Genomic DNA, 72,089 nt, shown 5'->3' with positions numbered 1-72,089 from the left:
TGACATAAGTTAAAGGTGAAGCAAGGTTCTGTCTAAAGCACCATGAATAAGTGTTTAATGCGGAGGGGTTATCAAATTCCTCTGTCAGCGCAAAAAAAGAAGTTCTGGCCAAGGGAAGTTTTGCTATCTAAGTTATGTAAAGTAATGTGACGTTCTTCGGATTGAAACGGAATATTCAGTGAAACTTGATTTTGTCCATCGGGAATTGATTGAAAGAGTTATTACATTCTGATGAAGGATTATGAAGCCCAGCGTTTTTTTTCCCTTCTCTTAGCACCAGTCTAAGGAAAGGCGTAGGCCTGAATATTTTTCAAAAGCTGCATATTTTTGAAAACGCTGGGTCTTTTTCTTTCATTCTTTTTAATGTATGCACTGCAGCAGTTTTTATTGCAATGGCACTTGATTTAATATGCGATTGATGTATTTTAACACCCCATCTAGACCGCAAGCGAGCAATGCAACACGACTCAACAGTTTCTTTCATTATAATGGGAGTGTTCTAGTTCGTCACACTGCGTTGCTAGCAGTATAAACGGAGTTCCATTTTAAAGGCTTTGAATTTGGGTAAAACAGAGACTCAAAGTCACAGATCGGGCATGGTTTGAGGTGAGCAAAAATCTACAACATTCTCTATATTAATTATAAAGCAAGTAAGATAAACGCTTTTCATTTTTAATTAAACGTTAAAGCTAAAGAGGTCTATTTAATGCATAGCAGTGGGCGCTTGTGCTTTTCAGATGAAACCGTTCCAGGTGAAATTTGTCATTTTGAATCACTTACGCAGTAATAGCCCGCTGGACAGGTACAAAAATTGACATAGAGAGCGGATTTCAAAATTGATTTCAACTCTCTGCGAGAGATGAATAGTAGACTAGATGCATTAATACTGATTTGATGAGTTTGACTGAGATGCAGGTATTTAATTAACCCTCAAATTATCTCCTGGGCCAGTTCTGAGTTGTCAAATAAGTATATTATTACTTTTCTCAACTACTAGTTCTCAGCTATTAGTTCATGCATGTGAATTTCACCAAGGATCAATCTTTGCATTGTTAGGGGCATCCTCTACTGTTCTGGTTTGAAGAAAAACACCAAAAAATTGGTAGCACTTTTAGTATTGGGACCAATTCTCACTGTTAAATAGTTGCTTATTAACATGCCTATTTATAACATACTGGCTGTTTATTAATAATTATAAAGCACATATTCTGCATGACCATATTCTACATCCCTAATCCTACCCAATACCTAAACTGTGGTAACCATTAATAAGCAGTTTGTTGAGGGTGAGTATTGGACCTTAAAATAAACTGTGACCCAAATTTTAAATTATATAAAATATTTAAAAGGCCTCTGGTGAGTGAAATCAGTGTATTCCATACATTTGATTGTCTTTTATACCAGTTTTAGTTATTAAAGCAGCATAAATTGGATTGTGGACTTCATCAGCTCCAAAAGAAAGTGTATTATGCGTTATGATGAATAATTGGACAATAACGATAAGTATTAGCCAATATTTTTATCATATTTTAACACTTTAACCTAGATAACTTAGCCGGGTGACACTAATGATGTCTAAAATGCCCATGGGCTCAGCTCCTGTGAGAAAGCAAATAAGTAAGGTCAATGCAATAAAGCAGTTTTTACATTAAATATGATCTCAGACTTACTCTTAGGAAAGAGTCGAGCGCTCCGTTCTCCATGAACTCCGTAACAATGAGCACCGGGCAACTTCTGGTCAGAACGCCCTCCAAGTGGATGACATTGGGATGGTCAAACTGCCCCATAATGCTGGCCTCGCTAAGGAAGTCTCGTCTCTGGCGCTCGGTGTAGCCTGCCTTGAGCGTCTTAATGGCCACGGTCATTTCCTTTCGGCCAGGCTGCTTGAGTCGGCCTCGACACACCTCCCCGAACTCTCCTGAATGAATGGAACAGAGGAAGAGGAGAGAGGGAGTGGGGTGGGGGGCGTGAGGGAGAGGGAGGATTATTGGTTTGAGCTCAGGATCAAAAAATCATTCGAGGGAAGAAATGATGCACCGCTGAAAACCAAGGAAAGTGCGAACGAGAGAAAAGAATGGATTGCAGCAGTTTAGGGTTTGAATAGGCAGGGGACGGAGGGAGAGAGAGGGTGGGAAAGGAGTTTAGGGACGCGTTGTGAAGAAGGAGGAGACAGAAATTTAAGGGTTGTGGGAGTTTTGGGCCTGGAGTCTGGAAGTGTTTGAAATGAGGTGGAGGGAATTGATTCAGATCGTAAAACACGGGAGTGGCCAAACACAAGCACAGGGATGAATAAATAATAAAAATCAAAAAACATAAAAAAACATAGGTAAAGGCAGCAAGCAGCATGCATACGGTTAGTTACAGAATAAACTCTCTACTTTATCTCCCAAGAATATGGTGCATTATAAACAACCAAAATTTAGCTTTGCATCAGAGGAATAAATTACATTTTAAAACAAAAAATGAAAATCTAACATTTCACAATACCAGTATTTTTACTTTAGTTTGCGTTAAATAAATGTTGCCTTAATGAGTCTTCCTTCAAAAACATCGAAAACTCTTACCGACCTCAAATACACAATGGTGATGTATGTTGTTTTAATATTGTTAGACAAATATAGTTCATGGTAATATTCATAAATAGCAACGTTTGGTTTTAAAGGCACTTAAGTTTAAAATCTAGTTCCTGAAGCAAAACCAGTTTAAAACCACTGCTCCAAGGCATGCCTGAAAACACACTTAGAGAAGTCCACCAAACTTGAATATTTTATAGGGTTATGTAAAATCAGATATGAGGTGTTAGTATATTCTCCGTTAATCAGAAAAGCCTGTTTTTAATACTGAGAAATGCGTTTTACCTGCTCCAATGACTTCCTCTATCTTCACACATGAGATGTCGATCTCTCGGGCAAACTCATGAACGGCCTCGTTCGGGTCTTCATATGTAAAAGGGTCAATATAAACTTTTACACCGGGGGATACTAAAACCGAAAGACAGAGTGGTTTTCAGTCCATTCTTTTAGTCATTTGTATTATCAATTGAAATAGGCTAGGTACACTGTGAATTACTGTAAAAATGTTTTTAATTATAAATTATACATTTTACTACCAGAAACTTCTTTTTTTTTGCTGTATATGTATATTTGCACATCAAGTTATATGGTAATACATACTTTTTTAACATCTAAAACAATAAAAAAAATTCAGTTAAGAGTTAGGGTTATTTTTTTATTACAACATTTTTAAACGATGAACATTTTAACAGTGCGGAAGTGTAAACTGATCTTGATATTACAGGTTGCAATGCATTGGATCATGCGTACCACCCTTTAAGGCATTTTATTTATTTTTGATTAGCTATATTAGTGCATCGTTTTCACATGCTTTCTCCTGTCACAGTAAGAAATATGTTTTGGGCTAACAGTGCAGATATACTCACCGTACTGCTGCAGTTTTTCAGTGTACTCCAGCTCAGAGCCAGTACGCTGCCGTCTGTAACCAGATTATACACACACTAAGAGTCTGGCTTAAGACTGGATTTACACACTACAGGCACAAAAAAGTGTAACTGGGGCATTTTGTAAAAGAGAACATTTGACTGCTTTAGGTATTTCATATGCTTCAATCATCAATTATGTCCCTCAAATTGCACGAAAAGCTATTTTTATCAATCTAAACTTACGCAGGTAATGCACTTTCTAAATGCCTAGATATCTCGCCATTTTGCCTAATTGCACTTCAGCTCATGCTAGATTTAAAGGCCGGGTCACCACAACAAGCGTCTCGAAAGATCAACCCTGTCAAGACTTTCTTGTCGTCGCTTTAAACCAGAACGGCTCCATTACACGGTTCAGATTAGCCAAAATGTGGGATGTACTCCAAAAACAGTAAGTCAATTAACACCAAATCATAGGTTGAGTCTTAAGCGAGGAACAAATAATCAGGCCCAAGAACATACATGCTAATCTGCGCTGGGTTCATGCCTGTATCAAGTGTCTGAAGACAGCGAACAGTGTATTTAAATCTCGGCCTTCTCATTAAGATCTCTTTGTTTCGCTAACTCTGCATAAGTAGCGTGTTTGAAAGGAAACGGGAGCAAAGGGGCCTATTGGAATTCACCATCTGTGGGATTCCTTTTGTCTCTTGACCTGTGCTAACAATGACGCCTGCTGCTAATTAGCATCTCATCTCCAATTTAAATGTCAGAAGGAAAAGAATGACGCTTCAGCGCACACACACACACACACACACACACAAAGAACACATTAGGATACTAGCGCAGAGGGCATGAATGAGAGAGAAGAAAGAGCTTGAAGCGGAGAGGAGGAGACGCTTTGGCACAACAAGGCGGTCACAGTCAAGAAGAATGTGTCAAATAGACACAGTGGCAGTCTGCCGTCTCTGGAGTGATTGGCAATGTCCCAGTCTTCGCTCGGATCTGGGCGAAGTGGCCTCAAATGAGCATCTTGTGAGAGTCTCATAAATATCCCAAGTCAGACGCACTTTGAAGTCTGTTTTGCAGTCCCTATCTGATCTCATTTTGCTGTTGGGCTATTGAGTTTGTTTGACACCAAGTACTAAGGCATTCAAACGATAAACAATACAAATAGCTCTTTGCTAAATCAACATCAAATCTAATGGACCCTGTTTACTTTCTTGCTACAAATTCCCGGTCTAAAAGCACGGTCAGATTAGTGAAAATTCTGGGAAATTTTACAAGCCAAAAAGGCCATTGCCTATTGTCAACAGTGTAGCAATCTATGCTCATTTTCAAATCGAGCAGCGTTTGGTTGCCAAGTCTGGTGAAACCAACTTGAATATGCTGCGAAATCTGCATGGGGAAAAATTTCACTCTCATCATGTTAATTCCTACTGACCAGAAGTTGCATGGTGCTAATGTTTGGAGGGTTCTTAAAGCATAATTTTTCATGTTTTCTCCAGAAGCAAAATAAAAATATTGCACTGTTAATGAGGACTCTCCATAGGCATAATGGTTTTTAAACTGTACAAACTGTATAAAAACACTTAGTATGTTTTTAAGATTTTTTTAATTATGGGGACATTGGCAGTGTTCTCATAAACCACCTTCAAATTGTCATACCCATGTCATTAAACAAATTTGTGTTCCTATAAACAACAAACCTCAACACACACACACATCACATTTTTGCCTCACCATCCAACTTTGGCTACGTTTTTTCATTTAATACCCTGTTTCAGCCATATTATGCAAGTAAAATTAATTAACGTTGTCGTATTTTCTCTAATATTATTAAAATGGTATAGCCCATACAATAACAATGTCCAAAGCAATGTTTAAAAAAATCAAATGAAAATAATATAGCTGAAGGTTGGTGGGTAAATGATGACCTAACTATCCATAACCAAGTCATGTACGGGTGTTTATATATTATATTAATAATACTTACTTAAGGCAGACAATGGCGATGACCACCATGGCGAGGATGACCACAAATCCAGCCGAGGCAGAGCCCACAATGAGCGGCAACAGGTCCTGCACTGAACGCTCTGGGTCATCTGTCAGATGAATTTAAAGACATTTTGAATGCCAATAATGGTAAAATATGCAAAACCGCACTTCATGCGCAGTATTTCTTTTCAAATCTATCAGAAAGAATAAAACCTTTGACAAGGTAAGAGCTCATAAATTAATATGGATGGAATCGGATCACACAGCCTTGAGAGTATCTGATGCAAAAGGTTTCAATTCATAATGAAATCTCTGACTCGAATCTTTGACACATGCAACATTTCTGGGGTCGTTTTCTCGGGAGAAATATCTATGGAGCAGGAGATTAAACGAGAAGGATAAAAAATGGGAATATTAATGAGATCTCATTTGGGATTGTTTTTGTCTAAGGGTTGGTTTACAGATGCAAAAGAAGGAAGAGATGTTCTCACCATACAGACTTGTACTGAAGTCCACAGGGCTGCTATAGCGTCCGTAACCGGCTACTGTCCGAGCACGTACCTGCACGACGTATACCGTGCCAGCTTTTAAACCCTCCACTTTGGCAGAAGTGTGCTGTGCAGTGACGGTATGCGAGAACGACTCTCCCTGAGAAACAGAAACGCGTAGAGATTAAAGGACCGAAACTAGACCCTCGAGTCATTGAATGCTTAAAGTGAATGTTTAGTTAACAGTTTTCACTGCAATTAGCGGATCAAAAGTATTTGAAAAGACAATCCTGGGCTAAAACTGTCAACCAAACACGCGGCCGTAAGTAAATCCTATAGATGAATTAAGCTCCACTCTTTTTAGAATTAGCCATTGGGTTTTGACCAGTGGCCATCTGTTGTTCCATTGTACTCCACTTTAAGACGAGCCAGGGTTACTTTGAGCTCAAGCCAGTTAAACCCATGCTGGGTGCCTGGTGTAATGTCATCTGGCTGGGGTTCAAGAGTTCTTCAGTCAGGGGTGATTTAGATGCACAGCAGTTCCTCACCCTCTCCTGGTACTTGATCTCATAATCCAGGATCACGCCATTGGGCCGCTCTGGGGGCAGCCAGGAGAGGCTGAGAGTGCCAGCTGTGGCCCGCATTAAGTGGACGGTGGGGACCGCTGATGGAGCTGGAGGTGTTCGGAGATGGAGAGAGAAAAAGCAGAATAACTTTATTAGAATAACATCAGATTATTTAAGGCCGCGACTCTTTACTGGTGGGTCGGGACCCATAAAGGGTCTCTAGTCACTTATGGTAGCGAGGACAGCTGGGAAATAAAATTCTAAATGCAAATGCTAAAATAAAACAAAAATCTGAACATAAAACTGAACAAAAAACACAGCATACTAATCTTTACAGGATTTGGCTTAAGTGAATGAATACAACTATGCAATATAAGAATACCGTATTCCGATTACTGTGTGTAACAAACAAAAAAATTAAAAATAAAATATTTGCTGATCATTTTTGTCATATTTCTTGTGGGGCAATGAGAAAGATTTCTTTTTAATTTATTAAAAAATTCATAAATGCAGCCTCTGACAAACATGTTTTGATAATTCATTTTTTCCCCCAAATATCAAAATGTCTAACATGACCTTAAATAAATAAATAAATAAATATATATATATATATATATATATATATATATATATATATATATATATATATATATATTTAATAATTACACGTTTTGGCCACCAACTAATAGTCATGTGGTGAGAGTAGCATATATATATATATATATATATATATATATATATATATATATATATATATATATATATATATATATATAAATATGAATCAATGAATAAATAATATTTTATTATATTATATTATACTACACATTTTTATGGCAAGAAAGCTTGAATACGGTATGAATCTATAATTTATAATTCATGATTTTACAAAAATAAATAAAATAAAATAAAAATACATTAAATAAATATAAATAAATACATTTTTTCAAGTTCTTAATTATTTACTTTTTATCACAGTACATTTTACATCTTTACATTTAAAAAGGCTGTCAAACCAAAAGACCAACATGATTTCAAAGATCTTTAAACAGTCTTTACTGGTTTATTAGACAATTGAAAATGAATTTCTCACCTGCTTGATTGGTGGTGATATTGACAGTGGCATATTGCGGGGTGGATGGGCTCTTGGGGGACACTCCGTTGACAGCCTGAATCTCAAAGCTGTAATGGGTGTGAGCTTGCAGGTTCCTCACCGCCGCCTGCCTCTCGGCCAGACCCAGCCGCCTCGGAGACACCTCCACGTTATCATCGCAGCGCGCACAGGACCCGCCGTCGTGCAGGCACTTCTTACACACCACGTTATACACCACGTCACCTCTCCCGCCCAAGTCCCGCGGCTCGGACCACTCCAGCGACACCGAAGTCTCGTTCACGCTGGAGATCACATTTAAGGGAGCCGAGGGAACAGCTAGAAAGACAACAGTTATACTCTTGAAAACACGTATAATTTAAAAGGCCAAATATGATGTCCTAGAGCCAAACATTTTCTGCACATACCCTACGGGTTTAGTCGGGAATAAAAAACACCATTTTGTAGATCGCTACACAGTATTCCAAGACTAATTAAAAAACTAAAGCTTTAAAGTCATTGGCTAAATGATCTAATTATTCTTGTATATTTGTTTCAAAAATGTCTAATTTACAGTGCACTCCATAGTTAACTTGTCAGAGTCAAATCTCTAACCAACAAATCTTGCTCAGTGAATCATGATGTAAGCTAATTAAATCCAGAGGCTAGATTTTTTTTTTTCAAAGCACAGCTGCCTAAGGAGCTGGAAGCTTTGGTTACAATTATTGAAAAGGAATAAATATTTTTTTCCTTTTTTTGTGCTTACCTCCAGCACAATTCCGTTTTTTAAATTCGTAAGTCACAAACAACACCCAGGCTTCCTGAAAACGTTCAAAAGACCACCACTGAAAAAAAAAATCTCTCCAACTAGGGGATTTTGCAACACGTTGCATCAATGTGTGAACTCATGTGATATTTCCAATTAAATCCATGTGTCAAGATTCAACAGCGTTGAAGCTAACCGGTTGTAATCGCACGCTTTATGCGTTAGATGCTGAGAACCAACAGGCTTACATTAGCGATCATGACCTTTTTATCAACACGCTTTCCTGTGTCATTAGTTGGCACATCAAACGGGCCGAACGCACAGGACAGACCTTTTCAACGTATAATTAGCACAATGTGGGAGCTATGTTAATTTGACAAGTGCTGCTGATGATCATCACTTACTAGTGCAGGCCGCGTCAGGGGGGTCGCTGTCAGCACGGTAGTAGCCGCTTTGACAAGGGCAAATGCTGGACGCCCTAGAGCTGGCCCGGCTGTTGGAAGGGCACGGCATACAAGAACCCTCTCCCTGTTTGGATTTGAAGGTCCCTGGGGTGCACGCTAAAGGGTCAAAGAGAAAACGGTGTGTTACAACATTTAGCTTAAATAAATAACTCATATAAAATTAAATGCATTTTTTAAAGCCAACCTTAAATTTGCTTTTAGTCAAAAATGTTGCTGATCTTCTACTGGTCTGATCTGCTGATCTTAATGGGATATTATTACCTTGTTTTTTAACTGACTGAGCCTGGGCCATTTTTGGGAGGTTATATTTTTTAGATGTTATTTGTTCAACCCAAATGATGGGTCAGTTTTGGGGTAAATTGTGCAGTTTTTGTGCTTCACAGTGGCTGGGTCTAATGCATGGTTTTTTCTAATGCAATATGCACATATTTAAATATAATAATAAAAATGAATGGGTAAAATCAACCCAACTTACCGGGTCAGGTTAGCCTAACGTGTGTTTTATCCTCTTTTTATCCAGCCGCTGGGCTAAAAAAAATCCCATATTGGGTGGTTTTAAATCCAGTGCTTTTTAGAGTGAAAGTTCAGTCCATTGCCATAATAAAGTAATGCCCAAAAACTCTCAAGTTGTAACAGAAGAATTAAAGTGTTTTTATATTATAAACTTCACATTTCTGCTTCGGAATCCTGCAAAATCCGACCCCATTCACTTCCTCCTTCGTAAATGCCTTACAAAAAACATTATTGCCACGATAAGATTGCCTAAAACCCTAAAACGGCTGTAAAAAAGCTAATAATATGCTCATGTTTTAGCAGAAGAATTAAAGTTTTTATATTATAAGCTTCACATTTCTGCTTAAATCAACACTGAACAGATTGGAGCTGAATAATGACACTATTGTCTTTTTAGAGAATTTGTATTTGTCTCGTATTTGATGAAGTTTGAATCATTGTTTCTATTATTTTCCTGTTTATTATACCGTGAAGCTGCTTTGAAACAATCTGTGTTGCATAAACAGATTAAGGTGACTTGCCTCGCTTTTAAATCCTCCAAAAATTGGCTTCTATTGTGAGAGTCGCACCACAACTGTCTTTTTAATGAGAGAGATGACAAAATGATTTCTTATAGTAGATAACATTATAAGTTGTTAACATCGTCCGTTGTTAGTCGAGCTAAACTGGTATCGAACCTGGAATGTTCTTACTTTTTCAGTATTGTGTCGCCACTTCACATGCGTGAAGTGAAATCTGGGTCATGAACCAGCTGCGAATAAAATATTTTTCCATCGCAAAAACTGACACGCTCAAAAATTATAATCAAAACATTTATACCGAGAATGAATCGTCAAGCTCAGATAAAGTCAGTTTTCTAACCGCACCGTCGAGGCCAACTGTGCTGTAATGATGCACTAAAGTCAGTCCGTTTCATTTGGAAGAAAATGGCTGATGTAACAGTCTGGCTGCTTTCTGTTTTTCCTGTAAACAATCCACCACACCCGTATCTCCACACAAAACACTGCAGTTAATGGGGACCATGCCGAGAGATGTGTCCTGCATGTGACACCGCAGGTGAATTATAGCAAATAAGAAAAAAAAAAATCATCTTCAGTATTCCTCCCATGACACATATCGCTTCACGGCTAGTGTAATAAGACAGTGGAAAATCCGAGCTAGTGGCCCCTGCTCTCAGCCTTAACACGCGTGGCGTTACGCATTCAGACCGAGCACGAGAAAGATACGAGAAGAGCAAGAGAAGAGAGAGAGAGAGAACATGCCCAACTTGACAGATAAATGTTAACTGGGCTTCGCTGTTTCCTTTCTGTGTGTGTGTGTATGTGTGTCAGTGGGCCTGCGGATTAAAGCTAGAAGGTGATAAAGGAAATTAGACGCACTCTCCATTGGCCACGGCGCATCTCACGGCTGTATAGCGCGGCCCGGGAGAGTCGTTTATCAGTCCTTTAAGGCAAGCTCTTAACCTTGAACAACCAGATGGAAACAAATGAGCCGCCACATACTGGCAATCTCAAAGGAAGTTCCCCTCTGTCCACCAGTTCCTTCCCAGAGAAGAGTCCAGGAGGCCCGTCCAATTCACATTTTATTACTCGGAGCTCACCTCATCATTCGTTCGCACTCCCTCTCTCTCCTCCTCCGCTCTCTCTGTAGTCTATCTTTTAATTTTCCCCATTACTCTCACAGACTCGCGTCGGAGAATTGGTCTCGCCTTCTGCAGAACTATCCGTCTCTGGTATATCGCTCTGTTAGGACCCTATCAGATGTGTCAGTGGAAGCTGTGGGCTGCCGCTGTTGGCAGCTTTGTTCTCTGACACCACTGCAGTCCTCCACCCATTACTGAGACTCTCTCTCTTCTGTGCTGAGCCCAGATAAGGTCTGCGGGGAGACTGTGGATCAGTACGGGCGAATCCTCGCATTGTTCTCGCTGTTCCAGACTCCAGATTCTGGACTGGCAGGCGATACTAGTCTTGTTGAGCTCCTAAATTCTGCCCTTTTCATATTCACCTAAAATCCTATTAGCCGTTTTGGCCTTTAACCCCAGAATGCAAAAAGAAATCCAATTAGATAATAGTCTCATAAAAATACGTGCGTCAAAGCCATACAACTTTTTTTCTTTTATGGAATTCAAATACAGAATGTGTTGTACAGAACTATTCTTTTCATTTAAGTGAACAAAAGAAGCATAATAAAAGTTTCATAAAAGCATTCAATATGACAATTCACTAAAGGACTCCCATTTTCATTTATTAAATAGAAAACAGACAACTCATTTTCTATTTGTGTAATTATATATATATATATATGTATGAATGTGTGTATTGTAAGATGACTTTTGTGTGGACAAATCTGCAAAACCGTCTTTTGGGGATATTTGAAGGCATAGGCTACTTAACATTGAAAATAATATTTGTTTCATTTATATGATTTTTATATGAGGCTGGCAAGATTTGAACTAAGTCTCTTATTCTTACCAATAATGCATTCCTTTGATAAAAAATACAATTGTGAAATATTATTCACAATTTAAAATGTTTTCTATTTTACTATATTTTTAAATGTAACTGATTCCAGTGATGGCAAAGCTGAATTATTCCTGTGATTTACCGCATATGCAACTGAACATGTTTATGATGCGTAACTTTGTCAGCTATCTACAAATTTACAGAAACGTGAAAAATTGTTATCTATTTGGAGTTAATTGTTTAATGCAAACTCATTTTAACACAAAAATAGCAAACCAATAGATCGCATTATGAAAAAACTTACCAGAGAAATTCTTTGAATGTCAAGAAGAAGCTACTTAATGTGAAAAATGTATTCAGTGTGAAGTATGTGTGTGCAAAAAATTAGCTTTGCCAGTGACTGCATAAAAAAGGATATAAACCGCTCTGACCTGCAAGTAACCTTTGCATTGCTTCAGACAGATTTTATAATCCGTATTGTAGCATCTGCCAGCAAACACTCAAAAGCTTTAACCAGAATCCGCTTGCTCTGATTTAAAAAGCCAAACACTTACCCTGGCACTGAGTATCTTTCTTGGCCGGCTCAAAGCCCGGCATGCAGGTGCACGCTCCCACGGGAACCATCCATTCTCCATCTCCGTTGCAGTACAGCTTTAGAGGGACCGATTCCTCTATGGCGTTTGGCACACAGGCTCCGGCGGCGATGACCAGAGAGGTGGCCTCGGCACCGGTGGCCGTCTCGGGGAAGACAGCGAAGTTGGCAATTGTGGTGGAGCACTTTTTAAAGAAAACCCTGGCCGAGATGAGGGACATGCAGGCGCCCAGGTCCTGGAAGGCCAGGTAGAAACCAGCTTTGGAAAGGGGACCAAAGCTTCGTACTTTGGTGTTTACGATTCCGGACTCCAGCAATGAGAAGCTCTCGTCAGGGGCTATGGTGTCCACCTGGGACAAAAGACGACAGAGAGCATTTTTGTCTCTTTATATGGACCGTGAAGCTTTATCTCTGTGATTCTGTCATCATTTACTCACCAAGACATCCTAAAGGTCACATTAGTGAATTTTAATTGGTCCATTGTCTATCTTCAATAGCGTAGCAAGGTATAAACTACAGAAGCTACTTTCAAACTATGCTTATATACCTTCAAACAGCCCAACAAATCAATGTGGCCAGCTTAAACGTATTGCAAAATCTTTTACCCTCTTGCGAAATTTCTATTATGTTATTTACTATTAAAACTACACCCATAAAAACGTGATCACATCTTAAACGACTAACGTTCATTAAACAGACAAAAACGTAATATATTCTTTTTTATTATATAGAAGAAAAAAACTTATGACAGTCTCTTTAAATATTTGTTATATCCCCAATTAAATGCTCCATTCACTACAACATCATAAAATGTTTAATTATGCAAAGTTTTAAATTGAAACAAGTCATCATTCCGACTTACCTTTACGTAGGGGTTCTCCCTCCATGGCGGGCTGCTTGCTGTGGCCATGTCTCCATCTGATTCATAGTAGAACAGATTAAAGGTCTCCTTGCAGGACCCCGGAATATTGGGAATACTGCCACAGTCCCGCACTGAGAACTTGAGCTCCACGTAGACTCGAAGGACTCCTCGACGAGGGATGAAGTCTGTCCGGAGCCAGTTGTTCTGATTGGGCTCCAGTACATTACAGACCTGGTATGTCCTGATGGGGCTCAAGTGGTCATCATATCCACTTACTTCCTCCCACTAAAAAGGGCATAAAGCATCGTCACTGACTGCACAATGATTTCTTAGTTCAAAATGTCTTATTGAGTTGTTTGCTTCCAATGAAACTAGCCAACCATGGAACCCAGTGATGCTTGTGACCTTCCTCACTCTTTGTATAGAGAAGTTTTTATATTAAAAAGTGGTCTCCTGACCAGATAAAATCTTCACTATTAACTCAAGTTTTTCTCTCAATAAGCAATGGCCATGACAGGACAATTAATATTTTTCCATATAATTGTATATATCAGTGACATAGCACTTTTTGTGCGTGTCTGGATCTATTAATCAAAAATAAATTCACTTTAATGACTTGAATGCATCTTTTTTTTTAAATAGTGACCAAGTTGTAGTTTCTGAATTAAATTTAATTTGATACAATGAGATCTCCTGACATAATAAACAATCGGTTAACCATTCGTTCATTCAATCAATCAATATTTGCATTTTCTTGAAAAAAGATGACCTTTTTAAGTCGGTGGGCATAGTCTTGTATTATTATTCCTTAGGGAAAAAAATACTGTTTCACACTTTAAAAAATCATGTTGTGCAATCAACAGAATAAAATTTGCATAAAACAGAAAATTATATCAAAGAGAGGATCTTCAAAAATGTGTCAGTGTCAACGAGTCTCTTCAAATATCAGATAATTTGACCTTTTTAAAGAGAGGTTCTGGCTGTAAAATGTCAAGTGGTGGGAAAGTACATCAGGATTCATATTTGTAAATACAAAAAGTATTACCTTTTTGTCTTAAATTACTAAAATGAAAATAACATTTGAGATTTGTACTCTCACATGTATTCTTAGGAAAATATTACTTTTTTTACTTGGCATGTGCAAATGTTAAGAGTCATAACATGACATTCTACATTATGACCCGAATATAAATATATTTTCAAACTGACTTACTATGCACTGACAAATTATCACTGGAAAAGCGTCACATCACGTCTGCTTAGGAGCGTTACACAAAACCCAAAAACCCTAAAATGATCTAGATCTGTGGATCATTACCAAGACAATACCTTTAAGTTGTGCCTCAAAGCAGCACTAAATGGAAGTAGGAATAATGAACGACTCAAATGCTCAATTAAATTCATGTCGGTGGTTAGGGTAAATAGAAATGCTTTCTCAAAGGTGACATTTGGGTTGCCTGAACTTCTCACAACACAATTAAGAGGCATCGCGGCGAGGGGTAGCATGTGTTTATCTCCAGGTGTGAAGGAACACATTACTTATGATGATGCATGGCTTTTGAGATGCCAGACATCGAGCGCCAGCCTGCGGAAAGGGCTGAGCTGCTTAAGATTGTTGCTATGGCAACCCATCATTTCCATTGACTGACTTCGCATGCACATTCCAAAGACAAATCATACTACGGGAGCGAGTGGATTTGGGTGGGGGGGGGTGTCAGGCTTAAGGTCAGACTCGCTGTGGTAAATTTCTTCACCAGTCGCAAGTGTAAAATCAACCGCTGCTTGCAAACAGAGAGGTCGTTTGAGCGATCGTTCTTGCTAATGGCCACCTTTCATTGGCCTCGTCAGTGCATGGGTTGATTCATATCCCCCCTTTCGGACAATTACAAACAGGAAAACGCTATAACTCACCCCGCTTTCTGGATAGGTGGTCCACGCCAGCTCTGTAGTAGCCCACCTGCTGTCCATAAGAGTCTCTGCAAAACAAGCGATCAATGAGACACCGGCAACAGCAGCCTCCATTCCAAACACAACAGAGCATCAGCGAGCTAAAAACTGTAATTTAAAAGGGTACATATCAAAGCGCTTCACTCATTTGAATTCCCCGCATAGTCTGCGGAAGGCCTAATCACTGTTTTCACTCCGCACGCTAATAATGTGATCCACATTTATCTACCCACTCCAGCTCTGGCCCGTGGCTGATCTGAGAACAGATCCTGTTGCGTACCGCAGGGATGCTCGCAGCACAGTGACATTCTGCATCCCAGGCCCTCGCTGTTCTCTAAATACACTCCGATCAGTGGAGCAAAACTGCATGAGCCGGCTTCCGCAAATTAACCGCACATACGAATGTTTTATTCACTTTGTAAGTCAGCGTTCGATGAAGCCGAGCGCTCGCTTCAAATTAATGTGACGCGCACACATCTGCGAGCAAATCCGTGGAATATTTAGAGCAGAACATCAACTTAGCTGATTAAGGCCCCGGCAAATACACATATGGCAAACGTACACATGGCGTTTATGTGGATTGTACACCTCGCTTTTACTGCACTGTAAATCACAGGGAGAGTTAACCGTTTGATGAAATAGCTGCGAGGGCATCTCGTCGTGTGAAATATTCATACAATTGGGGGGAAGTTCTTTTGATGCTTTGATCAATTCCTTATGACCGCATTCAGTCTTTCCTTAAGGCTCTTTGCATCTGTGCATTTGGCTGCGTTGTGTAAAACAGCATCATGATACTTATTTTTACACAAAGCAGCTCATCGCAGTCTATTTCGTACAAATGAGTGTACAGGATGTTCTTTGAAACTTTGTTTTGTACAGTCAGCAGATGTACAAAATGCCTCATTATTCTTTAAAATCTTTTGTTACTCCGCCATTATCAGAATGTAAGACTATAAAGAAAAACAAACAACATCTAGAGGCAGTTGTAAAGAGTAAAATAAGAACGGGGCTTATTTGTTGTATTAAAATAAGTATGCCAGCATGCGATATTTGATTTCAGTTGGACTGTAAAAGCTTTAAATGAATGTTTTTACCAATGATGATGATGACTATAACGATAACTAACACTATACGGTTTTAATAATCACTCTAATTCACTAAAGGTGCACTCACATTTACAATATTTCACAGATTTTTCGCATCATCTCAAAATCCAGCCATTTCAACAGGAATCCACATGATTTGCATTTTCACATGATTATAATAGATTCGAGCTAAAGCTTTCATCAGTTTGACTGCACCTTAACAGTCCTATCCAGAACGCGTACACATTAACTTGACTGCAATTGAAGTTTACAGTGCTGATACTTTATGGATGCAACACAAGTACGGTCTGTTACTGATCTGTACTGATTATTTGTATATGCGCTGTGTCGTATGCACTTGAAAACGCATATTAAGCGGCCACTCAGAAAGTGTTGCTGTGTTAAACAGTGTGAGATGCAGTGTAGTGTAATGAACAAAAGCGAAGTATTTTTTTTTCGTGCCGTGCTAGACACTGCAAAAGATGCAATACACAAGCGGTAAAATGTGTCTGTCTAGTGCTATGAAAAACAATGGAAAAGAAGCGCAGTGGAAAATAAATAAATAAAACTGTAGCTTGATGACTGTGCATGTAAATTAAGAGTGTGTTATTATCTTGTAATAAAACTGTAATGACAAAATGTCACCCTGTTTTAGATCACAGCGATGATACTAACTAACAGGGTCAAAACACGTATGGTTTGTTTTATATTTAGACACCATAGTGCCTGGAAGGCTTCTGACAGATGGACTGACTTGACACAGGGGACCCTGGATGCAGCCTTACACTTTTTCTCTTGTCATGAGGTGCTTGGCCCACTTGACCTCCATTGGAACTGTAACTAATGTAGTCTGCTCAGAAACTAGGCCTATGAGTCAAACACCTACTCTCTCTCTCACACACACACACACACACACACACACTATCGATTGAGATCCTCACACTGAAACTGATGAAGAATCGAGGTATTCATGGTCAAGGTGAAGGAGTATCTGGCTCCACTGTAGTTAAGGATTATTGGGACATGACCGAGGTACATAATGAAGTCAGCTATGCATGAATCTGTACTAATAATACCAAACAAAATCCTGCCGTGAGACTGTAATTTTGTTACAAGGAACAATCTTGTTTTTGCCAAGCAGCAATTTGTTTTCGAATATGAAATTAATAAATCTCAAGCATTAAATTACAAAGAGAAAGAGGCTCATTTCTTGTCTGCATTTTTGTTGAACGTGCAATCAACAATTTTTTACAAACGTAAAAATACATTTATTTACATTTTCAGGGCTAGAAAATATAAAGTGGACAGTAATCCTGTTCCTTAGGGTCCTTAACGAAAAGGTAGTGTGAAGTCAACAAACCTCAAAGGTATCAATAGCTATTCCGAAACCACACCTAGGCTCAATATTGGCACGTTTCACCTCGCCACTGTTTTCAAAAAATCAAAAAACAAAAACAACCGACTTGGATCGCGTTTCGAAATGCATTGTTACTTTGAAGCGACTCCGTTTTCTCACCATTGAACAGCTGTGATCATGCAAGCCAATTATCATGTGTCGCAATTACTCTGAAGTGATGCTGCTATCATCACTATCCGGGTGACTTAAAAGCCTTTAGGGTGAAATGTGTCACACCAGAGCAACAGGGGGCTTTCGTCGGTCCTAAACCATGTGTCACAAGCAGCACAAAGCAGCACATCTGAAAATCTAACAACTACATGGGATTTTTAATACAGCGAGGATCAAAGCAGCACACTGTCATTCACAAGACTCCACACTTCCAATCGAATTAAAGAGATGCTTGGATGTGTTCGAGCACATTAGTTCAACGATCACTATTAGATTTGCCTTAGTCCAGGGTTTTGCAGTTTGTTATATTAACAAAGGCACGGATCATGTGGACAAGCAGCATCGTCTGTACCAATACATGGACATGCCATAACACAAACACCTCACTGGTTCTGTTCAAAGCTTCCACATCACACGGAATAAAACGTTTCCCAAGACCTTTGAATTACCCATAACGCAAGAATTATTCAGAATAATGGAAAACGAATGCGTAAATGGGCACCTTAAGCCCTGGTAATAGTTATATGAACCTTAAAATCAGACAGTCCTCCAGCAAAGGCTACACCTAACCGGACGTCTTCTCTCTTTTCGTTTACTCACTTTAAACGCCATAAAATATTATGCATTTGCGGGCGTTCGCGTGTTCGTCCACGTCCCTGCCCGACGAATAAAAAGCCAAAAACCGCACCAAGACCATTTAAGTTTTAGTCAAACGCGAAGTTTTCGAGCCAGAACAGTCTGCGCGGTCTGTAGACCCCGAGCTTCAGTTGGGTACGTTTTCTTGTTATTACACATATCGCGGAATTCACGAAAGGAATAGCCAGCCGATGACCATGTAACAGCAGCTTGGATGCCGAGTAGCCCTGTAACAAAGAGCTTTTACACTTACCCTCAACGGCGAGAATAACGGGTACCCAAAGGCTGTATAATAACAGCGAATAATCCATTGTCATGAAGCTCGAGGTTGCAACATGAATGGCTTTTTTTTTTGTCTATATGTCACCGGGACGGAAAGTCTCGTTAAATCTCAGCATTCGTGGACTAGATGAGCGAATTCACGCCTTGAGAAATTTCAGCCCGGGGAGAAAAAAGAAGAAGAAGAAGAAAACGCACGGCTCCTCTCGCTACGGTTGCCTTCGCGTCTTTCATTCACAACTGTTCGCTCTACGGAATCCACGGATCTATCATGCTCTTCTACATGTGTGGCACCATCCTCATCCTCAGTGTGAAAGAAGCTGTTGATTCTCTGCGACTGCACGGAGGAGTGTCAGTCGCGAGAAAGGATGGGGGGGCGAAAGCTCTATCGGTCCCAAGGCAAAACCCAGCGGGATACCGCTGATAACTTACAGACCAAGTGCTCCCCCGCGTTCTTTTATTTATGCATTTCATTATTTGTTTCGGAGATGCTCTAAATCGACGTGTAACTCTTTTATTGCATATACCACTATAAGGCGAAACACCATAAGCCGAGTTGTAGCGTGGTATTCTTTGATGCACAGCGCCGCTCACTGTTTGTTTACTGCAGGAATTGTACTGTAGTTAAGAAGGGAGTGACTTGGCAAATGGCCACCGCTGGGATATTTGTGTAACAGTCACCCAACACCAATAATAAAATCACCATCCAGCTTTCTGCTGATTAAATAATGGGCTGCATGTTGACAGGAAGGTTATGGGATACTGTAAACAATCTTCAAAGCTGTGCATTAGTGATATCATGCACGGTGCTGAATAATGCTTAATCTGGTACTTATTACACAACGGTTTTTTATTACACATCATCCAGTCTGATTACCACTCACTTAATTTTGTTGCAATTCATTCATTCGGCTTCACACGCACAATCTTGTACTTCTTTGAAAGCACAAACACAGATAGAGGAACATATTCCTTATACTAGGCTTTCAGCACACAGTTTCTTTCATTGCCTACATGTTTTCATTAAAGCTTAATAACCGATTGTGAAGTGTATTTTAATTACCCCAGCAAGTAACAAATCAATTTAATTATACAACAGCAGGACTGGTAAAAAAGTGTTTTGTGAAGGTAATAACTAAGCCAATTTTAGACAACAAGGATTGCAACAATTTATAAAACCATAAAACATTGTATAATTGATATTAGATTTTCATCCTATTCGTTTAGATGCACGTTTTGTTTAGATTTTGTCTTGTATGATTTTTTAATGAGTAAATGATTGCTTTGATTCATTTGAACATTCAATTACTCTAAAAGTCTAAACTGAGATATCACGCTTTAAAGAAAAGATTTTTTGTTCCCTTGTCGCTGCTAATAAAATAAGTTTCTTAAACCGCTTTCAGAATGCCCCCCCCCAACCCCCATTTCTTTCTTGCGAAATCCTTTGTTTGGACTTAACACCTCAACTTGCTGAGGAGCACTGTGATTACTTCAGTCTGAAGTAATCACAACCACAAAGAACATGATATAATCTCTGGGAAAATATATGATTCATACACTGAAATAAAACTCGGCAGAAGAACTACAGCATTTTAACCTGATCATTGCATCATGGAACCTGGGAATTTAGGGGAGATCATTCAGAGATTTGCAGTAAACAGAACGCAACTCTGACTCTTGAGGGAAACGGCTTCGATCTTGGGGTAAGACAATCTTTGATGATGCAAATATTACCTGGTTCAGAGAATGCTCAAATCTCAGGGATTTGGTAAAGTCTGATCATCCGATATAGTTGTGATTTCACCAGCAAACGCTGAAAGACACTGATCAAAGTATCGCGCAGCGTGCAACATAAATTCAGACCTTGTAATACACGCAAGACTTCAAATCCTTGGCCGTCCTCGCATCTGTTTCAAACGGTGGATGTCAACAGTAGCTTGTTTTTTAGTGTTTGGACAGTTAGCCACTGGCAGGGGTTGGCTGGGGAACAGAAGACAGGAAGAAGAGAGAAAGATGAAGGAGAACAGAGGGAGGGTGCCGGAGGGCCAGGCGCCGAGTCAATACAGTAAGCTGACAGAGGTGGATAAAGCACTCTCCCTGTGTGGCTCGCTTTCAAGACACTGCTGAAATATAGAGCCACTCGGGCCGCACGGGTGCAATAGACTGGCGTGGCGATGAAAACAGCTTTCGCTTTGTCACCGCTGAGCCTGCGAATCACAGGAATATCGAGCTTTCTCAGAACCAAGAGCAGAGCTGGTAAATGCAATCACAAAGGTCACTGCACTCTTCTCTTCGGCTCTGATCTTGGCAAACTATGACCAGATAATGGCTATTTATTCGGTCGTTTAAGCATTTGATAATTACAGAAGCAACAGACCGTAGCCGCGACCTACTTCCTCTCCATTCAAAACACCTCATCACGCACTTTGTTTTCCTTTCTTTGTGAAGATCATCAAGGCCTCACTGACCCCAATTATGATTTAAGGGCAAGGCAGTGACAAGAACCGAGCACGGACTTGCAACACATCACGGGTGCAGCAAACGACAACAAACGTTTAGAGAGGTTTTAGAATGTCCTGACCTCATTCCAATGGATACACAGTTTTCAGGGTAACACTAGATAGATTTCTTTTTTTGTTAATCAGTTCAATTTAATCATTTACACTCACATTAGATTATCAGTAGATCAATAAAAGCTGTTTTATATCCTCCCGGTCACCGCCACATTGAGATCACATGACCGGCATCCGAACTACTAGGCGCAAAAAACTAACTTTGCAACGGTTAACAATGTGCGTAGTATGAACGAAATCCAACATATGACAAAACTAACCATTTTGGCATAATATTTTTTCGAGCAATCCCTTTTGTAGATTGTTGTATGATCAGTTCATGTTCCATTGGTGTTTTGGTTTTGGGTTAGGTCCAGTGCGAAGCTTAATGATTCATTTTCCCAAATGTTTTTTTTTCAAAACCTAACATAGTTTGTTGAATTCATCAGTTGTTTTGATCCACTGCCATTCGAAATACTTTCACCTACAAATATGAAATCTATCAATTAAGATATACTACGCATTTCACGTACTGTTTCGCCTACTCTATAGTAAAGGCCGTGTTCCATTCATGGGACTAAAAAAGCAAAAAAATTCATTAGAATGTTCAAATTTGCATGACTCTATATGTTATATTAATCACCGGGAAGCCATCGAGTACGTTTAAAGTCATTTACATTCATTAAACAAATATTCAGTCACGCTTTTCTGCAGTTTGGAGCAGCCTCTGTCATCTGCGCTTAGACGACTGTCATGAGAGCCGCACACCAGTAAACAATTGTCAGGTTTCAAGGCAGGGGTGGTGATTTCGGATTAGTTTTGGTCCTCTCCTGCAGAATGAGATTTGGCGGACATCTTACATCAGCACTTTTACTTTGAGACACTTTATACAAATGAGTCCAGGAAAGATTATGTGAACCTCTTCATCGCCCAGCTTTCTACTTTAGGAATGGATACCTTAACTAGACAACAAAAATAAAGCGAAAACATTTCCATTAGGATTTTTTTTTAAGATGTACTTTTTCATTGGGAGACAATCTCAATAAGGAATATCGCTGATTCAGCACATTTTTTTTCGCGCTGTTTTTGCTTCATGGTCTTCCTCCATTATTCATTTGCTGCCCGTTTTTAATCTCCAGTGGGCTGACTCAGAATTCATTTTCCATTTGGAGAGTGTTCCCCCTGTCTGCACTTGTCCGTAGCATTGATTAAGTAGGTCCTCGTGGAGAGGAAATTATGTTTGGGTTTTAACACTTTTTTACACTGTATTTCCACTAATCTACCCTGTGTGGGAATGTGAATGAAGTTTCGCTTAGTTCAAGTGGGATTACGGTTTGGGTTTTGTGATCCCTGTGGCTTCTCGCAGCAGTCTTTACATTTAAATTAAATTTGCAAGGAATTTGTTTGGTGAATAATCAGGGTTCTCAAATAAAGTCAGCAAGAATGTAATTGTTTTATAAAAAAATAGTAATTTTGTGAAATATTTTTACAGCTGAAAATGTCTGTCTTATATTTTAATGCATTTAAAAAAGTTATTTATTCCTGTGATGCAAAGCTGAATGTTTGGCATCATTACTACAGCCTTCAGTGTCAAATGATTCATTCAGCATGATTTGGTGCGCAAGACGCTTTTCTAAAATTAATTTTGAAAACAGTTTTGCTACTTAATATTATTGTGGAAAACGTAATCATTTTGCTCATGAATAGTAAGTTCAAAAGAACAGCTATTATTATTTTTTGCATCAATGCAATAGTCTTTACTGTCACTTCTGATCGGTTTAATGCATTGCTAATGAATAATAGCATTTATTTCTTTAAAAAACTCTTCCTGACCCCAAACTTTCGAATGGTAGAGACGCTGCAAAATAAATCGTAGTGAATGTACTAGACCAATTACTAAAATGGAAGCAATTGAATCTCTACTGACATTTAAAAGCAGTTTCATGCTTATTGAGATGATTGAATTTCACGTGGCACAAAACCAATTGCTTAATTTTTGATAGATTTGATTTGTTGTTCCAGCCGAGTACAAAGTTTCTCTGTACATTGTCCAATAACAACATTATAAATTAACCAACCGATATTTTTCTGAACTAATAATTGTCCCTAAGACTGATTGGTTTTTTATGTTGTTGTGCTATAAACAGCAAGCACTGAGACAGCCTTGGAGCATTTTCCTAATGCAGTGCTCCGTTATCCATTCTTCGTGGGTTCACAGCTGCCTTTTTTAATTTTAAAATCACCCGAAAATTATTTTTACGGAAGATTTCATTATAACCAAATCCCCAAGCACTAGTAACTGGCACAGGCCCTTCTCCTTTTCCATTTTTTTTTACACATACAGTCGGTTTATTAAACCAAATCCCAGTACTGAACAGGTGCAACTCAATAACCGACATTACGGTTGGTACTAAACATAAGATTCAGTGCCGTTGATCAGTTTTCCTGCCTTCTGTGTCCCCATTTGCTATTTCTTCAGTGTGAGACTGCATTGTTTGGAGACTTTTCATCGAATTGGCAACAGCTGGTATAAATACTAAATGATCCAAATCCGTGTCTCCTTCTATCCTTGAACCTATTTTAACGTAGCCTTTGCGAGCCTCCCTCAAAGGCACCATCTTAGTTTTCAATCAATTAAAGCTGTAGATCAAACACTAAGCAGGGTCTGGCATCGCTTGACTGTGTGTCTTTTGGGAGCGGGCTCAGATAACAGTGTGAATGAAAACCAGCTTACCAGGGGGCTGGGTAGGGAATATTTACAGAGGCTGTTCTATATGACTGCCACACACTCACAAACTATCCAGGGAAATAAAAACTGGCTTCACCATAACACAGACTTCAGCAGAAGCACAAGCCGACACGCGATATTCGGACCCTCGCATAAAAAAACAAACCATGTAATGGTCTTCATGAATTCCATGTGCATATTTGAAACTCTATTCCCCTCGACAAAAGGGTGGGCTCCGCCAATTTGCCTGTAATTGTTTACGTGTAAATTGTTTACAGAGTTGTTTCCCATAAAGACAGCCTAACATCCATTCTGAGCTTTGCAAGTGAACCCACATCTGGGTGAAACTTCAGAAAAGCACAGAAATCTGATCTTCTTTCAAAGGTAGAGAGCAAGGGCGAAAGTTTCCCGCTGCTCCGCTCCGATTCCTGTCAGTTTCGACGTCGATTCCCCTTTCCACGTAATACCTGTAGTGGAGTCATTAGATGCTAATTTACGCTTGAGTAAATATTACTAGGTCAGTGCGTTCCCTTGGGCCAACAGTTTGCATTAATGAATTATATGTCACCCACTTGGCTGTACGGCCACATCTCTTTCCATTAAGCCCGATATTAATCCGCAGAATGGCTACAGCCCAAATGGAAGCCCTTGTCTGTGGTGCCAGAGGCCGATTCAAAGGCGGTGCCAGGGCTCAGAGACAAGTACAATAAATAAAGCCTTGTAAGTGCATGGTAAAAATCGCTTATCCTCATTTTGCGGTGGGCCAAGTTATGCTAGAGGGCAATCAACAAACATTTGGTCAGCAGGAAATTGCTCAAATCTGTATGTAATATTCTAAGTAAAGCAAGAATTCCTCCCACATGTTGCTCTCCGATAAGGATTGTTGTCTTTCCGAGAAGGACGCACGCTGTGCCTCGCGATTCAATCTGTTCAGAATTAGAAGACCACATGGGAGAGAAAAATAATAAATGAGATCTCTTTTTAATATCTTAATAGGCTCTATTAGATGACAAAGGGATTAATTGGAAAGCGAACGAAGACTCCTGAGAAGGATTTTCTTCGGACGCCAGTATTATCACGTGACCAACAGTAATGTTTCAGAAGAAACTTTGATACAAGATTAATACAAACCTATTGTTTGTTAGTGATTGTCTAATGCGCTTCTTTTTATTACTTAAACTCTAAATGAAACTAAAATGAGAGCTCGACTCCTTTGAAAGAGCAACTTTAGACAAAATAAACTTTTCTTCTGGGAAGACTTTGGCTCATAAAACCTAAAAACATAATAGCATTTAGCTGTAGCATCATGTTACTCTTTCTTTTATAAGAGAAATGCACAACTTTGACTGCTTTTGGAATCATGGCAATCAGATTTCCAACCCACGCTACGTTTGCTTTATACAGTATATGATAAGTCAGTAATCATGAAATTTTTATGATAACCAGTTAGGAAATAAAAAAAAACTACAGACCGAACAAGCGGAACAAATGCACCAGATAAACAGGCCAGGGGTCTTTAATAGGGTCAGTTTGATTTTTAACTAGTTTGTAATTAATTTTACTAGTCTCCACTTATTACTTACTGGACTAAGATGAGCCATATTAAAACACACTAGGAAATGCGCATTAACTTTGATAAAATCTTGTGCAAGGTAGACATCTAGTGGTCTTCCAACAGCGTGAAGTAAAATGAAGTGAACCGGATGATTAATGATACTTCAAATAATATCTTGTATGTTTTTTTTTTAATAATTACAGCATGGAAAAGTCGCACTCCACACACGAAGTACTAAACATTTTGCCCAAAACTCATTTAAACACCCGATATTAAACTGCACACAGGCTATATTTGCGTCACCTAAAAGCAGACTGGAGCGTAATCGTATTTAGGCTCCTTAACAAAAGAAACCTACAGCAGCAGTCGTAAAAACCTCCACAATACTTTCAACGCGAACGTGACACGAGTTGCCTTCACTTACAGGATTTGGGGAAACTGCTCCCTGCAGCTCCCGCAGAACAAAAAGCACATTCATAGGCAGTAGTCAGTCAGTCAGCAGCCTAATATCTCTGGAGAATTTACTTCTCTTTCTCTCTGAATGTCACATTTGTTCAAACGCGCCTCATACAATGAGGATTATAATCTGGATCATCGCGAGCGCTTTCCTGTTCAGCGTCATTTTCACGCAACGACCTCGAAGGTGAGTTAAATAATATTTAGAATAGCGCTCCATAAAAGCGTTTATACGTAATAGTTTTTACGAATGAATCCGGAACAGTGCCCGCAGCCTGTCACGTTGTTTGCTAATTTATCGCAACAGCAAATCGAAGCTTATTAAGTATGATGTTGCTCATTAATATTAAGTAGTGCTAATGGCGCGCGTAATTGGAGTGACGCGGTCACTGAAGCCCTCGTAAAGTCCTGAAGGGTTCCAGACTAAACTATGTGCTTTCCATATGTCCCCGTTGTAGACCAGTTTTTACATGTGGCGGGAACTTTACTGGAGACACAGGGCTGATTGGGAGTCAGGGGTATCCCGGTCTCTACCCACCCAACAACAAATGTGTGTGGAGAATTACCGTAAGGACAGATGTGTGAGGAGATATCTCCCTTTAATGGCCTTTCTGTCACCGTGAATGTTTTTCCTTCTCTCTCTCTCTCTCTCTCTCTCTCTCTCTCTCTCTCTCTCTCTCTCTCTCTCTCTCTCTCTCTCAAATAAATAAGCTTAATTATTAGCTGTAGCGATACAAGTTATTATTATTTGTCAGGGTGTTGTGGGGTGGTTGCTTACCGCCAAGCCTGTTTTGGTTCATATTCTGGGCTTCTTCAGTGTAATTCTATACACTATTTGGCTGTTTTATGATTTACCAGGCATTTTTTATTATTATTTTTGCTTAGACTAACAGCCCACTGTCAGAATACTTTACCAGGCTACGTAATTATCATACATAAGCGTTCCTGCCCATAGCGCAAATGTATTGGATGAGTTAGACTCACTAGCACTACTGTTGAATTAGATTATTCAATTATGTATTATTTATTTACCTGTGACCTAAAAAGGTTTTTGTAGACTGCTGTCAAATTTACTGCAAAAAGGCTTCTGAGGTGACGATTAGGCATTTACACAGACAGATTAAAGCTGCTGAGGAATAAATGCATTTATACAGCAATAATAACCATGTACTTTGATATTAGGGGGTAAGGTGGGTCAGAGATGGCATTATTTAGTGTGACATTACATCTTTATGTCTTTTAAGCATTTTTAATTCATCTTTACATAGCATAGTTAAGGCACTCTGTGACGGTTTAAAATTCTGTGTAAAGACGTAATGCAGCAAAAACAGCAGCATTCAACATAAAGACATCTAAATGCCACTTCAGAAGCACTTCTGAGCCACTTTTGCCGTTTAAATTCATTAAAATGGGTGTTTAAATTAAAAAGCTTTGATATTCATGCCAAAAAGAGTATTTTTTTTAATTCTTCTCATTCTGATTTCACAATGAATTATAATTGGATGCTATTTGTTATGAGACTACGTACACTTTTTTCAATTAACCACTTTCAGGTTCCTCAAGGGAGGGTTGTCTCGCTCTTGTTCAGAGCTCTGGATCTTGAGAGCGATGGCCTTTGCAGATATGACTTCGTTGATGTATACAACGGCCACATCAACGGGCAGCGTCTCGGCCGCTTCTGTGGCACCGCCAAACCCGGAGCGCTGGTCACCAATGGAAACAAGATGCAAGTGGTCATGGTGTCAGATGCCAACACAGCTGGGAGTGGTTTCCTTGCTGTATACTCAGCGATTCGCCCAAATGAAAGAGGTAACGAGACTACCAACTCATTACCATCCAAATATAGAAAGTGGCCTTCTCTGTTATTTAAATTCGGCTCGACTGTGCTTTTATTTTGCTCATCAGGTCATATGGATCCTCTGAAAAATAGGATGTAGAGTCTGTGTAGCGCGCTGTAAATGCACACATTTAAATTTCTGGAAACTATTTTACATTACAGCTCTACAGACCTCAGTGTTTTAAAAAAACTAAAATTTATCAAACTTTGATAATTGCCCTAAAGTTTTAAACACACGAGAAGCTGAAAGAAGTACAAATCACATGTAAATTTCAGCAAGTCAAGAACAAATTCATGTGTATTTGGAGTTATGTATTGAATATGTTACCATCTCTGACAAACAGCTTGTTAAAGCTGCTTAAGCCTTCATTTTCTTCTTCTCTGCAAGAGACGATGTAGTCAAAACCACTGGTAGTGTACTAACTGGACCTCGGCTTTTGGCAAAAAACGACCTTGAAATTTGCACGTTATTGTTTGTCAGACTTCAATGGCGTGATATCCTAATGATGTGGATTTGAAAAGAGAGTGATCATAAGCTAATAATTAGCCCATTTATTTTTTAGCTAGTAAGTATTCAGTTAAGTTATTGATCCCCAAAAGTGTGTCATGTCAATGTTTTTACTTATAATGTTCCGACCGTTTTTGACGGACAGAATAACGTCCAAAAGGGGTAAAATGATTGAATTTTGTTGGAGATATAGTTCATTATACTTACTTTATAGAATGCCGCTTATTTTGTGGTTCAAATAAATTACATTACTAAGTCTGCTGGTAAAGGAAAGGAGTGATTTTGATTAAAATGTCTCTTTGTTTTTATTAAAACGCATGAAAATATATTTCCTGTTGTTAAAAGTGAAAAATTATTTTTCTAAACTGTGGTTAAAACTGTCTGACATCTGTATTCTCTGTCATCCGGCTAATGGTAGGTGACCGGTATTGCGGGGGTCTTTTAGACAAACCCTCCGGGACAATAAAAACCCCCAACTGGCCAGATAAAGACTACCCGGCAGGAGTAACGTGTTCCTGGCATATTGTTGCTCCTCAAGACCAGGTAATAATTCATCATTTCTATGCTTTTCAGATCATGTTACAAGTCGTGCATCACTGACAGCACCTTGACAGGACGAGTATGAATAGATATCTTATTTAAATTGCAAAGTATCTTCTCCCTCTCAGATCATTGAGCTGAAGTTTGAGAAGTTTGATGTGGAGAGAGACAGCTACTGCCGCTATGACCATGTGGCTGTGTTTAATGGTGGAGAAACGAATGAATCACGGAAGATTGGCAAGTTTTGTGGAGACAGCCCACCCATGTGAGACCCTCAGTCCATCACATAATATGCACCTATACTCCATTTAGCTCTGGTATTTAGACTGATATGGATTTTGAAATGGTTGATGCAACATTATTGCATTTTGCCTCACCTTTTAAAACAGAACGTGTGTGCATCAGCAGCTTGAAATGTTTTCGAAAGACGTCTGTCGTGTTCTCCAATGCTGCATTTATTTGATTTATTTGGGACAAGAATATAAATATTATTCTTTTCAAATACATTTAGAGTGTAAGCTGTTATTTTGATGGTAAGGCTGAATATTCAGCATCATTACTCCATTCTTCAGAGTGATGTGACCCTTCAGAAATCATTATGATGTGCTGATTTTGCTGCTTAAGGAACATTAATTATTGTTATAAAATTTGAAAACAGTCGTGTTGCTTAATATATTTCTGCAAATTGTAATATACTACCGTTCAAAAGTCTGGGATTAGCAAGAAAAAATGAATTACTGATCCCGATGAATAAATAAATAAATGACTTTTATTTAGCAAGAACAGAATGTTACAAAATTGTACTTTTTGTTCATCAAACAATCCTTGATTTCAACAGAAAATATTAAGCACCAAATAAAAAAGATAATAAAAGCCATTATTAGGGTTATTAAGGTCCAAAAATGACCAAATCAGTATATTAGAATTATTATAAGGATCTTGCGGTACTAACAACAACCTAAAAATTCTGTTTCGCATCACAGGAATAATACATAGACATTTAATAAAAATAGTAAACATTTGATCACTGTAACGTCACTGTATTTTTTTTGGACTATATTTATCATTAAATCAATTTTTCAGAAACACTTTGAAGCATACACGGCCATTTCAAACATGATTTATTTCTTTCGTCCCGTAGGCCAATTTATTCTGATGGCAATCATCTCTTCATCGTGTTCCTGTCAGACCTGAGTCTAACTGCGGATGGATTCATCGGCCATTACCTCTTTAAATCACAGAGTCCCAGCACAGCCAGTGCCCCTCTCACCCCCGTGAGCACTATCCCACCCACCACACCGCCCTCAGGTCAGTCCACAGCCCGCTTTCCACAAGGTTTCGTTTCAAATGAAAAACGCAAGTAGCGGCACGGTGTAAAACTGCTGTACATTATGGGAATAAACGTGTGTAGGTAATGACATTGGAATGCATTGAAGATTTATTATGTTTGGTTCATATGGAACGCATTAGTTCGGTCACATGGGAAGACTAATGCGCTTCTATTTTGTAACTAAAGTGGTTTAACAGAAATAAATGTATGTGACTTTTGCTTTGTGTTTTACTCCATTTTAGTGCATGAGGACACACTGTAGCTGAGCATTATTAAAGCTAATCTCTCTTTTCCAAAAAGCCCTTACATATTCAGAAGGTCTTTGCAAGCAGAAATGCAAAAGGACTGGAACAATTGAAAGCCATTACTGCTCCAGTAACTTTGGTAAGTGGCTGCTGTTCGGTTTAACTGTGTTTTTGCCATCTGCAAACCCAAATAAACAGCAGGAATTCTGGGAATTTCTTTGAAATTCCAGCTTCAGGCACATTTTTACACATTGAGGGCAATAAACAAATTAGTCTCGTTTAGCTATGAAGTGTGTTTTTCTCTTTTAAAAAAAGATCTTTATCAGAATTACAGTAGAGAAATACTCTACTGGTAAAATGTTTGAAATGGTTATTTTTAATTTGAATTAATTTTTTTTATTAAGAACTCAACAGGCCTGCATCTGCTTCATATAAGCATTTGAAGTCTTTTTGAACATATTTAAAATATTCAAATCTATATTTCAGCAGGCATTACTCCAGTTTTTAGTGACACGGTCTTTCAAAAATCATTTTAATAGACGGATTTGGTGCTAAAGAATAATGTTTTATTATTTTCAATGAAATCCATTTAATATTTGTAGAAATATCAAAATCTTAATCAATTAAATAAATATAAATACGATGAAAAGTACAGTAAAGTAAAAGTAAATTTTCAATAAATGCTTTTCTTTGAACTTTTTAAAAATGTGTCCTTGGGTTTTACAAACATATTAACATTTATAATATTGAAAACCCTATATTGACTGATTACCAATAATAACTGAGCACCAAATCAGCATACGCAACACTGAAGACTGGGGTAATTATGCAAAAAAATAAAATTTTCAATTGTAAAAATATTTCATAATATTTTTAATCAAATAAATGCAGCCTTGGTGAGCACAAAAAAACCATAAAAAATAGCCAGTTCATGCATATACAAATATGAATGCATATGAAAATAAAATATTTGAAAGTTTCGAAAGATAAAACACCTAAAAGCGATGCGAACCCAATTCTATTCGCAAGAAATAGTGCATTGTGCTGGTTTTAAAAGTTAACTAAACCTCTCCGTCTCTGTTTTAATAATGCTTATAGATGGAAAATGTGTTCAGGCCGATACTGAGACTCAGCTCTTTTTTTTAATTGCAGTGGCAGTAAAGCTGCTGAGCGCAGTAAAAATGGCAGCACGCGTAGCAGAACTATACGTACTTTATACATTACTATGCGCGCGCACGTTTTATGCAGTCGTTCAAAGGCGAAAGCATGATTCTGTGAATATGCTGTGTTTTTTCCCCCTCCGCAGTGATTACCGCCACACTTATCTCAGCAGCCATGAGGGACCACAGCGTCCTCGCCACCTTCTCCATCCTGCACCTTTACAAGGAAGGAAGTTTAGCCATCCAGCAGGCTGGGAAGTCCATGAGCACCAAAGTCACGGTCCTCTGTAAAAAATGCCCTCTGGTCAGAAGAGGCGAGTGTCTTTACACCAGATCCTCCAACCTTAATCATCTTAATTAAAACCATCACATCCTAAACTAACACTTGGCCGGTCCAGCAGATGTTTAGAGGTGATTGAAGTGGATTTTGGAAGGGGATAGTTTGCAAATTTCCAGCTCCCCCAAAAGCCCTTTGGCTCCATTCGTGGTGTTGAGATATTTCAGGCAGGATATGCCATTTCAGCATCACGGTGTGTAACTTAAGCTCGCTCAGGAGAGAGTCTCACAATCACGGACAGCTAGAATAATAATTCTCTTCAACCACATGGATGGTATGTGACTTTATTGTGCCATGCTTTACCTCAGCTCGCTTAGTGTCGAAATATCAAGCCGCTGCTCGGAAACTCTGCAAAGCAACTGTTTTGTTTTGAGGGAAATTTCGAGAAATGTGCCATAGAGGAATGTGCGTTGAAATATGCAGTTTTCGGCTGTACGGAGGAACAGTTAACATTAATCATTTGTAGTGGAACTTTAGCGGAGATGAAAAGCAAGGGAATAAACTGAATACTATTTGCTTATGTTATGTGAAGGCAATATCAATTGGGCAAAGGTATATGAACGCGGCTGTTATGAAACAGTTTAATGGATAAATAACTGTACTTAAAGAGCATACAGTTTCTTAGCACTTTAATGTCAACACTACTTTATAGTACAATTTAATAATTAAGTTTGTTTAAATTTTCTTTAAATATGTAATCACGTTTTGTTGAGGTTATGAACATAGCAAAGCAAAGATTTGTTATTTAATGTAATATTTAACCCTTAATATATTTTAAATGTACAAAATTGCAACTTCATCATTACTGTTACATATTACAAATATATTTAATCAAACAACATATAAGCTTTCCATATTTTTCATAACCATATATATATATATATATATATATATATATATATATATATATATATATATATATATATATATATAATAAATTTTTTATAATGAATTTTATTAGACTTTTGAAAAAAAAAAAATTATTCTGAGTGAGTTTTTTTATTATATGCTTTACTCTTTCACATGGGGCTTTTAAAAAATAAAACTTTTATACATTAGTTCAATAAAAAATACGTTTTTCTAAACCTGTATAAATATCTGAACACTAAAGAGTAGTCGTTTGGCTACCAGCATTCTTCAGAATATCTAAAAGGAAAGCAGCTCATACAGGTTTATTACAACTTGATGTCGAGCAAATGAATACAGAAGTTTCATTTTTGTTTCATTTTTCCCTTTAGTATTAAGCAATGTACAGTTAAAACAACATTTCTAATTTTTAGTTTTTTTGCTTTGTCAGCAAAGATACAGGTAGTTCCAAACAAAGTCAAAGCAGAACCGCATGAAATGAACTCGCTCGTTTGTTTGGTTTCAGGGCTAAACTACATCGTCATGGGACAGACCGATGAACAGGGACACGGCGTCGTCTCTCCTCATAACTTTGTGATGGCCTTCAAAACCAAGAAGCAACGGGATCTGGGAGTACTGAAGAATATACGCTGCTAAAGCGCGAAGGTCACCTCCGTTTCTATGACTTCTGTGATTTATTTGATGTACATGCTTTGAATAACATTCATACTTGAAGCACCCTTAGAGCGTTCTAATTTACTCCAATATAGAACATTTAAAAAAAACCTTTGTATGTTGGTTTTTTTAATGTCGAGGATCATTTATTGGGTTTTTGACCACGCTCATCAATGATTCCCTTCGCACCGAAGAGCTGAACTGTTACAGAGCTTGCAAGAAAGCCTGTATATGAATGAAAGCGCTCCCTGCAACACAAACTCTTGTCATTTGCGGTAGCTGCGGGGTGGTGACATTTGCGTTCCGGGAGATCTGGACATGCTGGCCTTTAAATCTGACATTTATCTAATCTATCCAGTGTTGTAATGAGTGAATGAAGATTGAAGATGACAAAATGAAATGTTGTCAAAATGAAGTGCACTGTAAAATTGGTATCACGTCAGCTGAGGTTACTACAAAAAGATCCCCCCTCCGTTCCTGTTCTTTCAAACCATTAAAAAAGAAAGCTTCTGTTGTAATTTAGGAAATGCTTGCGTAAAAGATTATAGATGTTTTATCCCCATAATATTTTTGATTTATAACTGGATTATACAAATGATAAGGAAGGAAAATAGGATGGAAATGAAAGCTACATTTACCAATTGCTTATTGATTTGAGAGAATCAGCTTAATTCTGATCATTTTTAATCAGCTTTTGAAATGTTAATAATAATATCAAGTGCGTGTGTGTGTGTGTGTGTGTGTGTGTACATCACCTGAAAGCTGAGTAAGCTTTCCATTGATATAAGCTTCAATGGGACAGGACAATATTTGGCTATTTGGAAATCTGAAATTTGAGCTTGCAAAAGACTCAAAATATTGAAAAAATAGCCTTCAAAGTTGTATAAATGAAGTTCTTAGCAAAGCATTTTACTAATAAAAAGATTTTTACAATTTAAAATATAATATCTTCATAGAACATGATATTTACTTAATGTCCTAATGAGTTTTGGCATAAAAGAAAAATCGATTTAAGATTGGTTTTGTGGTCCAGGGGCATATATATATATATATATATATATATATATATATATATATATATATATATATATATATATATATGTATATATATATATATAATTATATAAGTACTGTCAAATGATTAATGGCTATTAATTGTTTAAATATACACAGTACACTCATAAACTAATCTTATTTTGGATGTGATTAATCACTTGACAGCAATAATATATATATGTTTTAATATATATATGTCCATTTGTTTACCATGCAGTAGTAGATTTGAGATTTGTTGGCAAAGATGGCGGATCATTTTCTACTTTGGCATTTAAACAGGCATATTAGTGTTGGAACTCATTTAAATGCTGAGATCTGCTAGTGTTTCTGTACAGTAATATAATGCAGCAGAGAGAATGAGGCACGTTGTTAAATGAATCCACTGTGCCCAGAGGGGGCTTCCAGTATTCTCCTGGGTGAAATCGAGCGTGGCTCTACGTGATGGTACAATTGTCAAAGGGGAACACTCAGCTCGGCTGAAATTATCCCAGAAACTCAAACACATCTGGAATTTCACAATGACACAGAGAGACTCTCTCTAGAGGAGCGCTGGACTCACTCGACAGTGGCAGGGATGAATGCAAATAGGAGGCAGAGTCCAGGAAAAAAGTGTTTGCTTTTATAAATACATTTCTGGCCGCTGTTAAATGATGTGGATGCTGGTTTAATTATTATTTCTGTCTATTTGGAGAGCTGAAATAGCTTGAAAAGATTTCGATTTTGGCATTTGTTATGCTTTCGACTCACATTTCGCTGTATAATATCCTCCTCTGGATTACAATGCACTTCCCTGGATGAGCAAATATTGTTTAGACTGGCATCCAAAATGTGAGTCTGTAAGCCAAAACAGGTTGCCAGCTGCATCTAAGCCTGATTAAATAACAAACTGAATGAATGTGCAGATATCTACACGGCTCAAATATTTCTTGGGTGCACCTTTATTTGCGTTATGTAAAAATATCCAACTATTTACAATCTGGCTCAACTTTAAGAATCGTTTTAATGAGTCAATGAATAAATCAAATCAATTATTCACAATTATTAAAGAACAGTTAACACAAAAATCGAAATTTCCTTGAAATTCCGAGATGTAGATGAGTTTGTATCTTCATCAAAAATGTAGCATTATATTAGCAATAAATCCTGTGTAGTAAATGGGTGCCGTCAGAATGAAAGAAAAATAAAAATATTACAATAATCCACAAACAATCCACTAACTTTAAACTAGTTTGAACTGACAAATCCATCGAGACATTTTTAACTTGAAACCATTACTTCTGGCTAAATATGTGTCCTCCATTTCTAATATTGTTTTCTTCAGTGAAAAGTTTTGTCTGAATTGGGAGAGAAATATGCACAGATCTGTTTACAACCAAAAACTTAAATAAATATGTCTTAAATTATGGACATGTATTTAATTTAAGTGACAGATTAAAGTTAAAAACATCTTAATAATGGATTTGTTTCTTAGAAACATGCAGCTTTTCGCCTGGATTAGCTGTCAGGACTCTCATTCTGACGGCACCCATTCACCGCAGTGACGCAACGCACGCTTTCATTTTTGGGTAAACTGTTCCTTTAAGAAAATAACGTCAACTTTTAATAATCTACTTGTAGCGCATGAGCTGGGAGAAATGAAACGATTAGTGAAACGTAATTAACAGGAGGTCTATTAATCAAAGATGAAGTATCCGTAAAGAAATGTTTAAAAAAAAAAACTAATGCGTGAAAGTATTGGTGAATGAGGCAGAAGGGAAGTCGAGAGAAGAAAAAGTGCAAAGTGAGGGTTGTGCTTTCTGACGGCGTCCTTCAAGAAAGGTCAGCCATCTACTTTCTTCAAGCTTCTCCCCATAAGGCATGCAAACACCGTCATCACCATCTTGGGGTTGACCTCCACAAGGTCATCGGGCAGGGCGTACACCCTGACTCCGATTTTACGCGCCACTGAGATCGCATATCTGCGAGTGGGAAGCAGAGATACGGATAAGGTTGCTGGTGGCGAGACAACAGGCAATTTGGCGTCAGATGTGTATCAGGGTAATTTATGAGGAGCCGTGGGGGGAACTTACTTTGCATTGTTTAGCTTGTCCTCTGCCGTCAGATCGCCGGTCTTCACCATCTCGTATTTGATGGCTTTGGGCATGATGGTGTCGATCAGATCAATCACCGGAAGGCTAGTACTGATTGATTTGTCCTGGAATTATACGTTACATAGACGGTTTAAGTGAAAAAACATTTAAACTTAGACATGTCTGATATTGAATTCTTTGATAGTGCATGGGATTCACCTTGAAGCTGTTAATATGCGAGTCTTTCTGGCCTTGTTTCAAGGTGTTGTTAACCCAGTCGATAATTACTTGGTCACTGACTTTTTCCCCGTCACCGATGTCAGACAGAACCTTTAGTGTGTACCTGCAGGAATTATTCATTTGTAATGAACTGACAAAATAATTCATGTCATATATATATATACATAATTAATGTGTGTGTGTGTGTATATATATATATATATATATATATATATGCTGTCAAATGATTAATCACGATTAATTTCATCCACAATGAAAGTTTTTATTTACATAATATGTTTGTGTACTCATTTTAATTTATTATGTATATATAAAAGCACACAGATACAGTATATATTCAGAAAATATTTACATCTATTTAAATGCATGTACTTACATTCATAATAATTTCTATTATATACAAATATATTTACTATATGAGCATTACATAATTTTTTTATTTATAAATACTTAATAAAAATATAAAAATACACAGTACACACATACATATTATGCGAACAGAAACTTATTTTGGATTAAATGAATCACGAAAGAAAAAAAAAAAAAAAATATATATATATATATATATATATATATATATATATATATATATATATATATAATATATAGTTAAAAGTCTACCCCTTAAAAAAACAAGAAAGCAAGTAGAAGAAAAGAATGTATCAGATTAATAAAAATTTGTAGGAATGTTCCCTAAATTCGACAAAATGTAAAATAGTTACAAAATGTCACGAGACTGTGTTGAAACCTATACTGTAAAAATAAAGTACCTTCTCATTAGCTGCCAGACCAATGCAAGAGTGTGCATGGAGCTTCCTTCATTGATATTCTCACCACCGATTCCTACTAAGGAAAACTTTGCTTCCTTTTTGCCCAGTGCGACCGCATAATTACAATTCTCAAGCTACAAAACAAACATATGTCAACCAAATTAACATGACATGTATAATTCAACCCTAACAACTGCAGGTCTCCTTACATAAATAGCATTTTTGATGAATAAAGCGTGCGTTTTGAATTCTAAAGGCAGCTAGCTGGTGCCCTGAGGCAGCTGTGCAAGTCATTTCAGCAGGGACACAAATTCAACAAGTTGCAATGCAGTCTTATTTAATTTGCTGTCAGAAACAACATATTTTTGACCCGTTATTAATGTGAGGGAAAAAATGTGACCCAGCCGTTCGGCTCAGCCTTGTACTTGTGTAACTCAAATGTAAACCTTCAACACAAACCTTCTTCATGTTGGATCCCAGTACTGGATAGGGAGGTTTATTGACTCTAGTCCAGTCAACATGAACCTGGGTTCTCTCATACAGCTGAAGAATGATGAGACCGTCGTGCAGATCGCTGGAGAAGAAGATAGCAATGATGAACTTCTCTTTTTTTGTTATAAGTAAAGACAACGAATACACTTCTGATTTGTCAGGAAGTAATTCATAACCCCATGTTATATCTGCATGTTATATTATTATACAATAGTTACCTGTACAGGTGGTTGACATGTGGAGTAACTCCCAGAGAATTCATCCAGTTTCTGAACGTCCTGTCCTCTCTCGTTTCCCCTGTAGCCGACGACATAACACCGTTACATCTAATTCCGTAGATTATTATGCATTTTAGATGCATTTATCTATTTGTTTTAACTGAACGCCCGTGTTTATACCTTACCGTACCTTTATGATTGCTGACTGACAGATTAGAGGGTTACTCCACCCCAAATTTATTTAGTTTTCTATAAACCCCCGACACATTTTCTATGTTCAATTGTGTTCAGAAGACAAACTAAGTGCTTGATGAGAAAATTTGGGGGTGGTCGTATGCTAATGATCGTGGTGTTATAACCATAAGGATTCTTAAACGGTTTGTATTCATAAAAGTGAACTCGGTAGGAAGCTAAATGTAAAAAAGCTACAGTGAAAATCATATAAAGTCCTGGTTAATACGTTTTAAATAAAGCGCTTTAAATCTGAATGATAACATGGTGATGGTCTGTTGCATAATTCTGAGGTAAATATTCTCTTAGTTCGCACAATAGACCTTTGTCATGATTAACAATAAAGCCAGGCGGCGCAGGTGAATAAATATCGTTATGAACGGAGCCAAGGGCATGACGATAAAATTATCATTTATCTCTCTTTGCAACGTAAATGGAAGAAAAAAAAAAAGGCGGGCTCGCATTCTGGCAAACCTGCTTATGTGTAGGCTTTATGACAGAGTACTGTTTTTAAGGAGAAGAAAAAGGAACAATCAGATCAACGGGACAGAAGAGAGATAAACAGACGGGGAGATTAACCCAATCACCTCCAATTACTGCCGTCACGTGACCCTGCAGCGCAGTCGCAGCACGCCCCCTGCCGCTCGCTCTGAACACTGCAGCTTTAACTCGCCAATGAAACAGCGGAACGTCTTGATAAGATCAGCTCAGTAATTATGTATTCATGAAACGTAAGCTGTAACGGAATATCTTCAAACCTTAATTTTAAGTCACTTTACATTTGAATGTTTCCTATTTGTTACCGGGCTTTATAAATTAAACTTGGGTTGTGATGAGGGACTATGATTTCCTTGACTCCTTGTTCACCTTATTTAACTTTGACTTCTTCTACTTTACTTTGAGAACTTCTTATTCGACTTCTTCAACTTCTTTGACTTAATTACTTTAATAATGATAATCATACATGTATTATTATCATCACCATCCAGTTTTTGTCAGAAACAACAACAGCCACAATAATAATACAAATTCTGCACACAAATAACTAAATAAGAAAAAATAATTCTCAAAAATTAAAAATATAAAAAATATAAAATAAAATATTATTGTTATCATTTTTATTATATACAGATTTGTGTTAGAAATAATAATAATAATAATAATAATAATAATAAAGAAGATGATTTTATATATATATATATATATATATATATATATATATATATATATATATATATATATATATATATATATATATAATGGAATGAAATGCAAAAATGAATATATATATATATATATAATATATACACAATAATATATATATATATATATATATGGATGAATTGCAAAATAAAGATTCAAATAGGATCATTTGTATGCTATTATGAATGCATTAAAAGCTTTCATGTAGTTGTCTGAGTATGTTTCTTGTTTTGATCATAGGAAATACGTGCTTGGTAATTCAGACAGGATGTGAGCTCAGATGTAGAGCAAAGATAACGCAGAATCATTCATCACGGGCAGTCAACAAGCCCCAGGCTGCATACAGAACACCTTGCTTTCATCACGTGTTTGGCATGTTCCTATATAAAAATAATACAACTCACCCTCAATTGCATAATCAATGCCATTACTGGCGGGTCTGTTCAAGGCCGGGTACATGTTGAAAAGATTGGCTACAAAGGCCATGTTGAGCTTCTGGTTTCCTGCCACCACGTCTTTGGGAGTGACAAACTGTCTGCAGTCCAGACGATCTGCCTGCTTCAGCATCAGCTCTGCTCGCCTTTCATCATCACTCTCCTGAAACAGACCGTTATTAAATCTAAAGAAGCAGAGATCTGAAGTAATTATCTAGAAGACATCTGCCACTACGTGATTAATGGATGTTCTGTAGCACAATAATAGGACAATATGAGGGTGTAACTATACCAACAATACACTTTACACCCACCTTCAGTATTCTGAGTCACTTTCTTTGGCTTGAAAATATTCTGTTTTGCATGAGCTTTTTCTATACTTTTTTCCCCTATATAAATATAGAATTTTTTTATTTTACACTTTCAAATGCTCAGAAGCTAATAAAAATAAATAAAAAACTATTTTAAAATAATACAAGTAGAAAAGTATTAAGACATATTAAATTTTTACATTTTTATTGCAATTTGGACGGCTTGAAAATATCGTTTTGCATGAGCTTTTTTATACTTTTTTTTCTATATAAATATAGATTTTTTCATTTTTTTATTTTACACTTTCAAATGTCTAGTAGCTAATAAATAATTAATAAAATACAATTTTAAAATAATACAAGTATGTCTGAAGGAAATTTAAGTGGTTGCTTATACAAATCCTGTTGTGGCCGTTATGTGCTGTCAGGAGTCTAGCTTTGATTCGCTCTGATTAAGAGAAAACGACAATGAAATTTGGTAAGAGGTTAACTAATTCTGAGTCACTCCCTGTCACGTGGGAATAAATAGTGTAACCACTAATCAGGTTTTTGCTTCGGAGTGTTGCATGCTGCTGCACGGAGCTCATGTCTGCTGCAATGAGGAAGAGCTGGAAGTACAGAAGCAGGCCGAGGCGATCCAACGCAATCTGCCACTGCTCCGCCACGGGTTCTGCCTCAATCTGCTCGTCACCGAGGGTGCCCTTCTGTGGCTTCAACACCTGCTCCGCCCTGTGCTGTGTCTGCTTTGGCAACTGCCTAGAGCTGTGGGCAGTGCATCTGGTTTTGCGGCACTTCCGGCCACTTCCGGGCCACTGCTGCAGGGCAGGCATTAGTTGGTCCGCATGGACAATAAATCATGTCACAGCTCGCCCGTCATCTCCTCCTTTGGAATCAGATGCAGTTCAAATTGCTGTGCGCCATCCACATACCGGGGGAGCTCAATCGAGCCGCCGACATGCTCTCACGACAGCTTACGTCCTCTGCAACTTCCACGTGTGGCTTCTGGATGGGATGTGGCAGACTTGAGAAGTCTACCAGGCTGTGGTGGACACGAGGCAGGCCTATGCACTGAAGTGGAGTCTGTTCGCAAACTAGTGTTTAGAAGTGATTAGTGAGTAGTGCTGTCACCCTCCACCTTGAAAGTGTAAGTGGCAGTGTTTGCAGCCCCTATTTCGATGCATTGGACGGCCAATCCTTGGGAAAGATTGATCTCAGCTTCAGAAGCTCCGAGCTGCTCTTTGTCTGTTACAGAGGTCAGCAGAAAGGGAAGTCTCCAAGAATAGGTTGGCTCACTGAATATTGGATGCCATCATCTTGGCGTACTAGGCCCAAGGTGAGCCGTGCCCCCTGGATGTAAGAGCTCACTCCCTCAGAATGTTGCCTCGTCCTTTGCGTTGATGCACAGCACCTCTCTGGTGGACATTTGTAGAGCTGTGGGCTGGGTGACACAGAATACATTCATGAGATTCTACAGTCTTCGCGCTGAGCCATTTTCTGCCTGTATGTTGGGTAACAGGTAATTGTTGGGAAGAACTGGCTGGTGTTATGCTTGCTGCGCCATTCCCCTAACAGGGGATGTGAGCGCCTATCCACTGTTCCAGTAAGTTACATCAAACCCTGTTTGAGTATCCTTGCCGTAGGAGTCTGACCCCAGGCCCAGTACTGTCATTGCTTGCTCTGGTCTCCGGTCAGCCCATGTACTTGGCCAGGTGCCCATCTGGCTGATTCCCTACCGGTAATCCCACATGTGTATTCTTCCACAGCAAGGTTTCCTCCTCGGTAAACCCGTGATTCCCCTTCGAAAGTCTGTCTCTGCTGTCAGTTGATCCTCCCCTTCCTTGGATAGGACCTGTCACAGCTTAGTTCGTATGTTGCACTGCCCCAACTGGGTCAGCCCATATCTGGGTCTCCACATGTCACCTCCCTGCAGTAAGATGCGGTTGAATGAAATTCCTTCTCTAAAGAAAATAATTCTTTATCGGGAACAGTGGTTTGGCTCCTCCAGTGGTGATGTATTCACCTGTGGTCCCTGCCGGTACCAAGGTCACTGAATTTGCTCTGGGGTTATGAGAAGGTTATGCGAAGGTTATGAACTTTGCATGGTATTTGTTTGACAACATCTGTAATGCAACAATATTGTAACAAGGTTCAGGTTGTGGGGTTTTCCACAGACCCCCGTTTGTCGTCATGTCATAACTGGTGACTGACAGATAGGGAACATCTTGGTTGCAACTGTGACGTTATGTCCACTTGCCACAACCTTGAACCATAACTGGGTAACATGGACTAGTTCTCGGCTCCATAGCAAAATCTGATGAGTGATTACACCTGTTGCCTAATTATACCCGTGTGACGGAGAGTGGCTCAGGATTAATTAAACACTTGCCAAATTTCATTGGCATTTTCACTTAATCAGAGCAAATCATGGCTCCAAGCAAGACCCCAATCTGTCTTCGTGACATAACATCTCCGTGCCCTCCATCAAGCAACGAGGGTTACATACGTAATCGAGATGTTATTCTAGGTGATTGTTAGTGACCATTAAATCATTTTAAAACAATACTTTCACCAGTTTTAGAGTAAAATTCAATAAGTCATTTGAGTTGTCAATAATAATTAGAATCACCATGAAGAATAACTTATAAACCCACCTCAGAAGTAAAACATTTAATTGCATTATGTTGACAGTTATCGTAGTATCAGTGTGGTTTATTGTCATGAAAAAAACACTCCATACAATTATTTGATATATCTAATTTTAGAAAGATTTTTAAAAAAGTATTTTCATATAAGTAAATTGTGATAGTGTGTTCTTCATGGTATTTTAGCATATTACTATCAATGCATAATAAATTAAGTACATAGGCTCAAGGGTTTCAAAATAACACTTAATTTTAAGGTGCCCTTTATTACACAGGTGCCCTACATTAGTACTTACCATTAAAATAACAATTAATTATGCATAATTACATACAAGTAACCCTAATTCTATTCCTGTCCCTAACCATATAGTAAGTACATGTAGTTAATTAATATTACTCAGTACTTAAATATATAATTACACTGTAACAAGGACACCTTATAATAAAGTGTAACCAAAAATAGTACTAGTAATGTTGCCTTTTTCAAGGCCTGTGTTGTGTTTTGAGGCGTTAAGGTTTTGAAAAATATTCCATAATCTAAAAACAAATAAATCTGCCCAATTCCAATTTACAAAAACAAACCTGTCACTCATAACCACTCTCCCTTCTTAAGGTACTTGACGTGTTGTTTTTGTGCTCATATTTCCTTTGACTTTGTTTTGGCAGCAGTCAGTGTTGGGTATCAAAAAGTCGGCCTATTTCTTATCTGCACTACATCATGTCATTAAGTGCTGCAGCAAACGCTCACACAGGAAACAAATCAGCATGTTGACTTCGTCAGTAAAAAGGCAACTGACCAAACATTCAGAATGACTTACATTGAAACCAGACATGTCAATGTCGATCCTCATCTCGTCATCCCCGTCTCCTTTAGGCGAGATCTGATTAAGCAGGTGGAAATATGCCCTGGAGTCCTGAGAGCAGAAAAAGGCTCTGTTTAGTTGCATAAGTCAATCTTAACTGACATGCAAATGACAGCTCAAAGGATTTGATGTCAAACCAGATCAAAAGCCGGGCTTTTATACTGCCTGTAGGCTTTCATATCTAGGCCTGTGATTATTTTACTCAGCAAATAACACATATGGCTTATACTTTTTATATATTTATATAATATATAAAAAATACAAGCCATTTGCTGAGTAAATTAATCACAGGCTTAGGTATGAAAGCCTACAGGCAGTATAAAAGCCTAGCTATATATATATATATATATATATATATATATATATATATATATATATATATGTGTGTGTGTGTGTGTGTGTATATATATATATATATATATATATATATATATATATATATATATATATATATATATATATATATATATATATATTTCTTAAATCTAAATATATTAGTTATCCTTGATCTGTTAATCCTTTTAAAGGTTTACAAGAAATATGCTTTGAATTGTGAAAATATGTTACCTTCATCTATGCTATTTGCAATATATATATATATATATATATATATATAATTTTGTCTTTATTTTTTAACTACCTTAATATCATCACTGAAATTTCTGATTGGTTCCCAGCCGGCGGCTTTGAGGTGATAGTTGACCCATCGCAGCAAAAGGTCCTCGGGGGACATAGACATCAGGTGGTCGAGCTCCTCTGACTCATCCAGCAAAGCAATTAGAGCTACAGACGCATAAATAAACAGACGTGTGTTAGTGGAACCTCTTAAGAGAGGTAAATCATTCACCCACGTACACGCACGCTTTTATTTATTTATGGCAGCAATCAGCACCCCATTGTACAGCACCGTGATTATAAAAAACCCAATTTATGCTGTAATGACCTTCGTTGCGTGAAATTTCAATGTCAGCGAAGAGGCCGATTTTTATGATTTGCCAGAGGAGGCCAAGCACGAGGTGAGGGGTTCCTGCTTTCATGTCCTGAGCATCGATGTTGACCACCGTGCATCCGATAGCCGATGCAGAGTTTAGAGCCAGCACCAAATTCTCCTGCAGAAAATTAACAGATCCAACTATTTAATGTCAAAATATAATGCACACATAATTTATATGAAGGATGCTTTCACATTATTGTTAATAATCGTTCTAATTCTGCTAGAATGCTAACAGTAAGAAAACAAATAACTAACTAATAACTAATTAACACTGACAGCCAATCAGAATCCACCTGAATTAAAGCTGGAGCATTAAAATGACAGATGAGCAAACTGCAGCACACGCTTATAATAAACATAACATTATGGTGTGATGTTATGGATGGTATATATAGATAGTGCTATCTATATAGCTTCAGTGTGAATGGGTCTTAAAGATGATAAACGTATAGAACGTGCATTATGATGAATCTCTCAAAACCTGTCAAGAATAAGTTACATTTTTAAAAGAAATATATTTAAATATTTGTAGATTTAAATATAAAGTGTACTGAAAAAGTTAAACATTAAACTATGTTTCCTTGCTTCCTTGTCTTTTTCAATTTAAAAATATTCTTATTTATTTTTATGTATCTGCATTGTATTCATACAATGATGCATTAAAAAGATAAATACAGCATCATCCTATAGTGATGTGTATGCTTATGTCAGCATTATATCTATATAGCTATATCTATAGCAGTATAGTGATATCTATATAGCTATCGTACTAAGTGTTAACGGAACTTAAAGATAATTTAATAGCACACAGCAATACAAAAGAGAGATAAAACACATTTAGGTTATCTTAAAAAAACTAGTTTAGAACATGTCTAGGTCATATTTCAGCCAGAAATGAGTGTTAACAGGTCTTAAAGATAATTTAATAGCACACTGCAATATAAAAGATACATAAAGTGCATTGCAGTCATTTTAAAAAAACTAGTCAGGAGCACGTCTAGCTTATATTTCACCCACAAATAAAATAAACGTGTTAAATATGTTTAAATATTCGGAGTAAAGAAAATAATATTTATAGAAAAGTAGAAAAAAAATACTTTTTAGTGTAAAAATATTTATTATTGTAATGTAAAAATACAATTTTTATTAGTGTACTGTGTAAAATATATATTTAAATTGTATCAACACAAATATTACACTAAAATATTGATATAAATGTAAAAATAAGTGTTTGTTTTGGTCCATTTATTTTTTTGTTTATTAATCACAGTTTAACTCTGATTAAGGAAAATTAAATGCAGTAATTGCTTATGCAAAACAAAAACAAAACACGATTTTGACGTGCAATATATTGATTATGTAATATATTTTTCTTCTGGAGACAAAATGTTCCCACAACGATAGCAAAAGTGAGAGTGCTTACCGTCATTGTAAATGGAGTGCATTTCTTCGTGTTGATGACCCGCTCATCAATGGTGTCCGGCTGCGAGAGGTTGATCATTTTGCTGTAAAGAAACAGACAAGAGTTCTTATTCACCAGTAACTGTGATGAATGATAATAGCGTTTAACAAAATAGCAAACATTACACAACATTACGAACGTCTTATATTACCACAGCAATATTCCGTCTTTCACAGATTTGAATAAGCTGTCAGTCTCTGGGTCCATCGGGATCAGATGCTTGCAGTCGGGATCTTCCGCCAAAGCCTTATTGACCCAGTTCACGAAGGCCACTTTTTCTTCGTCTGTGAACGGGTTCAAAAACAAAACATTACACATCGACATTTGGCCCACGTGTGTCAGGGGTCATTCATTGACAAATACCATTTCAAATGGTTTAGATTTGATGGTTTTCATTTTTTTACTGCTATTTTTATCCTTGTCTAAAAGAAACAGTATATTCAATATGACAATATGACTTGATTTTAACCAGCAGGAATTCATTGGATGCTGAAAGTGGGGCATTACATGGCAGAATGGAGGTGGGCGAAGCTGGTAATGAACAAAACGTTTCTTTATAATAAGCGGAAACATGTAGTAAGAACATAACTAAAGCACATTATTGTTTCTTATTGACTCCTCGGGGGATGCAAACGCCACCACCTGAGTAAGAATGCTGAGTTCCTTCACTTGAGATCTTTGATGTTCCTCCAAACGAACGAATCCCATCCCTCCTGGAGATGCACTTGCGGAAAGTTTCTCTCACCTCTTTGCTTCTCATTTCTTGGTATATCTGAAGAATTAAGCGAGATCCCAGCTTTCAAAGAGTGTGACACAATCAGATCACGTTCAGGCACTTTGACCAGCTCACCAACATCTCAAGATAAGACACGAACTCATATTCAGGCTTACCGCAACGAACTCTTCAAAACTGATCTTCTCGTCTTTGTTGGTGTCACCTGCCATGAACTTTTCCACAATCTCTCGTACCTTGTATCCCGGAATGTGAAAGCTGGCCTCTCGAAAGAGCTCTTGAAGTTCAAAATCGCTCACATAGCCACTGTTATCGATATCTGCAATGAATGAACGAGTTTCTCATGACAGTCATCCATCGAAGCTAAAGTTGACCATAATACTTCGGTGTTCCATAAAAATGATATATTATTTGCGTAGAATTGCAATGCTCAGCCATAAAAACAGACATTTATGTAGCCAGTCATTGCAGTTTTGGTAATGTTTGACAAGCAGCAAGTCAGATGATTCGAACACGTTTCAACGCACACTAAAACTACTGGATTCAGACAGGATGCGACTAACCGATTTTGTTGAAAGCCTCTCTCAGGTCCTCCAGATCTTCTCGGGAGATCTGCGTCACTTTGCTCTCCATGCTTTTCTCCCTGCAGCAGTTCTCACCATGCAAAAGACCTGCCAAAAAAGTCCACACAGAGAGTTTGTGTGCTATATGCGCTGTTTGCCCACAGCTGTATCTCTATGATAAGCAAATCCATGGTGGACACAACTGGTAAAAACACATGCAGTTACGGACGAGCAGTTGATGCACGTTATACAATGCAAAAGCGTGGGGTTTGTAAGAAGAAGTAGTTTCTTAAGCTAACAAATCTTTATTAGTTTTATTACAAATATAGCAAAAACTGAAATATTGTGAAACATTTTTATAGTAACTGTTTTCTATTTTAATATACTGTCAAATTGAATTTATTCCTGTGATGCAATGCAGAATTTTCTCGCAGACATTCACGTGCTACTTCAGAAATCATTATGATATGATGTGATAAACATTTATTCATATTTTAATCAATTTATTCATGTTTTGTGAAAACCAGGATCACACGGCTCAGTGTTTATTTGAAATAAATAATCTTTTTTGACTTTTGTTTCACTGTTAATCAAATGAATTAGGAATTCATTCAAACATTCAAAGAAGAAAATGAAAAGCTTATGACTCTAAATTTGTCTTTACCTCACTCATTTAAAATCATTCATGTAAAAGGTGCAATAACTGCATTTTTAAAGTACTGTGCAAATAATATGAGACCATAAAAGCAGCATGACACCACACAAAAGAATTAGAGAAACGCTAGAAGACATGTCAGCCAGTATTTTATGTCAGACCCCCAGATTCAAGTCTTTAATTATCAATCAAAGAATTAAAAGTGACTAAACAGCATACTGCGAATACGAAGGCTAATAAACGCGAAACCATCAGCGAAATCAGTATATTTCGACGCGACAAGACAATGAATTAAATCAAAGCTTCACGAATGCTCCCATTATACGAAAACCATACCTTTCTCCTAAAAGTCTCGAGACTGAACTTGAGATTAACCTGGCAAAAAGATGCTAATATTCCAGTCGAGACCTTGACAGCGCCGTCTGTCCTCTCCCACAGCGTTCGTGGAGCTCGTGAGGATGTGTTAGGTAAGGGAAGAGACCTTTGGCCCGTAACGTCTGTTAAAGGCGATGGCTTCGTACTAGCACAGGTCCGGAGTTAACGTTTAACGCCCAGCCGAACGCTGCGTCAGCTGAAGCTGTCATGACACTTGGTATTTGTGAGTACACCACGGTTCGTTCACTTGAGGCTTGCCAATAACTTTGCGACCTGACAAAACGGCTTTGCATAACTTTGGCTGGTTTTGTTACTAGCTCGACGCTCAATGCGTAATACGCAGACACAAACACAGCCTAGATTAACGGGGAAAAGAGCTGTTTAACTGAGTGATTAGATAAAGAAGCAGAACGAAAGCACGGGAGGCAAGCTTTATCTCACGATAGTCTCCTGTATTATGATCGGACCTTATCGGTTGACCCGATGATGGTAAGGAAGGAATCGCCAATAAAACATGAGAATGAGCTGGAAAATAGTGTTCTACCGCTTCAGCGTCCCTTCGGCACCGTTGAGCTCACTGGAGACCGAACAAGAAACCTCAGCTGACAGATGTTTGACAGCAGACCTTCATGTTTTAAGCATGACCCTAAACAATACAGCACATGGCGCGACGTAAAGAAACCAAAGTAAAACCTCATTTTATGATCGAACCTCTACAAAAGCAATTCAAGCGTAGATTAAAAAGGCTACAAAATACTGGATTGATGCAAAAAAATGTCATTTAAATTTTAAAAATGGTGCCGAACTCATAATCTGTGATAATAAATTGATTGGACTTTAACCACTTTGAACTTTGAGAGAAAAACTAGAACGAAAACATTCTTTACTCTAACATGATTGACTTCACATGTAAACAGATGATGTAAACAGTGTGATAAAACGCACGTTAGCACCGAAAATAGGGAGAAAAGAACAATATTTGCCAGAGGACAAAAAAGAATACACTTTTAATACGCTGCGATGCATGCAAGCATGAGTCGGTGAAACAAACTCTTAAAGAAACATTATATAACTTACCACTTGCAAAGCTCCTCACTTCCTGTTTTTAAGAGATCCAGGCAACAGTTCACAGGCACTAAAAGAGCTTTGAACAGTCCATAATAAAGAGGCAAAGCATATTCTGCTCTCCTTAGTTAAAACAAGGTCTTTTAAAAACTATTTCGGATGAATGAACGGATGGAGAAGCAGCCGTTTCAGGGCCCAAGGATGTTTCACTGATACCCAATACTGCGCTCCCTCCTTTAAGAGACTCATCAGCCTTTGGGTTGCCACCTGCATTATTAATTGCTCTGAGAAGAGGATCGGTTACCACATTTCCAAGGCCGTTGCTGTGGGCCGTGGGTTAAGGATGTCACCAGTAATTCCTCTAGTTTAAGGAAATGTTAATTCAGTGGACAGTGCATGTTACGGGGGTTATGTTTATGTAGTTTCATTTTACATTTTGCATTTGTGTTTAATGGAGCTGCTTCGTTAGGGTAAGACAAAACTGAGAGTGTTCAGCCACTATAGTGAAAAAACCAATAATAATAATAATAATAATAATAATAATAATATATGTATTATTAGTAGTTGTAGTAGTGAACGGTCTCATTCTATTCTTGTATTTAATAATAATAATAATATGCAATTAATATCGTTTTTTTTTTTTTTTTACTGTGGACTAATATAGTTATATTAGATTACATTTCTGTGATACACGTATGGAAAGGAAAATGGCCTTTAGCCACTGCAGAAAAACACCATTACATGAAACATCAGTCAGAAAATAAAGAAATAAAACAGGCATGATCTCTCACCTGTAAATGTGTTATTTGGTCTCTTGGTCCAGATGAATACCCTGTGGAGTCCTCTTGTGATTAGTGCCATGTTTTTCTTCTAATGCAGATCTAAACAGCTAAAAAAAAAATACTCAGATGTATCTGGAAATCACATTAAAATCACACACTGCTCATGCTGAATGAATGAATGTAGTACTGGTGAGGACAGCGCCACGAGAGAAGAACAGAAAGAGAAAGAAATGAGCCTGCAACCCTTCTGTGCAACAATGTTTCCACACAATGCCACTTTTTATTTTTTTTTTTTTTTTGTGGAGTGGGTTGAAGCAATAACTTGCTTCACAGTATGGCAGGACTCCAGCCTAATGCTCTGCTGCAACGGCCTGTCTACTGTATTAACCTAATCTCCCTTCACAGGCACACGTGAGAGGCTCATAGAGTGAATAATAGCACCTTTTTGTTTTATAAATCTGAATTATTCCTTAATACGTTTGAGTTTTGAATGTAGCAGACAAAAATCGGAGGGAACAGCGTGAGGGGGAAAACGGCAGGTGGCGCTAAGCACAAAGAAATGCAGTTGTAGTCTTAAATTAACTATCACTATGCCATTGTTCTTGAGTTATGTAACATAATTCTGCTTCCAATGATTTTAATCTCAAGGGTTCCGTTTCAATGCTGTGTGGTTTTCAGCTTTTACAAATACAAGAAACCACACCGAGTCCGGCTCAGAGACCCTAGTAATAAATAAAAGTCTAAAAACATTCCTCAAAAACATGAGGTCGCACTGTATACTATGGATATATTAATACAATATAACAACAATATAATGCACAATACATGACTTTATATTAATGGCGCGTCTTTGAAAAAAGTCCTAAACACATAGCATCTACGGAAAATCTCTAAACACGTCCTGAAATGCAAAGAATCATAAATATTTGATACTTCGTAAATCAAAATTATAATAGGTCATGAATAAAGTGAATGAAATATCCAAATGTTTTACTTCGTGATATATAGTGGATGTTGCTATGGGTTCTTAACTGTCTGTGTGTGACCAGAGTGTGATTTTGACAGATGTCGAAACGAACCAATAGCGTCATTGGAAGAAGCCAAGACGCTCTTCACTCCACCAATCAGCGCTTACAGAAGGTGGGGCTTGTGGTCCTTTGCTGCCGTGTAATTCGTGCGGTACAATTAGTTATAGCGTACGCCCGGACAACAGAGCAGAGGCTGGGTACCACTCTAACGGGAGATGGCTATTCTTTTGAATCGGTGCTTTTAAAAGGAACTTTCTGATGACGGCTCTCCCTCTCTTTTGAGCGCTAATGATCGCGCGCGCACGTATATCGCCATTTTCCACCAGCGCGAGCCCTGGAAGCAAAATGTTATCGGGATGAATCCCCCTCCGCTTTCCGTCGGTAAGCAAAACGAGATGTGCTCGACTTAGCTTTGCGTACCGCGAAATAACATGACCGGCATCCTTAGTCTGGCATCCGAATGAAAGCCTGCGCATTGCAGTGCGGTTTGTTTTCGTTTCGTCTCTATTTTGGAGTGTCGGGCTTCCCCTCGTCTCCCACGCATCACCTAATCGATAATCGATTGCGTGGACTTGGGGCAGATGTCACGCTTTCTTCTGTGCCATCGTCGCTGCATGTGAGACACTGCAGCTCTATTCGGGACATCACCGGCTCTCTTGTGTCATAAATGAAAAACAAACCCTACCCTCTAAAATTCACACCACCATGGGAGAAGAATGCTGGCTTTGGAAGGAAACACAAGTCTTGCGCTCGAAACCACACCAAAATAATCGCCAACCCTGGAATTGTGATGAAAGTGCTACGGCGGAAGAAAATAATCATGTTTCTGGCCTACTTTCTGCTGGTGGCCTTGACCATGCTGAACCTGGCTAATTACAAATGGACCAAAGAGCCACAGCAATGCAACCAGCCCATGCAGGGAGTGAACTTCCAAAGCAGATCAGACATCCGCTACCTTTACAAAGCCCCGCAGGTCAAGAAAAGGCAGCTGGTGTACGTCCTGACCACTTGGAGGTCCGGCTCGTCGTTTTTCGGGGAGCTCTTCAACCAAAACCCCGATGTGTTCTTTTTGTACGAGCCCATGTGGCACATTTGGCAGAAGCTGTACCCGGGGGACGCCGTGTCCCTCCAAGGAGCAGCCAGGGACATGCTAAGCTCTCTTTACAGGTGCGACTTCTCTGTTTTTCAGCTCTACAACAGCCCAGGGGGCAAGAACATAACCACTCTCGGACTGTTTGGGGCCGCTATAAACAAGGTCATCTGCTCCTACCCCTTCTGCACGTCCTACAGGAAGGATGTGGTGGGAATGGTGGACGAAAAAGTGTGTAGAAAGTGCCCTCCGCAGAGCCTTCAGATGCTGGAAGAGGAGTGTCTGAAGTACAACACTATCGTGATCAAGGGGGTTCGCATTCTGGACGTCAACGTGCTTGCGCCCCTAATGGAGGACCCGTCTTTGAATCTGAAAGTGATCCATTTGGTGCGAGACCCCAGGGCGGTGGCCAACTCCAGGATCAAATCCCGGCACGGACTCATACGGGAGAATTTGCAGGTCGTGCGCAGCAGAGACCCCAAGCTTCGCCGCGTGCCATTCGTGGACCCCAACCACAAAATGAACAAAAAAGACGGCTCGGATTACCACTCCATCGGAGCCATGGAGGTGATCTGCGAGCAAATGTCTAGAACTCTGAAAACCGCTCTTCACCCTCCCACCTGGTTCAAAGGCAAATACATGACGGTGCGCTACGAGGACCTGGTGGAGAACCCCGTTAAAACTGTTCGGAATGTTTACCGCTTCGTTAATCTTTCGGCCAATCACGACATTGAAATCTTTGCTATGAACATGACCACGGGACCCAACGCCTCCACCAAACCGTTCATCGTGTCATCCAGGAACGCCACGCAAGCAGCCAGCGCGTGGAGAACTGTTTTGAACTACCAGCAGATCAGACAGGTGGAGGAGTACTGTCAGCATGCCATGTCTCTGCTGGGATACCTGCGCGTCCGCACGGCCGGGGAGGCTAAGGATTTGAGCAGACCCTTATTGACAGTGCCCAAAATATGAACCGCCGTCGCCGCCAAAGACGTTTGATGTTTTGCATTTGTGCTGAGGACAGCCTGATACTCGTTCTGTACAAACTGTTATTTATGTTCGATGCTTAATGGCTCAGTGGAATGTATCTGTTTGCATCATACTGTGCACAGCCACTTATTGTATGTCGGGACCAGAATATCGTCTGTGCATCACCACATGTTTGACCAAATAACAGAAAAAGAAATACTTTGTGTACGATGTGTCTTTGATCATTAAAGCTACGCCAAGATATTTATTTAATCAAACCATTTAGCACTGCGTGTCTAGTTGAACTCAGTTTAAACGGGTCGTTCTTGTTACGCGTCCACATCAAGTCCACATCAAGTGACGGAATATTAAACAGCTTTTAAAGATGGAAATCATGTTAGTTTTCTTTTCATCCCAATATCGCAGCTAAGCTAAGTCTACTTTTTAAAAAAATATATAGCTTAAAAGTATAGCTTAACCAAATAAATACGCATACGAAGACATGTCCATCAAAACTAACTGACAAAAGCCAATGACATCTTGTTTCAGGAAATGAAATTATTTTCATCAAGAAAACAGCAGTTATGTTTTGTGCTGTTATTCGGTTTGTACGCTCAGCATTCCGTCTTTTGTGACGAAATGACAGAAATCATAAACCGTAAGTTGACTTATCTGTCATGTAAGATCTAATTAAAATTTAGGTGCTTGAGCCCGACCTAATATTCGATTTTTCGGCACTCCTTTATAGAAATGCTTACAAGCTAGGGAGCTTCAAAGCTGCTGCGTAACATGAATGACCCAATCACTGCGTTAATGCGGTTTATGTAAGAAATCCTGCGTGCAAGTCGCTCTCGGTCGCATGCTTTCTTTCATTTCCGCTTCTGAGGCCGTAAAAAAAGAAGTTCGGGTTTCCTTTTTTTATAATGCAGAATTGTCGGCATTAAAACACGTAAGGTTAGTTTAGGAATCGTAACTCTTTGCCGTGCCGTGATTCGAATGAGACCTGTAGAACGGCATTCTTAAAACACATCTAGCAGGTTTTAATTTGCCTCATTTTTCGGCATGCAAGTCTGGTTTATTCCAAGAGGAGATGTATTTGTGATCGCAGTATGCGATTCTCTGAACTGGGTTTGGTTGGCACGTGGGTACACCGACACAAGTACAGCCTGCCTTGGAGCAAAAGAGCACAGCTTTGAGAGCATGCAAATATTTTAACATACGATCTGCATTTCCTTCATTGAAGTTAAACTCTGCGGAAAGTCTGAAAAGATTCACTATGGATTGACGGTTGCGTTTATCAACTCCTGGTTTCACATTTGCATCGTACGTTTGTTATTTAAATCGTAGGGCGTATTGACACGTTTTTATTGAAAATCGTGCTTTCTCGTGTATAACTAGGTCACGCTGCATTTAATGTTTCTTTCACTTCTATTCAAATGCAGGAGAACGGGATGCAAACGTCTAAAAGATTCAAATTCGCTTGAATGCAACAAATTTCCGATGATTGCAGAAATGCAGTGGATGGTATACTTTAGCATTGGGATTTAGGATTATTTACTGTTTCCGACTGATGACAGAATACGTTAATAAGTAATTTAGCGTATTTTAAAATGTTATTTTAACCGAAAATCGCCATATTGGTGGTTTCTGAAGGGTTAGCGACTGAAGCAAATATGCTGTAAATTCAGCTTTGAATCACAGGGATAAATAAAAGCTTTAAATACAGTTATTTACGATATTACCGTTTTTAAATACAGCCTCGGCGAGCATAAAAGACCTCTTTCAAAAAAACGAACCAAAAAAAGTGTGTGTGTTCTTTGCTGCACCAATAGCTGTTTTCACATTTTCTAGTATATAAACTAGGTTACCGTTACGCATCTATAGTGACGTCTGTACCAGTGCAAGAGCTATTTTAAGAGCCGGGTGTCTGTAATATCAGGGAAGCAACAATGGCAGCCGCTCTCTTCCCGACGTGTCACTGATGCAGACGCTTTTTAAACTGTCAGCTGTAGTAGACCGCAAATCTTAGACAATCGGCCTGTCTCTCAGGGGTATCCAGTGACTATGAACCCTTGCTTCTGTGAAGCGGGCTGCAGCGTCTCTGGTGTTGCTATTGCAGCAGTGTGCGAGAGAGCAATGGGAAACCACGAGAGAGCAGCCTCTGTTCTTCACATACAGCAGCTGCGGGTGGGGAGGCCCCTGAGGGGTCGGGGCAGGGGGCCGGATGTGGAGTGGGTGTTGAATGGCTGGGCTTGAAGATCTGTTGGCGGTTAATGTGGGTCCCCGGCAAGTGCCCTGGCGCTTCTCCATGTCCGTACCCTTATCCCGCTGCTGTAAACCCAACGCGAGGTGACAGAGAAACCTGAAATGACTTCTGGGATGTCGCTGAAGGTGTTATGACCTCCTAATGACACTGTTAGGTTTCCAGCAACACAGGATGTTTGACATCCGGGGGTTTACTGTAAATACACACTTCCAGCGAAATGTTTAGACACACATCCATGATTTTAAAAAACCCTCAAGACTCTTGGCTGGTTGCCCGAATGCCAGCATTTCAGAAGTCTATATTGGAAAAACAATGGAAAAACCTAATGTTCTGTCGGAAAATACACTCGGAAAGGCTTTAGGATTTATCTTATCGAACATGATTATATTACATGTTTATTACAAGTTTATTAAACACGGCTTTTTCAATCAAGAAAAGAATTAGTAATTAAATAAAGAAGCAATAGAATAAAACAAATTGAAACTTAGGAATCAATATGCTCCGATGCCTAAATTATAACAATTTCATTATGTAATAAGACTAGCAATGACAATGTAATTAGTAATAACTGAATATTAAATAGTTGTAGCATTACCACATTTTTCTAATCTAATTACACTATAACATAAAATACAAACAATTTCGAATAAAGTTGTAGTTAATCAATCGTTGTTATTTACATAGCGCTTTTAACAAAACAGGTTGTAGGTTAATGTTTAATTAATATGAATATTTTATCTGAATATTTATGAATATTTTAATATGAATATTTTATCTTTTGCTGTTTATTAATATTATTATTATTATTATTAATAAATCACGTTACTATCTAATTAAATACAGCTTCGGTGAGAATAAATAAAATGTCAAACTCAGTTTACATATGTAGTTTATATATGAGTTTAATGTTTTAAAAACTTTTGTCATATTGTATGCATCTTAATTTGCGCTCCAGTGTGAAAAACCTAATATAATACACTCTCAGAAATAAAGGTATAAAAGTTATCAATGGGGCAGTACCTTTACGAAAACTACACTTTTATACCTAAAGTATCAGGTTCACGTTAAGTACTAATATGTACCTTTAAGGTACTTTAGGTACAAACATACCTTTTGAAAAGATACCACACCAGTGACAGCTTTTGTACCTTTATTTCTGAGAGTGTATTAAAAATACACCCTGAAATGTTGTAGGTTATATCTTATTAAACATGAATATATAATATATGTATACTTTAAGTTTTTTAAGCATGGCTTTTCCAATCAAGAAAACAAATTGTAACTTAGGAATCAATATACTTCAGGGCCTAAATTATGACAGCTATTATTTAATTAACATTTTTTTATATATTTAATATTTTAAATTATTATTATTGTTATTATTATTATTAAATCAAATTAAAAACAGCTTTAGTGAGAATAAAAAACTTTTTCAAACATTTAAAAATCTGTTTATATATTATATATATGAATTTAAATACTGTATAAAAGTTTTAAAACTTTTTCCATATAGTATTTACTATTGAATATAGTATATATATTATATATATCTTAATTTGCACTCCAGTGTGAATAAGTACTTATGGTAAACATAAATTATATTTATATATATATATATATATATATATATATATATATTTATATATATATATATATATATATATTTTTTTTTTTGTATAAAATTTATAGAAATTGCCTGGCAATGTATATACAGCATGAAAATATTTTGACTGTGCTGGGTTTGTCACAAGAGTATTGTGCTGACTTTAACAGCTTGAATATGCTGAGACGTAAAATAGCAAGTTAAAACAAACAGACAGCAATTAGATGACCGCACTATAAACACACGCACACACACACACACACAAACAAAGTCAAGCATGGCATAAACATGAGGTTTGTGAGTGTTTATTTTTGGTTTTTTTTGACTGACTGTTCTTGCGGCCTCAAATGTTTTAACACTTCGTGTTCAGTCCCATTGTCAACTACTGCCACACTCATCGCTGAGGCCACAGAGACAGTCCTCAATGCAGTTGTCATGGTTACTTGGTCAGTGATGCCCATCATGCAAATGGAGCAGATGGTGACCATGCAGACGAGGACAGCTGAGAAGATGGAGTGTATTTGGATGGCCTGGGGGAATGAAAGGATGCAAAAGGAATCTCTCCCAAACAAAATCCCTGCTAATTCCCAATAAGCACTAATTATACCAATCCCCCTCATCTACTCCCTCCCAGACATTTTTTTCTTTTAATTATGACGCATGTTGTCCATATTTTTGGAAGCCTTTCTCAAGCCGTTTAGCGATCGTTATCAGCATTGGTTAGGTAAATGTGCGTTCATCATCATAATTGCAATGCATTGGTGCATTGATGTTTTTTCAGTGCCATGAACGCATTAGCAGGGCCCCTGTCATATTTTAGTGTACACTGGAGAGCTTTAGTCTCATCTCAGATTCAGACATGCATATGCATCGGCTCGTCTCTCCGCTGACCTCGGCGTGAAGTGTAATTAGCATACTGCCTGCTCCGAATATGCTAATTTCACTGCTTTGCTTCCATTTACAACCTATCTCGTGATTAAAAATTTATGAGAGCCTACTTGATTGGGGGACCTGTGATCTCAGATCCATGGGTTACGAAAGCACAGTCATTATTTATTTTTTGTCATGTGATTCTCGTACGGCAAGCCTACCCGCGCAAATGCAGCCGTCTTTAGAATTTGTCATTGAACCTCGGTTTACTTATTCAATAGTCAGACTTATCGGTGACCCCGTTTATAGCTGGATGGCTGGGAGCACGGATAACTCACAAACAACTGGGGAGCAGAAAAGGGAAAACATGCAGTGATTAAACTATTGTTAAAATGGTTGGTGCTCCACTTTTCATGTTGTTGTGTTTCATTTTAAGCTCCGGTGTTCTTGTTTATTTAAAGGGATAGTTCATTCAAAACAGATGAGTCTGTCATTTTCTTATGTTTTCCGAGCTTGTATTTCCGACCTATGCTGGAACACACAAAACAAAACCAAAAAAGATGTTCTGAAGCGTTTTTCTCTAAAACAGTAAAAAAAAATATATTATATATATTTAATATTTAATATTTATTCATATATATATATATTCACTATAGATCATGCTGCTACTTCCTGTCAGAGGACTATAAATACTGCAGCAAGCCACTGACCCTGTTGTATTGTAGTTATCGTTCGTGGATTATTGTTTCTGGTTTTGACCCTGTCTGTTCTCTGATTCTCTGATCGTTTGCATACCTGACCTTCTGCCTGTCTCTGGATTTCGTTATGCCTCGCCTCCTATATATCTGTCCCTGTTTGACGCCTGCCTGTTATGACCATGCCTTTGTTTAATAAAAGCCTGCACATGGATCCGCACGCCTCAGACCGCCTCATTCATGACAGAATGCAACCTCGCACCAGGATCCAGCGGCTTTTCACCTGATCCATGGCCAGGTAGGACCCTCGCTAGCGCTTATTGGCCCTCAAGCAAGGTACCCGATCGATTGAGGATTATACTCAAGAGTTTTTGGACATGTGATCTCTGACATACCGGATTGTTTATTGAAATCATGAGGAGTCCATCAGCCGCTCTTGTTCGCTGAGTCGCTTTCATTTATTGAGTTTGGTTTAGTGACTGTGGGGTCATTTTACGTTGGGTGTTGAGTCAACTCCAGTAATGGCCATTCTGGCCGCCTTAGAGCCACTTCACAAGATGGCGCCGCCTTCCCCAGCGCCGCTGCCAGATGGCCGCCGCCTTCCCAGAGCCGCTTCACAAGATGGCCGCCGCCTTCCCAGAGCCGCTTCACAAGATGGCCGCCGCCTTCCCAGAACCGCTTCACAAGATGGCTTCCCAGAGCTACTTTGGCCGCCGCCTTCCCAGAGCCGCTACAAGATGGCAGAGCCGCTTCACAAGATGGCCGCCGCCTTCCCACAAGATGGCAAATGCTTCCTAAGATGGCCGCCTGCCCAGCAAAGCCTCCAGTGCCATTAAAGCCTCCAGCCCGCGCCTCGTGCAAAGATGCCCGCGCCTCTGGCCTCCAGTGCCCGGCGCCTTTCCAGTGCCCGCGCCTCGTAAAAGCCTCCAGTGCCCGCGCCTCGTGCAAAAGTGCCCGCGCCTGCGTAAAGCCTCCAGTGCCCGCGCCTCGTGCAAAGCCTCCAGTGCCCGCGCCTTAAAAAAACTCCATGCCCGCGCTCGTAAAGCCTAGGTTAACTCACCCTCCCACCCTAGCTACACGTCGTCAAAGGATCCCAGCAGCCCCTGCACTCATCCTCTGCCTCCATGGAGCTCGCCACGGGTCTGCCAGCCTCCATTGGGTGAAGGATCCTCGCTTCATGTCCCAGACTCCACCTGGAGACCCGCCGGCTTCCCTTAGGCTCCTAGCTCCCTCTTAATCCACCAGCTTCACCATCCATCGTACGCCTTGGCCGTTGTGTTTCATTTTCCTCCGGCTCTGTCAGGCTCCTCCTTCCCCGGCTCTACCTCAGTCCTCTGTCGCTCTTCCGCCCGCGCCCTTCTTCACACATCAAAAAGCTCAGGTGTCACCTGGGACCTCCAGCGCCTCTGCATCACCTGGCTCTTCTGCTCTCCGCCTTCGCTCAGTCTCCTCGACCACCTGCTCCACATATGGGGTTGATGACTGCTCATATTCGGCTCCATGACCATCATGGCTGGGCCTGCACGCCTCCCGCTCCTTACCTATATATATAGCTTGCTGACTCCTCCCGAACCCCCTCCCAAGCTCCCAGTTATGTTTTGTTTTATTTGTTTTGTATATAAAGCAGAGGGAGCTTTACCTCTGGGTGATCTGCGATCATATATTCCTGTAAGGACTACAAATACACAGCAAAAACTGCAGGTATATTATTATATATTTTATTATTTCTGGTTTTGATATATATATATATATATATATATATATATATGACCATGCCTTTGTTTATATACATGGATATATTCATACATATATATACATATGTTTCAACTTTGATGAAAGGTATTGATACACTTATATAATAATATGCTAATATATAATTAATCACATCCAAAATAGTTTTTTTTATTGTATTTATTAATTTTTTTGTGTACTGTGTAATATTTAAGTATATATAAATGCACACATATATACTGTATATTTTACAAGTATATACATGTATATACATTTATATATTTATATTTTATAGTCTATACAAATATATTTAATATATAGACATAACATATTTTTCTTGGGTAATAGCAAAAATAAAGCAAAAAAATGTATATAAATGTATACAAATAGCATGAGAGAGGTTTATCTTCAGTGTTAGAGTTTTTTTATTTTTATATTATTTTTCTGACCAATCAGCTGCGAGCAAAGTGACAAATATTTGACTTCAAATTAAAGGTCACTACATCTCAAAATAATAAACATTTTTTAAAGACCTTTATTTTAGTGTAAAATGTAACTGTTACGTTTAAAGACACATAACATATAATTATAATATGCCGTGAATACAATCGGTCTTAAGGTGTTATAAGTCGTTTATTAATGCTTTTACGCCTTTTAATGAAGGATGGTTGAAGGCTGCACCCAGTTTTTGAAAATGTTTATTATCGCATTCATAGTGCAAACATTTTTCTGTTCGTTTACACTATAGCTCATAATTCACGAGTTACCCGTTACCCGATTCGCGCAAAGCGTCACGGTGAAAGGTAACGGTGTCTTTTGCAAAGCCTAAACTCACTTCGGTTCAACTCTGTGAAATGTCTATTGAGCGCGAACGGGTCTGGGAAGTGAAGATTACATCTGCTGAGGCTTCGCTTTAGTCCAGAGCCAGACAGACAGAGGTGTGAGTAACACGGCATGACATGATCCTTTGAGCCGCTCTCGCTCAAAGCCAGTCCACAATAGACAGTGGCAGAGTAGCAGGTGGCTCTGAAAGAGAGAGATAGAGATGGACAGAGTAACAGGAGAAGTGAGAGTGTGTCTGATGCTGGGACAATGGCATCATGACCTATATCGGGTTCTCTGCGGGATGCCTGTGAAGATAAGGCTATAGCCAGGAATTTGCGGTGGTTTTCTCACTGGCTCGGAAGACACAAGGAAATCTTTTCATAATCAAGGGTCCGAAGAAGCGGTACGCTCCATGTTCATGAAACAAAATTGCTCTTTATTGCAATTATGCAACAAAAAATGTGAATTAGTTATAGCGTTATAAATACCAGACTGAACAATCGAGCACTCATTCCGTTACAAAAAGCTTTTTGGCTTACAGAAATAGGGCAGATAAGAGACTGATATACCGAAACACTTCTATATTATGAAATTCTGAGTGAACGAAATACTAGGTTGCTGCTTTATGAATACTGCATGCTTTTATGTAATGTAATGGGGTGAGAAAATCATAATGTTTTAAAAAATAAAATAAAATAAAATCATTAAAATCCTTTAAAAAACCATAAAGGAATGAAAAAAAGTGTTTTATAAATTCTAGAGAAACTAAAACACACATTTGAGATGCTGCCTTAATTGGCAACCTGTTCAAAGACTACAATTATAACTTAAATAAAAATAAAGAATCAAAATGAAGTCAGTTCTGTTGTAGTATACTGTAATATTATATTTGCATGATACTGAAATAACAGAATGTATTATGCAGTTATAAATATTTCAAACCCTGACCTCATTGCTTCGCATAATACATAAAAATACATCATTTTGGGAATAAAAATGCTTAATTTGTGATTTAAAATGGTTATTTTGCGATTTGATTAGTTAGTTCGCTTTTTTATTCATTTAAGAAGTACTCGCTTCTGCTTTATTCGTCACGCCGCAACTGGAATGGCAAGCCGGGCAGAAAATGCATGCTACATACCACAGAAAACGTAAAAGTTGAGTGGTATTTAACAGACTGAGATGAGTAAAGGAGAAGCAACACTGTTAATCAACCTTCTCATCGCATAATTAACCAACAAGCCTTTTTTAACAGATATAAACCTTGATTTCCTGAAGATATTTTTAGCCTTGTGTGAGGAACAGACCAAAATAAGTCATTTTTCTCAGAAAGTTTCCCCTCAGTGGATCTCGAACCTCATTCATATTCATCAGCTTTTAAACTTATTACCTTGCGATAAGTTAGGAAATGGCAATAGGGATGCCGGACAGCGGCAGAAGTTGAAAACTAGCGCGACGTGTCAGAGCCCCTCATTTGAACACATGCAAATGAGACGCGAATGGACGAGGAGGCTCCGTTTTTTTTGGTCTGTTGGTTCGTCAGTTCCGGTCCTCGTTGGCTTTCGGCGTCACAGGGCAAGGCGGACGAGCTGACGTTGTGTTCTTTTGGAGGAAGAAACAGCCAGACAGCTTGAGGTTGAGTAATAAAGGAATGTTTCTTTTGAGGACTTCCTTTATGATGTTCCCAGAAAATTGGGCAGATTCTGCACAACATACTTTGCACGCAACTAACCTGCCACACAAGGGCACAATGCAATCAAAATCAGATTACGATCTGTCTTGTGACGGACAGGCTTGTGTCAGACTGTGAAAACTCATCTCAGTCCGTTTATTTTTTTGCTTTCGGTGTTGTGTTGGAGTTGTATTTTGTTTAGGTTTAGGTGTAACCTGCATAGGACTGTATGTGAGTCAGCAAGAATAATAAAAATGACTGAAATTTGCCCTCAGGACGAATATTGTAAAGAGGTGTGATCCTCAAAGATTCTTTGACGCTGCCCTGGTCTTCCGTTCGCTTGAGTTGTTATTGTTATCAGAGCATTTGCAGTATCTTTGATATACATGTCGGAGAACCAAGGAATAGGTTTAAATCATCTATGCAACGCATGTCGTTTGAAGTATCATTTTCTTTGCTCTGTAAACACAGATCTGAAGTGTAGATGGAACGTTTTCGAGCGGTTCTTACATGCAGTGGGAGTGGAACGTGATTTGAAACGTCAAGCACAAACCAAAAAAAAAAAACGCTGGGATAATACTTTTACTAGTAGAAAAGTGGAAGCGCTTTTAAATGTTAAATTGCTTGAAAATTACACAGAACACAGTTACACAGAAATTTCGTGAGACACAGCAATTTTCAGTTCTATTGTAGATATTATTAAATAAATTATATTAGAAAATGACCAAATCCCCGTAAAAATCACTGCAGATTTCTTTACAAGCTTATCAAGATGTAAGGTTATATATATATATATATATATATATATGTGTGTGTGTGTGTGTGTGTGTGTGTATATATTTATTATATATATATGTGTGTATATTCTAAACCAGTTTTGCTGTAATTAAAATAGTTTTAATTATGTGTGCATTGTGGCAAGTTAGTTTCAAAGTGACAAGTGTGAGAAAAAAGAAAAGCATCCAAGTGACATTCCTCGCCCTATTCGTTTCTCTCTCTCTCTCTCTCTCTCTCTCTCTCTCTCTCTCTCTCTCTCTCTCTCTCCTTCTCTATCTCTCTCTCCGTCAGAGGTTACAGAGTTCAGCTCTCTGTGGAGTGAAGTGTAGGCCTGTGTAATGAGCGAGGGGGGCCTGGGGGTTTTAATTGCTCTGGTGCTCCTCGCCGTTGTGTGTTAATTATACAGGAGTGATAATTCTGCTGAGAAAGCTGTAGATAGTAGGTATAGTTAGCATAGCATAAAATGGGGTAAAGAAAAGCGGCACATAACCATGTGAATTTGTGATGCATGTAAAAATTCTGCCCACGGCCTTGTCTTCTACTCAGTAGCGCTTCCATGAAAAGACACGACAAAACGTACAAAAGAAAACATAACAAGAATAACCTGTATGCTTATATTTTTGGAAAATTGCAGTTCCTCATACGCAACATTTTCCGATAACAGCTACCAGATCTGATTTCCAAATGTATTAACACTGTTAATATGAACATACCTGTCTACAATCTTAGTTAAAGTTTTTTTTTATTGGCATCGATGGTTCTTTTTTTTGGGATCATTGTGAAAACCCTATTTGCTAACTTTAATAAGCTAACTTTTCACATAAAATAACACCAAATACACCATGGTATGTTCCTTTTTTTAACTAGGTGGCCAGAATATCCTTGAAATAGAGCTGCATGAACATTTTTCTAAAATTCTCCTTTTGTATTCCAAAACAGATTATTGGTTTGAAACAACGCAAAGTTTACAGTAACAGTGAGGATATCTTTTTAACAGTGGAGTTCAAACAGCAACTAATGAAAATGGCATAGAGGAACAATTAAAAAACCTAAACAGCATATTTGCAATGTAATTAAAACTATAGTATTTAAAGGTGCAAATGGCCCTTAAAGGAAGACTCCACTTTTAAAAAAAAAGGCTCATTTTCAACTCCCTAATAGTTAAACAGCTGAGTTTTCCCGTATTTGAATCCTTTCAGCCGATCTCCTGGTCTGGCGATAGCATTCTTAGTGCAGCTTAGCATAGATAATTGAATATGATTAGACCATTAGCATCTCGCTCAAAAATGGCCAGAGAGTTTCAATAGTTGTCCTATTTAATCCTTCTGCAGTTACATTGTGTACTAAGACTGACGGAAAATTAAAAGTTGTTTTGTCAAGTTTTAAATAGGAAAAATATATCTAATCTTTTTGGTCATTTTTTGAGTGAGAGATGCTAAAGGCCCTGATATACTTCATCCAAACTTCTCTTTGTTCTTCGTTTGAGGGCAAAAAGAAGTTTGAAAAGGCTGAGTGACGGTGTACTGTTTCCGAACATTCTGACACCCTGCGTTGCTGAAGGCGGGCTGTAGATTAATGTAAGCATGACGCTATGCTTGTACGTAGCCTGTAAGATTGATTATCTTTATAAATTCCCTGAAAGAAGAAGAAGAACAATGACAGCAGTAGTAAGGTGTAATATTAGTTGCTTGCTACCTTTCCTTCATTCTTGTCATGGCTTTGTATCTTGTGTTTCTCTACGTCACTTTTTGCACAACTCTGGGTCGTTGACACAAGCTAAATTCTTTGTAGGAAATTAATTGTTTTTCCCTGCGTGCGATCGTACAGGTGCGGATATATATGTGGCAGCTATGTATGTAGTGACTTGGAGATGCTGCTCCCTTGCCTGACCTCAGAAGAAAGAGAAATGAACCAGGAAGAAAAAAGTCTGCATCAAAGAAGGTGGAGTTTCAAAACACACCCACCGATTGCGCAAAAATGTTTAGGTGCTAACGCGAAGTTTGATTCAAAACATTGTTTTGGCCTAATTTTGTTTGAAATGACATAATGTTCGTTCTTCGATTTCGTATAGTATATTGGGAATTTTTTAAATATTTTTTTATATTTTAGTCACACTCCCATGATATTTGAGGTATAAACCATCACAATATGTACCTGAAGCAATGCAATAAAAACCTACAGTATATCACGAGGTGATACATATCTCTATTGTCTCTAGCATGCGGCTCCACTATGTTAGCCTTTAGCTTCTTTAGCTTAATTCCGGTCATTGTAACATAATGGTGCCAAGCGCTAGAGCGATTAAGTGCACGCACTGAGGCAGGAGAGGTACGTATCAACTCGTCTAAGTTGAGGGAAGAACAGTGGAATATGGAAAAATGGTGGGGTTTTCCTTTAACAGTCTAACTGGATTAAATGATCTATGCTAAACTGCGCTAAAATGCTACCACCGGCTCCGGAGAGCTACTGAATGGATTTGAAAACCACTCTTGGGAAGTTGCCTATTTTCCTTTAAAAAATGTCAGAACTGTGATTTCAGGGTGAACGTTATTTTATTGTTATTATTATTATTATAATTTTCGACATATTTCAGTAGAGAGAACCAGAGAGCAGACAGAAGGTCTTTTATTAAAAAGACTAGGCAGGAAGTTACTTTAACGGAATGAAAAACTATCAGCCGCCTTATAAAGTGCAGAAACATGTATCATACAGTTAATCCAGCTTACTGAAGAGGTTTCTATATTTGCGTTCCTTGATATCAGGAGCTCACACTGTGAGAGGGAGTATGTGTCTGCTTGTGCTTACTCAGCTGTTTGACCTCAGAGTAAAGCTAAATCTGAAGTTTGAGCCCGGTTTTATCTTTTCTATTTTTTCGAACTGCATACCAGTCCTGAACTGTAAGAATATGTTTAGCTGTTATATTGTAATTAGTACTTCCCATTTCGGTGACAAAAGCTGACGAGCTATAGAAACATGTAATTTATAATGCTTTTCATTTAATTTATGAACCACCTACAGTCATTGCTCCATACATTTGGTTCAGAAAGTATTCAGAGACCTATTCTCTCTCTCTCTCTCTCTCTCTCTCTCTCTCTCTCTCTCTCTCTCTCTTTAATATTTTATGTTACAGTCTTAGCCATTTTTTCTTTTAAAAAAGCACACAATCAACACTCCACATCTTAAAATTACAATCTTGCATACACATACACATGCATATACACTGATATGGGATATGCTGATGTTATTTCAGGTGAGGAACTGAAACCCCCTTTAGATAGCTAGACATCCTAGTTTAAGTATGCCAGAAATGAAACTGTCATTAATTAGTCACCCTCATGTTGTTCCAAACTAAATTAAATGTTCCTAGAAACATGTATAGCAAGTACATTGGTAAAACAGTCCATGTGACATCAGTGAGGTGAACTATCTCTTTAAGCACATACTTAAAACTTTTAATCAACTATTGTGTTTCTTGTCTATCTGCGAGGATACTTTGATTGGACGTCCAAAACATCTGGGCTGATTTGTTTGTATGAACATGACCTATCCCCAGAATAAAGTTTAGAATGCTTTGGTTTTCATTCATTCGGCCCGGCCTGCGCAGCAACTGAACACCATTGGGCTTGATGCAATGATCAGATATTTCTAAAGATTTAAACTAACAAGGAATTGAAAATATCCAAACGTGGCTCGTTGGAAATATGTGCCTAGAAATATCAACCCAAATATGCAACTCTCTGCACTTTTTGTGCAACATTGTTTTCTCGTGCCTTACTGTGCCTTACTATATGCTTAAAATTGCAATGATATGTAGTTGGTACGTATTTCGAGTCTGGCTAAAAAATGCATGCAAAAAAAGTTATGTTCATGCCACGAGACCAGGTAACTTAATACATTTCTACAACACCATTATTATGTACATTACTGCATGTTTAGAGGAAGTTTCACAGTGGAATGTCCAGAGAGTGACACTAAAACACGTGTTCGATACGTGACCCTGGCACATTCTTGTTATGTTGATATACTGTAGGCATATATTTTTATTATATTGCTTCAGGTACATATTGTGATGGTTTATAACTCAAATATCATGGGAGTGTGACTAAAAGTTAATGCAGTAACACTACCCGATAGTGTTACAAATACAAAACCTGTATGAAAATCCATTTGTTGATGCAACCGTGCCATTTCCACTTCCTTATATGCAAGTTTGAACTTTTTTGAGGAACTATAGTTTTACAGGATTCATACCCAAGCTTTTAGCCTCGAGTCGTACCCCATACTGCATGAGCTACCAAACAAATATACTTAATATAAAAACCCATACATATGAACAGTCAGTACCCAGCCCAGATAGTGTATCAGGACCTGGTGACCTCTACAGCCCTGAAATGTCAGGGAAGACCAGGATGTGCCCCAGAGACTGATCTACTCCAAAGAACTTGTCTCCTAGATGGCCATTGGGACAAGAACACCGAAAACCAGATGACTCTCCTGCAGCCTAGATTTAAACTGCTGAATTTGAGAAAGACAGCATTTTGACACTATTTCCTCGTTTAATACTGTAAAGCTGCTTTGACACAATTTGCATTGTTAACTATATAAATTATGGTGACTTGACTTGACTGCCTCTAGTGTTTATTTCAACTGGATACTGCAGCAGTTCACATGTACAGGTGAAGTAAAAAAAAAATTCAGTTTTGCAGAAATGCATATAGAGGCACACGTTTCCAATAAGCCAACGTTGGCAATATCCCTTGACATATGCAGATGACTGCAATATAACTGAATGTTTGAGCCAGCCATGTTATTAATACGATTGACAATAACTCTTTCCTATAGCCATGTGTACATAGGTTGATATATTCTTATTATTATACGTGTTGAAAACAGTTTTAAAGACGCACTTTTAAAGGAATTTTTTTTTTTCAACTCAACTAGAGTTGAGTTTTCCCTTTTTCAGATCCAATCGGTTGGCTCTTTTAGCTGTAGCATAGATTATTGAATCTGATTACGTTCAAAAATGACCAAAGAGTTTTGATATTTTTTTGTTTAAAACTTGGCCCTTTTGTATTAGCATTGTATACCAAAACTGTCAGAAAATGAAAAGTGTCTTGTTTCTAGGCTGAAATATGCTCTCATTCCAGTGTGATAATCAAGGAACTTTGCTGTGGTACCTTGGCTTTAGCAAACGCAATGATATTACGCAGCACCGAAAATAGTCCCTAGCGTTTTAATGATGCTAATGATCTAATCAGATTCAATGATCTATGTTAGGCTACAGCTGAAAGTGCTTCTGCCGTACCCTGAGATTTGCTGAATGGATTCGAAAAGCAACTCAAAAAGTTTTGGAAGATTTACCTATTTTCAAAAAAGGTGGTGTGTTCCTTTAAAGGCCTTTGGTTATTGACATACATGATGCTCACAGATAATATTTACTCTGCAGTGACAGTGAAAAAATACACAGCAAGTCGTTCCCTCCCATGTTGGCTATAGCACACATTTGCATATTGTTGACTCTGCACATTTACGGTAACGTATGACCATGTACACAAATAGCACATTCATGATATGCTGTCCATTGAAAAGAGTTGATTTCTCCTTTGAGACTTTGACATGAATATGTGTCTAATAATGGGACAGCTCGGAATGGGATTCAGTTTCTGGAAGGCAATGAATGCCTATCTTGGGATGTGCCCTAGAAATATCCACTTCAGTGAGAGTGAGCTACTTTGCTTCTAATCTGCTGCTTCCTGTCTCTGGTTACCACCAATGTTCCGTATTGTTTAAAAACATCCAGTAACCTGAATACACAGGCTGATACACCAAGCGTTTCAGAGGGCTTTTTGTTAGGATGACCAGTGATTGCAGAGAGTGCCGCCATTGTGTGACACAATTGTGCAGCAGATTTTTTTTTTTTTTTTTTTTTAGCTTTTCCGGCAAACCAGACATGACAGCACACAGGGGCCTGACTCACAAAGTCCATTGTTTCTCAACAGTATCTCCAGTATGACAGTGGTATTTCTGGATTTGGGCCAATAACTCAAGCATTGTTTTGAAAGATGGAAAGTGCCCTCAGTTCTTCTGCGAATGCCACTGTATTGCAAGTGTAATCTGCAGTGTTTCCTGTTCAAAGGTATAACACGGAGATTAAATACCATAGTGTGATACAGCAATAGATAAACTTACAAGCTAGTCATGACTTGTGTTTGTGGTGACCATGTGAAATGCCCAGTAATTGGTGCTGAAGCATGCATTTATTGCATGACCGTTTTATTACATTGGTACAGGCACATATTGGTGCGCTTTAATTAGGTTAGTACTGGCACGTGTTGTGACAGTTCATTTTCAGAACATGAAATGTACCCAGAAACGTAGTATGGACGTCGATATACCAGTCCATGTGACGTCAATGGCTGAATTTTAATTTTTAAGAGAGAGAGAGAAAAAAAAAGGATTTACTCAACAATACTTTTTGATGCACGTGTGCACTTTCCTCTGGATGTAATCAACATAATCAGCATTCTGGAGAAAGAGTGTGCAGGCTGTATATTTTGCAGCAAATGCAAAATATAAAAATGCATTCACTGCTGGAGCCATGCTATTATAACTTCATTAGATGCGAGCACGAGAAGTTTTGTTAAGCCATATTTCACAGAATTCGAACTTAAGGGTCAAGTGCCACACCACATCACGTGAGCTATACTGAGCGGACGACTCAGAAAGCTCATGAATATGACGCCGTATATGTTATGCAGTAATATTAAAACGTGAGAATGTGTTTTTTTTTAAACATCATAACATAACATACAAGAAATAGTGAGAAAATGGACATTTCTTAATTAAAAACTGGCCCTATAAATCATGATTTTTGTGAAAAAGTCATAATAGTCAGTATTTGCCGCCTCTAGTGTTAATTTCAACTGGAAAACTACAGCTATTCGTTTTTTTTTTGTTTTGCAGAAGCATGTATTTCCAATGGGTTTCGTAATATGAATTAATAATAAAGAATGTACTGTATGTTAGGTTGCTCATTGTGCCCAAAAGCGTGAATTATTTACAGAACAAGACATTACGCTGACAACTCAAGCTTGCCGTACTGCAATAATTTTTTGAAACTATGGTTTTGGGAAAAATCATTGTACTATGATGACAATGATGGAGCATAAACCTATTGGCTGATAATGCTTCCGGGAAGTGCAATAAGTTGAAAATAAATAAATAAATGAATAAATACTATGATTTTATAGGTACAAAATGCAACAGTAAAAACTTTCCTTACTTCATGCATTTAAACACTATTGTATTCTAATATTACAGTAAAATTTATTTGTTTGGAATAATTTATGTGAACAAAAAAATTATTTACATTATCAGAATTTTCTGTGACACTTTACATTTTGTGGTATAAATAATGTTTTTAACTTCTTTTTTCTAATTAGTTATGCACGTTAGTGTTTTAAACATATTAGGTTGTTAGATTCATTTTATACTGACTCTGAAATACACCAGAAGAAAGACGCCCCGGCTTCCTAATCACCTGCATGACCGTGCCATAGCCTTCTGAAGGTATAGTCAGAGCTATAAACTGCATGTCTGTAATGTAAGAGGCGTAATACAGTGCTACAGAGAGACAGAAGGACAGCTGATAGTCCTTGTAATGCTAGACCACATGTGACCATATCTACCTCAAGTGCCTTTGTGGAAAAGTGAAATAGCATCTGACAGCAAGAACCGGCCAATCTTTCTCTGTCAATAACACAAGATGCACTGTTTTACTTAAAGCACCTAAAGCTGGTGTACACGCCAAATGACTGCTACTTGGTCTCACGGTATAAACGTACCTTGGTGCACTTTTTATTGAGACACAAAATGCTTACCGAGAAGT

General features: G+C 38.3%; 4 protein-coding genes across 7 annotated transcripts in view; 2 read left to right on the top strand and 2 right to left on the bottom strand.

Moving 5' to 3' along the window:
* Positions 1-19,277, bottom strand: part of ephb3a (eph receptor B3a) — a 28,983-nt gene extending 9,706 nt beyond the window's left edge. Inside the window, exons 1-12 of one of the 2 annotated variants that reach the window (XM_043219083.1) lie at positions 18,723-19,277; positions 15,146-15,210; positions 13,235-13,519; positions 12,335-12,722; positions 8,746-8,901; positions 7,579-7,914; positions 6,468-6,592; positions 5,923-6,079; positions 5,430-5,538; positions 3,440-3,492; positions 2,859-2,981; positions 1,671-1,918 (exon numbers count right to left, since the gene is read on the bottom strand). In XM_043219083.1, the coding sequence (XP_043075018.1) occupies positions 1,671-1,918; positions 2,859-2,981; positions 3,440-3,492; positions 5,430-5,538; positions 5,923-6,079; positions 6,468-6,592; positions 7,579-7,914; positions 8,746-8,901; positions 12,335-12,722; positions 13,235-13,519; positions 15,146-15,210; positions 18,723-18,786 (2,109 nt within the window). In that variant the 5' untranslated portion in view covers positions 18,787-19,277. The remainder of the gene's footprint in view (positions 1-1,670; positions 1,919-2,858; positions 2,982-3,439; positions 3,493-5,429; positions 5,539-5,922; positions 6,080-6,467; positions 6,593-7,578; positions 7,915-8,745; positions 8,902-12,334; positions 12,723-13,234; positions 13,520-15,145; positions 15,211-18,722) is intronic. The other variant, XM_043219092.1, reaches the window with a different exon arrangement.
* A 6,681-nt stretch (positions 19,278-25,958) lies between these two features.
* pcolce2a (procollagen C-endopeptidase enhancer 2a) lies at positions 25,959-34,470 on the top strand. The gene is made up of 9 exons (XM_043256922.1): positions 25,959-26,226; positions 26,498-26,606; positions 27,593-27,848; positions 28,803-28,927; positions 29,053-29,189; positions 30,066-30,232; positions 30,555-30,638; positions 31,806-31,973; positions 33,369-34,470. Exons 1-9 carry the CDS (start codon positions 26,156-26,158, stop codon positions 33,497-33,499), a joined length of 1,248 nt encoding a protein of 415 aa, XP_043112857.1. The 5' UTR covers positions 25,959-26,155; the 3' UTR covers positions 33,500-34,470.
* A 1,565-nt stretch (positions 34,471-36,035) lies between these two features.
* pls1 (plastin 1 (I isoform)) lies at positions 36,036-50,896 on the bottom strand. 3 transcript variants are annotated; one of them, XM_043218071.1, is made up of 16 exons: positions 50,685-50,896; positions 47,799-47,906; positions 47,394-47,554; positions 47,145-47,274; positions 46,654-46,786; positions 46,464-46,545; positions 44,990-45,155; positions 44,687-44,829; positions 44,002-44,097; positions 40,201-40,393; positions 38,363-38,441; positions 38,112-38,226; positions 37,653-37,786; positions 36,862-36,985; positions 36,643-36,767; positions 36,036-36,531 (listed from the first exon to the last, which is right to left on the bottom strand). In XM_043218071.1, exons 1-16 carry the CDS (start codon positions 50,752-50,754, stop codon positions 36,393-36,395), a joined length of 1,998 nt encoding a protein of 665 aa, XP_043074006.1. In that variant the 5' UTR covers positions 50,755-50,896; the 3' UTR covers positions 36,036-36,392. The 3 variants fall into 3 exon arrangements, with proteins under 3 accessions (XP_043074006.1, XP_043074020.1, XP_043074015.1); XM_043218085.1 differs by lacking the exon at positions 50,685-50,896 and adding an exon at positions 49,906-50,084; XM_043218080.1 differs by lacking the exon at positions 50,685-50,896 and adding an exon at positions 48,790-49,523.
* A 955-nt stretch (positions 50,897-51,851) lies between these two features.
* chst2a (carbohydrate (N-acetylglucosamine-6-O) sulfotransferase 2a) lies at positions 51,852-54,040 on the top strand. The gene has a single exon (XM_043218097.1). It carries the CDS (start codon positions 52,371-52,373, stop codon positions 53,763-53,765), a length of 1,395 nt encoding a protein of 464 aa, XP_043074032.1. The 5' UTR covers positions 51,852-52,370; the 3' UTR covers positions 53,766-54,040.
* Positions 54,041-72,089: the final 18,049 nt, after the last annotated feature.

The sequence above is a fragment of the Puntigrus tetrazona genome, chromosome 2 (assembly GCF_018831695.1).
Source record: "Puntigrus tetrazona isolate hp1 chromosome 2, ASM1883169v1, whole genome shotgun sequence".
Classification (NCBI taxonomy): Eukaryota; Metazoa; Chordata; class Actinopteri; order Cypriniformes; family Cyprinidae; genus Puntigrus; species Puntigrus tetrazona.
This window is presented reverse-complemented; position numbering and strand designations above follow the sequence as displayed.

Coding starts and splice junctions, on each gene's coding strand:
- pcolce2a (XM_043256922.1), top strand. CDS start 26,156: ATGAGGATTATAATCTGGATCATCGCGAGCGCTTTCCTGTTCAGCGTC. Junction 29,190..30,065: donor TGTGGAGACAGCCCACCCAT/GTGAGACCCTCA, acceptor TTCGTCCCGTAG/GCCAATTTATTCTGATGGCA. Junction 31,974..33,368: donor ATGCCCTCTGGTCAGAAGAG/GCGAGTGTCTTT, acceptor GTTTGGTTTCAG/GGCTAAACTACATCGTCATG.
- pls1 (XM_043218071.1), bottom strand. CDS start 50,754: ATGGCACTAATCACAAGAGGACTCCACAGGGTATTCATCTGGACCAAG. Junction 47,907..50,684: donor ACCAAATAACACATTTACAG/GTGAGAGATCAT, acceptor CTTTTTTGGCAG/GTCTTTTGCATGGTGAGAAC. Junction 45,156..46,463: donor GCACTCCATTTACAATGACG/GTAAGCACTCTC, acceptor AATTTTCTGCAG/GAGAATTTGGTGCTGGCTCT.
- chst2a (XM_043218097.1), top strand. CDS start 52,371: ATGAAAAACAAACCCTACCCTCTAAAATTCACACCACCATGGGAGAAG.